This window comes from Parasteatoda tepidariorum, chromosome 10 (assembly GCF_982258835.1).
Source record: "Parasteatoda tepidariorum strain Cologne lab strain chromosome 10, Ptep-v5.0, whole genome shotgun sequence".
Classification (NCBI taxonomy): domain Eukaryota; kingdom Metazoa; phylum Arthropoda; class Arachnida; order Araneae; family Theridiidae; genus Parasteatoda; species Parasteatoda tepidariorum.
In genome coordinates, this window is record NC_141764.1 from 90,914,397 (window position 1) to 90,978,027 (window position 63,631).

General features: G+C 31.3%; 2 protein-coding genes across 2 annotated transcripts; both read right to left on the reverse strand.

Moving 5' to 3' along the window:
- Positions 1–15,468: 15,468 nt before the first annotated feature.
- LOC107450736 (uncharacterized) lies at positions 15,469–30,756 on the reverse strand. Its single transcript, XM_087154034.1, has 5 exons — positions 30,596–30,756; positions 28,207–28,250; positions 26,639–26,689; positions 20,447–20,503; positions 15,469–16,281 (listed from the first exon to the last, which is right to left on the reverse strand). Exons 1-5 carry the CDS (start codon positions 30,702–30,704, stop codon positions 16,156–16,158), a joined length of 387 nt encoding a protein of 128 aa, XP_087010160.1. The 5' UTR covers positions 30,705–30,756; the 3' UTR covers positions 15,469–16,155.
- A 6,258-nt stretch (positions 30,757–37,014) lies between these two features.
- On the reverse strand, positions 37,015–50,541 carry LOC107450734 (uncharacterized). The gene is made up of 5 exons (XM_016066609.4): positions 50,383–50,541; positions 47,913–47,956; positions 44,796–44,846; positions 42,866–42,922; positions 37,015–37,207 (listed from the first exon to the last, which is right to left on the reverse strand). The coding sequence occupies exons 1-5, from the start codon at positions 50,492–50,494 to the stop codon at positions 37,082–37,084; spliced, it is 390 nt and encodes a 129-aa protein (XP_015922095.2). The 5' UTR covers positions 50,495–50,541; the 3' UTR covers positions 37,015–37,081.
- Positions 50,542–63,631: the final 13,090 nt, after the last annotated feature.

A 63,631-nucleotide genomic window follows, 5' to 3' on the forward strand; every position in this document is an offset into this window, starting at 1 on the left:
TATATATTGCATATTGAATTATCAAAGTAACTTAATAAATGATGTTTACTAAGTTATCGATGGACTTGGTATTTCGAATTTTGCACTCTGCATCCAGTGACTGTTACAAGTTAATGAATTTTGTGACTTTTTTTCACTCCCTGGTAATTAAAACAAGGAGTCTATAGTTGCATATATGTCTATTACATTGAAGACAATATTACATGAAATTATAAATTGGAGATATAGTTCCAAATGATTAAAAGTTTATGTCATATTCAGTGGAAATTCATCAACCAGTTGAATTAAATTCTACATCCTGATTTTCGAAAGAGGGTGTTCAATGTTTATAGTTTCATACACGTTTTATTACGTTTAAAACATTATTATAATATTACAATGAAGACTTTCTTCCAAAGGATTAAAAGCTTACGACAAATTTAGTGCCAGCTCATTTGGCAGTTTAATTAATTTCATGACTTTTCCCCCCTCTTTGATCTTTTAAGCAGGGTGCTCATAGTTACGTTTAGTACGTTGGAGACAGCATAACATTATTACAATATTAATCTTGAAGACATGGTTTCAAGGGATCAAAGGCTTACGATATGTTCAATGGTACCTGATTTACCGTTTTAATTCATTTTACGTATCTTCCCCCTCTTTGATCTTTTAAACAGCGTGCTCATAGCTACGTTTTGTAAGTTAAAGACAGTATTACATTATTTTATTACAATATTACATTGAAGATATGGTTCCAAAGGATCAAAAACTTATGTTCAGTGGCAACTTATTTACCAGTTTAATCAATTTTCGACTTTTTTTTCCCGTCCTGATCTCGGAAACAGGGTGTTCAGTACGTTGAAGACAACATTACATTAATAAATACAACATTACAACATAACATTACAACATTACATTGCAGACATGGTTTCAAAGGATCAAAAGCTTACAATATGTTCAATTGTCACTCATTTACCATTTTAATTAATTTTATGTTCTCCCCCCTTTTTGATTTTTTTAAACAGGGTGCTCATATTTACGTTTAGTACGTTGAAGACAGTATTACAATATTACATTGAAGATATGTTTCGATAGGATCAGAAACTTACGTTCAGTGGCAACTTATTTACCAGTTTAATCAATTTTTCGACTTTTTTTCCCGTCCTGATCTCCGAAACAGGGTGTTCATAGTTGCATTTGCGGATCAAGGAGAAAGAAATGAGTGGAATTTCATCCCCATGCCCCCATCCCTCCTCCAGATGGACGAATCTCTGCACGCGAATAACGTAATTATGAGAAAGAACGACCTCTCAAGATTCAATAAACTCCTCTTTTTCACCTTCTCTTCACTGCAAATGAAAGAATGAAGAAAAGAATGGGCTTTAGGAAGGCAAAAAGAGAGAAAGAAAAAGAATATCTGGTCTCTTGTATCACGGCATATCTATTTTCTTCTTTTCCAGTTTTTCGTCAAAGTAAAAGATTTCCGCTCGCTTTTTTCCCTGATACATTTTTCCCATCCCACAGCTTATAGGGAAAAAAGAAGGGATAAAAGCGTTCTGGTACCTGACTATGTATGCGCATTTCTATTGATTTATAAGGTACTTTTTTGTATCAGAATCTTCCGTTTTGGAGAAGGAGTAAAAAAATGTCATTTTGTCGCTACCAAAGATTTTTTCCTCTTTTTCTGGTCTACGAATGCATTGAAAGCATGGAATTTATAACTCTTTTCCTGAAAATTCCTTCTATAAGGAAAGCTTTAGAGTTTTTCCTTCCTTATTCAATATGAAAATTTTGGAATATCAGATGCGGCAGCTATGCATTTGAAAGCAATATGGTTGACGGTTTTCTGTTTGGACGTAAGTTTAGGATGCATCGTGAAAGTATGGAAAATTTGTTTCGATTTTTAAAATATAGTCCGGTGTATTACAGAATAGAATACATTGATTCAGAATAAAGTATGTGTCTATTCTTTTTAGTATACAAATTCGAAAGTGGATTTCATATTAAGGGGAAATATTTGCGACTGGCCTGACTTTCTTTCACTTGAGGGGTCAGGTCAATCTAAGATTTTGGAAGAAATCGTTTTTGTCGTACTGAAACTTACGACATATTTATTCACCTAATTTTCTTTCACTTGAAGGATATTATATTTTTAATTCATCAGTAACAGGCATCTACATTTAATTTGAATAAGATTTTGCCCATTTCCTATTACATGTTTATTGTTAACTTATTTAAGCGAGTACTTCTAACGAACATTTTCCTGCCGTTATAATGAAAGCTTTCCATTTTTGGCAAATAATTGCCCTTAAAATTCTAAATTTAATCTGCCAATCGGATCAGCGACAGATAGTAAACACGTCACTATTTGGAATTATCGCAATATACTAATTTTCAAAATTGATAAAACCTCAAAACTCATCAAGTTTCCTGTTACATCATTCTCGCTGGTATATTTGATTGGTATACATCTTGCTTTTGTCCTCCGTTTGAAAATGAAACGGAAAAAGGCAATTTTTGTTTATTCTTATCAATTATATGAAAAATGCCAACGGGAATATATGGTGGTCAGGGAGCGCACCCCATTTCGGAAAGGTCCTGGGTTTGAATCCCTGGCAGAGCCTTGGAAGTTCTTTCCTTCTTTCTCTCTCTGAACTATATGTCTTTCAACGTTGACCCAGATAATATAGTGTCCCTGAAAGAGAAGTCGACACATTTGCCCTTCTGGTAACCGAAAGATAAAGGTCAATAATTTCAGGTGGGCATTAAAAAAAATTGCACTTAAAAGTACTTTAAGTAAAAATCTATTGTACTATATTATCACGAAGTTTAATAAATAGGGCGAGTCATCACATTTGGCCAAGAAATATAAAGTTTATAATTTTTGCTGCACACTGCTAGTCGTAAACTCAAAATTGAGTCGGCTGTTCAACGGCGGTTATAAAATAAAAATAGTACGAGCCTCATAACAGAGTTCCCACTTTTTTTAAAAATCTTATTGTAGAAAGTGCCTTATCAGAATGCTTCTGCACGGTAGAAAACTTTTTAAGCTAAATTCTGTCTTATTTCTTTAAACACAAAGAAGAAGAATAAAATGAAATATAATAGAAACATTTTTAATGGCAAAACATAAAGGTCTTCATCAGGACACATCCTTTACGATAAATGCGATATTTCTGAGAAAAGAATAATTATCCTAAGATAAGAATTACTTTTCATAAAGTGTCTATATCGCTAAAAATGCGGTTGAAAATAAGTTTGAGATAAAAGAAAGCAGAAAGCAAACTTACCGACGTGGAGCAAAAGTAAAAAATAAAAATCACAGTGCTTTAGGTTAAATCGTACAATATATATTGATATTTTGAGAAAATAAAACTGCAGCATTTGAAACTTCATTGTTTATTCTAGATTTACCTGAACTCACTTTTTCAGTACTTTATTATAAATTTTAAATTCTTTTAATAAATTATAAATTTTAAATTATTTATGTTGGATCTCGACTATCGAAGGGCTGGAGATAAAAGGGTATATCTTAAATATGATTTGAATGCTCTTCACAAATAAATTAATGGTGGATATTTACTGTATTCGGCAGCATCTTTAGAAGCATATAAAAATAGGCCATCACCCAATCAAAATTTCAGATAAAAAATTTTAGTATATCAGTTTCATAATTCATTTTTTTCTAACAAAATTATATAGATGCGATTCAGAAACCCTCAGAGGAAAAAAAATCTGTTATGCTTTAAAAGTTAGTTAAAGTATTATATCTTTGCCTATTCTTAGATTTTTGATAACGTTGTCTTAGGGTAGTTAGGATTCTATTCATCAGTTTAAATAATAATAAAATTAAATTGAAAAAAATCTTCTAATCAAATTTAACCATGAATCGCATAATTTTATTGCTTTACATGTTTGAAGATCATGTAAACACACTTAGAACAGTGCGAGTCTCGACTGAAATGACATAAACTGTAGTCCTCATCTTTTATTCGATTTTTTTGAAGATTCTGGAGCTCCAGGACTTGATATTTTAGATCATAATGGTTCTTGGGTATCATATTTTGACGGTTATCATCAACTTTTTCTGTCTTCAATTTATAAACTGGATACACAAATTTAATCGTAAATATCACGTGTCATATTGTTAATAGCATAAGTAAAATAAAAATATTAATAAGTAAAATAAGTAAAATAACCTATGGAAAGTAGAGGATGTTTCGTAATGACCACCTTTAGTTTATATATTTAGAACCCTTTACAAAAATGAAGTTAAAAATATGCACGTTGGAGGTTCGCAAATTAATATTAAAGCAAGAAAACAATGAAAACTGTATCAAAATTTGAGAAATCACTTTTGAGGAAATCAAATGTATATAAAAACCTCAAAAGCTTTCAATTTGGAAGAGTAATATTTATGCACCACAATTATAATATGATTTTGCACAAATGTAATTTTCCGGGTCCGAACTTGTACTTTAGTCGGATTTTGACGGTATCTTCAAAAGGATTCCTTTGGTTTCTTCATTTTCTGTAGTTATTTTAGTCCTAAATCTATACGCCTAGTATAGCTCAGTATGAAAAAAATTTTAATATGTCACGCAACAAATAAATGAATAAATTATAATAATAACCGATATTGTAAATTCTGCAGGAACTTAAAAGCGTGACAAAGAAATCAAAATCTATTTGAATGAAGTAAAAAAAAAGAAACATAAAAAAAAAGACATTCCTTACAAACTAAAGACATTCTAATTTTTTGAGCGTCCCCTTGCGATACAAGCGCTAAACGAATGCCGTCGCAAATGTAAATGTGAATTGACGCCTCTGTGATAGGATTTCGTTGCTTCAAGAACAACCTACATAAAAAAAGCAAGACGACAAAGAGAGGCGAAACAAAAAAATACGAAACGCGCTTCGTTACAAATTGAGTTTGGAACGCAGGGGAGGCGGGCAATTGCTTTTAAAACATGACAAATTGCGAAGCGTTCCTCACCACGCCGACCGCGACATACACACACATATATATGTATATGCGCCATCACAACTCTATCTCACAAATTCTCACCAACTACCCTTCGGCAATAGCTATGGAATATACTCGAAAGAATAAAAAGACAAAAAATGCCAGACGTATATATCGATATATATACACCTTATCCATTCTGATTGCAAATTATCTGGTGAATAGCGCTTTGATAGGTTTCAATGTGCTGTGCCCGAAGCCACGGGGGATGGTACGATAGTGATATATTCCTTTACCCTTAGGGTAAAAGCGTTGCCACATAACCTTGTTACTCAAACCGAGGTGAAGTCACCAGATTGAAAAGTTGTCGCCCTAACGTCTTCCTAGTCTGATATGGCTCCAGTTATTGTTATGCAAATGAGAAAGTCGATTTCTGGTTGCTTCGGGGATACTTTTTTTTTTCTGTTCTTCTTTTTCTGGAAATTTTTATGTCTTTTCCATGCTTTATTTTTGTTCTCTTTCCCCCCTCTTTTTCTGGTTTATTTTGTTATTATTTTTAGTGCAGGCTACTTTTTTTTTTGTTCATTGGACTTGGAGGAAGAAAAAAAATTGGAAGAATTCTTTCACTATTCTGGCTTGGAGGCTTTTTGTTGGGACGAAAAATGCGAGAAATCAATTCCCACTGTATGAGATTGGTGTCTTGGGTTAGATGTTAAAGATATAAATACTTTTTCGATTAAAAAATGAACGTAATGAATTATCTGCGCCGTCTATTAATTTCATGCACCTTAAATGTCGAGACGAAGCTTACTGACAAGGAAGGAAATTTTGTAAATTTAATTTTTACTCTTATTATACACATATCAGATACACATTAGAAAGTAGTTATTTTTTATCATTCCAAAGTGCCAGAGGCAATGTTTTTTCTTTTAATTTTCACGTTTTTGTGCTCCAACAATTAGTCATTGTTGCTATAAAAAAATTTGGTAGCTCTAATGCAAGAAGGAGGCAGAAAATAGCTTTTTTAAAACTGTAGAAAGGCAATTAAGTTCTCAAATAAGTTAAAAAATTTGATTATACAGTTAGCTCCCAACTATCCAGTGGAAGGGTAGTCCGGATAACAAAATAGCCGGATAGTATGAAGTTCCACTTCCTACCCACTCTTCCATGTAATTAATGAAAATACATAATAAAAATACATGTTGCAACTCTTAAGATTAATGATTAATTGAAAATAATTATTAATGCAGAAATACTCAGAATTTTATTATTAAACTAAATGAATGTGAAAGTTTAAGACTAGGAGAGTCAAAATATACAGACGACTGCTTCAGCTTTTCCTAATTTTTGCCTACTGCTTCCTTCTCATTTGTATACCCACTACTTTTGCCTGGCCTTCACCGCGTCGTAGGTGTACAAACACGAAATAGTTATTAATAGATGGGTCGTTTATTTGCACTTTTTTATTATGTTGGATTATACTGAAGCCGGATAGTCACAAGCCGGATAATCGGGACTATCGGAGAATTCAGCCGAAGACGGATTTGAATATGTTTGTTTTGAATTTTATATGGCATAGAAATATCACAAGTAATAATTGAACTGAAAAGTTAAGAGGAAGATCTTGATAAGTGGCACTTTGATTCACATTTCATATGACATAAAAATATCAGAAATAATAACAAATTGAAGAGTTTAAAGAAAGATCCTGTTAAGTGGTATTTTGATTCGCATTTTGTATGGCATAAAACTAACACAAGTAATAATAAATTGAAGAGTTTAAAGGAAGGTCCTGTTAAGTGGTATTTTGATTCGCATTTTGTATGGCATAAAACTAACACAAGTAATAATAAATTGAAGAGTTTAAAGGAAGGTCCTGTTAAGTGGTATTTTGATTCGCATTTTGTATAGCATAAAAATAACACAAGTAATAATGAACTGAAGAGTTTAAAGGAAGCTCCTGTTAATTTGCATTTAGAAAAACCTCTAATTTATGTACATGCTTAATTGTTTTATTGTATTTTCAATATGTATTTAGGTTAACTTGAAATCCATTCTTATGATTTGTCATACTAAATTAATGAGTTTAGTGGCAGGTCATATTAAGTCAACATTCAGTTTTCGTATCTAGGAACATTTAGCGTATGTCCTACAGTGTGAAGCAGTAGTTAATTGTGCGAGTTAATTCAATTAGATTATGTTAGATAGAATTTTTTTTTAATATACATTTTAAAGCTGATTTCCTGATTTCAATAATATGCAAGACATGACATTCCGCAAAGTTTTGTGAAATCAGTCAATATGTCTTTTAAAGAAATTATGTAGAGCTTCATAATTAACAAATGATAGATATGTCAAGACAGTAGTCTAGTTGAGAAAAAAAAATCTAGAACAAAAGCTACTGGATGATCAAAAAAGTCACTCCAGAAATTGGTGCCTGTATTTTGAAAATTGATTTTTACTATATCTAATTTTAAATGAACAAACTGTTTTGTTCTATCAGCTTTTACTTATAAATATTCAGCGTAGTAAAATTGTGAAATTATGCTATTTTCGCAATTGTGCTAAAAATATTACTTGGTGTATTAAACGTATTAAAATGTGTAATACTATTTAAACAACATTCCGGTATTTGGCGCACTTATTTATGTAGGATTTATGAAGAAAATAAATAAATATAAGAAAAAATAAATTTATAAGAATTTATTCCAATTGGATATTTTTGAAATCGAAGTTATGTAACAAAGTAGTGAAGAACTATTTGTTTACATTTTGTTTTCGCTAATTTAAACTACTTAGAAGTGTAATATATGTAAGCGTTATGCATTTTTGGATTCAGAAATTTTTTTTAAAAACAGATAATTAAAAAATATCAAAATCTGAAAATCGAATTTTTTTGAAAGTTACTTCTTACGTTTAAGGGCCTTACTTACCCTAAAGAATCCGCTATCGCTCTTTGAAATTTAACAACTTTTTAAAGTAGATTAAGCGCAGTTATAATAAAACTGAAATTTGAAGGATAAAGAAAAATCTTTTCATTAGTGAACATATAAAGCATAGTTAAGATCAGTTTGAAATATCACTAATTGTCACTAATTATTTATTTTTTAAATTTTAGTAAAGTTAATTAGTAAAGTTAGTTTCAAATTTTAATTAACTAATTAATAAAGTTAATTTTTAGTACATTTAAAAAAAAGTTTATCTCACTGAAAAAAGAATGGAAAAAAAAAACTTTTGGCATATTAAATGAGCAAATTTTAAATTTTCGGAAACGAGCAGAAAAGAAAAGTTACAGATTTCAGTATCTGATTGAAATAAATTAGATGATTTTAGTAACTGATTGAAATAAATTAGATGATTTTAGTAACTGATTGAAATAAATTATATTAAAATAAATTAAATGTCTTTTGATAAATTATGTTTTGATTTTACGTTTTGCATTTGATCTCTCAAAAGCAGCACATTAAAGTTTTTGTACCTCAAAGTATTTGCATGTTTCAAAAACTCACAATCGAGGTAGCTCTAAACGTTTCGTTTCGTGTACAGTATATGTGGGGTATCCTAAATTAGATTGACGATTTTCAAAAATTTCTATTAAGAAACAGTTTAAAAATAAAAACCTTGCAGCAAATTTATATGACATTTATCTTCAAGAGTTTCAATTTTAGTATAAAGATTTTAATGTAGATGGAGCTGTAAACTTCTTCTATCTGTTGTTATTAGAAGCCTATTGTTTCGTTTACGATTTAGAGTTTAATAATTTCATCCCCTGATTATGACATTTGTGAATATTTCAAAGATATCATTATATGACTTTCTTTCATTGAAAAATTTCGATAATTTGTAATATGATTTTCAGTTTTTTTTCGTTGATTTACAAGTTTGTAACTTGGAGTGCAATCTGTTGAAAAAATATTGTACTGGAATGAAATTCTGGGAGGAAAAATGCATGCTCTTTCGCACAAATTTGTTGCAAGATTTTTTTTAACCGTTAATCCGTTGTAAGTTTTTTTAAAACCATGAATCTAACTTAAGTCACCATGTATGTACTACAATAGAAATAATACGTCGTTTTTTTTTCCTTGTTTAGGACATATTTCTAAGAGGGTAAAAATCTTTTTTAAATGCTAAATTTACCACGCAGCTGAAAAAATAACGCAAGTAATCTTTGATGAAAAGGCCCTTCCTCGAAGGGATGGTGACTGTCGAAGGGATGGTGACCATAGAGGTGAAATACTAGTATACTACTATACTGGGAGCTGGTATACTGGTACATATACTACTGTCTCAACTCTATGGTGGTGACGGGGAGAGAAAATTCCAAATATGCTCGTAATCCTTTTTATTTTCACAAATATACAGATGATGGATGTTTACTCGATTTGACAGTATATTTCGATAGCTGAATTTCACTATTTTTTAAAGCGTGCTATATTTCAGATTTTCTATAAATTTTTCTGACAAAATTATGACAGTATAATTCTGTATACGACAGTTTTTGATAAGTAAGTAAATAGTACATAGTTGCATCGCATCCTATCACATCATTTTATTGCTTTTAAGTTTTGAAGAAATATTCACAGAAGTTTTAAAAATTCTCAAGTTCTATTACACCTAATCTAATAAAGCCATCCCCTTATTTTCTACTTGTTTTGAAAGGTATCGTACTGTATAATAAAGCTATATCATCAAAAGTTTGCTAAATGGAAAAAAAAAAAACACAAATTGAAAATTTATCCTGAAATTCATGATATGAAAGGTAGAAGCCTTTGGAGCATTTACGTTGTTTTTTCAATTTAGTACGCTTCTTGTTATCATTTGAAACAATTGTAATGCATTGATAAAGGCCAATTATGTTGTTGTTTCTAATGATACTTGGAAAAGCCTAGCTCTTCAGCCATTAGCCTTTTGAAAATTAAGTCAAGAAGATGTACCTTTCATTTGACCAGAAAGCACCGCATAGGGGCAAGAAAGGAAGTCTTAGCTCAGAAACCCCCGGATAGATGGCACTACCATTCATTCGTGCTGCCACTTCCTTAATTTAGACATAGATCTGAAGGGGAGGGAAATTTTCTCCAGATCCCAGTATCCATGACACAGCTCAGCGACCGACCATAAGACTTTCGATTCCACAGATTTTACGAGTACGTATATCACATGTACTTGGTGGGTCTTATCGGAGTCGAGGATCGAATCCCGATATTTCTGGAATCGGTGTCCGATTCTCTAACCACTAAGCTACCACGGCAAGCCAATTGTTGATGCATCAATAATATTTCTTTTTCTTATGAAACTGTACTTTCACACTGAAATATCATAAGTAAGCTATACCTTGATGACTCCTAATTTACGTGTTTTAACACTAGAAAGAATGAAACTTAGTATATACCTATATTGTCCAAAAGCAGTCAAAATGACTGGATTGTAAAAGAATAAATAATGCGTAAAGAAATTTGTTTAAAATTAATTTTTGATATTTTTTATATTATTTACAGTTATATAACAAGTTATTAGCTGCTTTTTTAACTATTAAAAAATTATATGTTGCACAAAATTCTAAGAAATTGTGTCATTATATACATCATTGTTTTTCTAATTGAAATTAAAAGCAGTCAAAATGACTTCCTTAAGCAATCTAGTGTTAAGAAATATACAAGTGATTCCTACTATTTCGTGATAAATCGTATGTTGATCATAAATTGTTGAATACCTAATCAGTTTTGGAGATACAAAATTAATCAGTCGATGTGTATTTATTGTGAGATCAACATCAACTTTTATAGCACACCAATATCTGTATCTTAAACAGCGATTCATTTCTACTTCCTTTCTACCTTACTTTCTTATTACACTAGCGCTTCAAATTTAATCAGTATGACACAAAAGTATCACCAGCAGGCTACGCGTCAAAAACTCCTAATATGTATATTTTAAGAAGTACACAAGTAATTATCACCAGTTCGTGCTAAATCATAAGTTTTACATCATCAATACGCTTATATACAGGCCACAATTGTCTTTCTGCTCACTTATACCGCATAGGCCTTTTTGTCCACTTTGCAAATCTGGAGAGAAATTGGGCAGGGACCACCTGCTTCTATGTGGGGCCCTTCATGGACACACTGAGTCCTCAAGATATTTGGAAGCAAGAGAACTTTTAAGGCAATGACTTCGGCCTTCTTTCTTTGTTATCCTACGTATTCGTCATTTATTTCATCTTTCTATTTGTACTTTTTTGCCTTGCCATTGGAAATAAAAAATTAAAAAAACATCACCAATTGTGAAAATACTAATTAGTTTTTGAGACAAAAGCTAATCAGTCAATGCGCATTTAGTACGAGATCAAAATAAACTTATATTGTGCAGATGAGATAAAACATATGATTTGCCAGTTGGTGATAAATCATATGTTTTACCTCATCAGTTCAAAATTACCAATTAGCTTTGGAGATAAAAATTAATCAGTTAATGTGCATTTACTAGGAGATCAAAATAAACTTCTATTGTGTAGCTTGATGAGTTAAACATATCATTTACCAGTTCATGGTAAATCATATGTATTACCTCATGAATTCTGAAATATTACTAATTAGTTTTTGAGACAAAAATTAATCAGTTAATGTGTATTTATTGCAAGATCAAAAGAAACATTTCTAGTGCAGCGATATCTATATCATAAGCAGCAGATTTATTTCTACCTCAACATTTTCATCTCCATCCTCCTGAAAGAAGAACACAGAGAGCAAAGCGACATCACCTTGTCTTCATTGGGGATGACAGACGCGAGAGACTAAAAGCATTCTTTGGGTTGTTTTTCCATCCCCAACGCCTCCTACAGTGGGGGTATAAAGTCTAAGCTTATCTGACGTCACGGTTTTTTTGTATACTCCTTTGCCTCTTATACTTTCTGCTTCACGAATAGTTCTTTCAAATGGATTGAAGTTTTAAAGCCAATAAATAAGTTTTGACATAAAATGCCCTTTTTTTTATATAAATGTGTTGAAAGTGATAAAAAATAGCATTTTTTTCTGAAGAAAAAAAAGGTACAAAGAGGGTTTCTAAGTAATATTTTTTCAATAAAAAAAACATAAATTTGATGAGAGTAACGAAGAGAAGAAGAAAAAGTAGAAGGCAAGTAATAAAATGATGCAAAGGTATCGGTCTAAAGTTCAAGATAATCAAAATAATAATATTTAAAATATAAATATATTATATTGCATTTGCGCAGACTGTTTATCGTTTGTCTTTAAGGCATGGTCAATTAAATTTTAATGTTTTATGGAAACTATAAAATATTAACAATTCTATCACAGTTGAAAAGGTTAGCAAAAATTGAGATTTCTCGGGGAAGAATCTAAGTTAAGTCTTATTTGATATCAGTACAATATTTATTTGTTCTTTTAATTTTTTTAAATTTCGAATTATTAGTGGATAAAAGCTCAGTTGGAGAATTCAACATTTTGCTAACAACTTTGATTAAAAATAACGATGTGCTCTTCAACGTTTTTTGCCTTAGTTTGAACTTTGATTAAGCATAGGACTATTGCTTTGAGTAAATATAAATCTAATTCAAAAATGATTCCCATATTTATGCGCAAAATCTGCTCATTGTTAACCAAATCCTTCTTTGAAATTTTTATGAATATTTACTTCAGATAGTGCCTTATTGCACATCTTTACAAAGCATTCCCGTAAAAATTATATAATTTTTTTTAAATAACAAACAAATACAGTAGTATTTTAAAGTTAAAAGTAAAGTTTGAACAAGTGTAATTATTTTCTATCTTAATGTTTAAACATATATTTAATTTATTCACAAGCTAACAAATAAATTATTTAAACAGGCAGAAGAAAAAGAAAATTGACATTCTAATTGGTTAGACATATTTTCAATTTTAATATTTTATTAATTTTGTATAACGTATAAAGTATAATAATTCGAAGAGATTATTAATAAAAATTTAAACAAATTTCACGCCAAAGAAATTGGAAAGAGTCTCAACTGAAATCCAAGAATGCTTTTAATATTCATTAAATATCTAATTGTGAAAACTGTGTTTAACTTTTTTGAAGAAGTATTCACTTTTAGAAACCTTGAATTGTGTTGAACAATAAAAATTTCCTGCAACTTAATTAATGTGATAAGTTGAACCACAACATTATGCAATTTAATTCTACTTAAACTAAACGGTACATTGGTTCAACTTGATTTGAAACATGCTCAATTTATTAAGCTGTACCAAAACAGGACAAAAAATTCAAATTCGCTTAAATGTACCGATTTTGTTGCGACTATATTACATTCAATGATTCTGCTAATCAGAGAATTGGGCCATTTTACACTTATGCATACAGTACACTTAAATTATGATATAGTTCCAGTTTTCTAGAAAATTAACTTCAATAATAAAACTCTGCGATAGTAAAAAATAGTTTTGGTCATTTTTTGATGCTTTCACTTTAGTGAGACCTTCAGAAGATATATTTTTCCGTTTAGTGAACACAGGTTCCAAGTTCAACTATCACTCTTTCTATTTCAATTCTATTTATTAATTTTTCTAACGTCAGAATCAATTTACATCGCATTTTTGGCTATAACATGAGTATATTTTATAATTTAATTTTCATTCACTGTAGCTTATTAAGCTCAAAATTCTAGCCGTTTCTTTTCAATGATTGATAGAACTACGGGAAAATTTAATGTATCCATTCTTCTTTTCAAGATCAAGCATAATAATCTTGCTAATTTATTTTAATACACCTCTTTCTATCATCTAATTTTTAAAGAGATCAAATTTTTTTATGATTTTTTAAAAAAAAAATATCAATAATATATTTATCACAAGTATTTTATTCCAGATCTCTGAAAATGAGTTATCTATTGTAATCCTATTTTACAGCTATAAACCCAAATATAATACTCCATCATTTTTTTTTTTTTTTTTTTTTTTTTTGTGGAATGACTGCATTGTTGGAATTATTATTCTAAAATAAACAGCAGAAATCTGTCCTTCCAATTTCCCATAAAATTTACGGAGAGCATCCTCTCTTTACTTTTACTAGTTTGAAACTGTTTACAGATGGCATGGTTAAAAAACCGTGAATGAGAAATTATTCAATTTTGTAACCACTTACAACGAGCATGGTATCGAAATCGTAAAAAGGAATTTTTACTTGGTGTTTTAGGGCAGGGTTATGCTAGGCTTTCGTTAGCTAATGAACATTAGAGTTAGATTATGGTTGTGTTGTGTTTTGTTAAGTGAACCGTGTAATTAGGCTTAACTTGTTTAACTAGGGGGCCATATATCGTGAAAGATAGGACAAATTATAGACTTTGTGCGCTAAGCAGCTCTGTGGGGTTGTCATCTATGCGTGAACGAGAGTTTCGTATTTCAATAGTCCCGGATCGGTAATTGAGGAGTAAAGGAACCTGGAAATTCTATGCGTTCGTTAAGAGAATAGAGGAAATACTGCGGTATCAACGCTGAGATTCGAACCCCTGTTCAGACGGTCATGATCGATTAGCTACCTCGGCTAAAATATGTACCCCGCTGTTGCGAACTGAATTGTCTTCATTAGATCTTCACCATACACCTTTTGCTATATGGTTATTAAGCATCCACTGTTATGTTAGGTGTCCGGTGGTGGAAAATAAAAAATATGACTTCAAAATTCTTACCACATGGCTTAGCATCCAACTTTCGAAGAGAGCGAGCTCGATTTTCATTAGCTGTGAGCCTAGTTGACGTGGACGTAATTCTGGTTGTTTAATTGTGTTATGTGAAAACAGACAATAAATGATTTTTCTCACAGTTAACAGTTTGAATACCGTCTTTTTTATTGTTATTTGGCTGTTTCAGTTGAATATAGTAAAATGAAAATTTAATAAGTTGTTAATTAAAAAATTTTTGAGAGAAATTTTTAACAGTCTGCGATTTATACTATGTGGCACAATCCGATACAGGTAACAAAAAGAATATAACATTCGTGTTATGTCTCGAATTAAGAACTTCTTAAACCTGCCTCTTTAATTGTAAATATTCATGAGACTAAACGCATAGTCTTGAAATTCTAGATGAAGATGCATTTAATTGATTGTAATTTTGAATCCATGAGCATATGTGTTTTCTTTATAATTGTGCTGATTTTAGTAACGAAGGATAATACTGAAAAATTCGATGATCTTTTATTTATCAACTACTTAGAAGTATGTAATAATTAGAGCCTGGATATTGATGACCTAAAAAATCTCAACTAATGCCCTTAAAAAGATCAAAAAATGCCCTTAAAAGATGCTCTAAAAATGCGAAAATTGCGCTAAAAATGCCTTATGACATGACTTAAATAAAGTAACAATATTGAACTATAACAAAGTTTTACTCTTTAAAATTATTAGGAGTCATATCAAAAAATATAAAGCAATGCAATACTTGTTCTACGTTCATTAAAGGTTGAAAAATATGTTTTATATCCTAAAATAACAATAAAAAAAAGGAAAATATATTGACTCCAAAACATTTTCATTTGGTATAGAAATTTTAATGAATATAACAACTTCCATCTCATAATATTACTAAATATCAGAATTACATTGGATTATTAAATGGTTTTTGATATTTTGAAATGTAAGCGAACGTCTCTTGTCTGAAAGTAAATTTTTATACCTGGAGAAGTTTCTTTCAACGTCTACTGATGTTATTGGTGCGTACTTGAGAAAGACGGTCTCACTTACTGACAATTCTTCTTCAATTTGAAAAGATGTTGGTTCGTCTTATTTATATCCTAGAGAATTTTTTCATTGTTTGGAAGAGAGTGTAATACTAAAAATTGATAAAAAATAATAAAAATTGGAAAAAATTAACAGAAAACTTAAAAAATGCTTTAAAATGCAAAATATGCCCCAAAGTTTTAAAAAAATGCCCTATTAATCTAAAAAAATGTCCAAAAATGCAAAAAATGTCTAAAAATGCAAAAAATTATAAAAAATGCAAATGTCATCAAAATCCGGGCCCTAGTAATAATTATCGAAAATCTTTGCGTTAATCGTCTTCTTCATCTCTCTGACTTTCAAACCAATCTTTACATTCATACGACACATTTAATTGTAGTCACTCCTTGTCTTTTAAAAAAAAGCAAACAAAGTCCTATGTATGGTAATTACTTTAATTTATGTTATGTTAGTAAATTTTCATTTTAGATAACATATAGAACTATTTGGACAGGTGTTTTTGCATTTCCTTCTTCATTTCGGCCAACTGTGCTTCAAAAGACATTTGGCAGTTTGCAGGAATATTTATTTCATCCATTGCTTTCTTACCAAGCTGCATGAAGCACTCCTATGGAATAGAATTTTACTAATGAAAAACAAATCGTTATATAAACATATGGCCCAACATATAACTTATCAGCATATATGGCAGTACTTTTACTTTCGTTACTTGTACCGCCAGTACAAGTAAAAAGTACGTACTTTTACTTGTACTTCGTTACTTTTTAAATTTAGTACTTTTACTTGTACTTTCGTTACTTTTTTAGGGAAAAAGTACAAGTATTTGTAACGGAAATATGGAATGAAATCGTTACTTTTTTCTAAAACTCGGTAAGCTTTCTAAAAGAAAAAAAAAATTAAATTAAAAAAAAATGCTTTTTTTTTAATTTATGAAATTAATGTGCAATAAATATGCATTCACAAACAACTTCGTGCTTAAATACCGCCTGTTTCAACTTATACTGCACATTCAATTATTTTTTACTAGTTCAAAGATCACAAAGCTGTCTGAAACTCCGTGTTTGGTTTGTTTATGTTTGTGCTTTTAAAACGCGTTTCTAAAGAGTAAAGCAATTTTAAATCAATGGGAATTTAAATAAATAAAAATAATGAACTAAAAATTAAAATCAATAGATAAAATTTCTTTTTCGTGTAAATCCATAAAAAGTTTGATATTAAAATTATATTTTATTTTAAAATCATATTATGCGATTATATTATAAAATTATATTATAATATTCTTCCGAATTTAAAAATGAATTAAGATCCATAACTTTCAAAATTAAAAATAATTAAATAAATAACAACAATTTTGCAAAAACATTGAAGAACATAAGAATATTACCAATAAAATTTTAGGTTACTTTGAAGTTTCGATTTCCTAGAAATGTACTTTTAAATCGTTACTTTCTTTGTTTAGTACTTGTACTTTTACTTGTACTTTTTACTCGTTACTTTTCAAAATAAGAACTTTTTACTTTTTACTCGTTACTTTTTTTAAAAATACTTGTACTTTTACTCGTTACTTTTTAAAAGTAACGTTGCCATATATGCTTATCAGTAACTGCACAATAAATTTTATACCAATGCATAAATTTCTTAAACGCATAGTTGGTTGCATAGTTGCATAGTTGGTTGCATAGTTGCATAGTTGGTTGAGTTGCATAGTTTTGTATTTTACTTAAATACAAATACGTAGTTGGTTGAGAAAAAAGTAAAACACTCACTCCCAGCAAATTTGTTGGTGAAGGGAAAAATGGACACGCATATACATCATCTTCGCAAGTTCTGATCGCATTTTCTCTAAAAGAAGTTTCTTGAACTCCGATAAGTTTTTCAATTTTTATACAAACTAAATATGCTCAAAATGTGTATTAAAAAAATGGATGCAGCTCAAAATGCGTATTTAAGTAAAAGGTCACTGCTCAAAATACGTATTTAGGAAAACAGACACAGCTTAAAATGCGTATTTAAGAAAACATACACAGCTCAATTTGCCCCTTTAAGGAAATGGATGAACCTCAAAATGTATAAAAAAGGATTAATATGCATTTGATTCCATTTTTCAGAATATTCTTGTAAGCATTTTTCTTCATTGGAAGAATTAAATAATGATTCTAAGGAAATTCGTAATGCGCGGTCATTCCTAAATCACCTAGTAAATTTTTTTAATGTTATTACTTTTTTCAGCAGACTTTCAAGTTCTACAATTCTTTTTACACGGTTGCTATAATTTATAATAGTGACAGTAAATATGTGCTAATAATCGTCGGAATTCTCTTTTCTAAATATCACCTAATCGTTCAGAGAATCTGAATCAAAGTATTTTTATACCGGTATATTTCCTTCAAAAATAATATGTAGCGATGATCAAAAAATTAATTAAAATACTCACGCTTGTTTCAGTTTTCAGTTACTTTTTAAAACTTGTAAAACTCATTTTAAACCTATTTTTAGATTTATTTTTTCGAAGGCAAAGTTTTCATAAAGTCTGTGGCCCTCTAGAGACAAGAATATTTTTATATTTTGGAATTTTTTTATTTTTCATTTCTTGATAGCTTTTTGATTTCTTGATCTTTCGAGCTTCAGAAAGATGTTTTGGTAAAATTAAGATTTTTAAAACTGAATGAGATGGTCTGAAAAGTTACATCCCGATCCCGAAGTCTTTGACTTTTTTCGTAATGATTATATTTAGTGTTTAAAAAAGTAAGCGGCATTCATAGTTAAGTTGTTAATATTTGGTTTTAATAGTGAATTTAAAAGTACTTTTTGCGCTGGATCTATTTTCTTTAGCATGTATTTTGAGTTATGTTCAATTTCTTAACTATGCATTTTGAGGTATGTTCATTTTCTTAAATACTCATCTTGAGCTATGCCTCTTTTCATTTGAGCTATGCTCTTTCATTTCTATCTCTTATATTTACTCTATGCCTATTATTTAACAGGTATTTTGAGGTATTTTAATTTACTTAAACGCACTCTTTGAGTCATGTCAATTTTTGGAAATATGCGATTTGAGCTGTGTCCACTATTAAACAGACATACTGAACTATGTCCAAAATAGTTCTCAAACGATGCTATGTTACTTAAGCTTAACATGCGAAAATTGTCTTAAAAATATGTATGCGTTATTTTAACTAAGCATAAGTATATTGTTTAAATTTAACATGCGTATATTATTTATACAGTTTGACTTCTTTTCCTCTTAAATTTTTTTATTGCTTTCGAGTTTTTTTTTCTAAGTAAATGGAGAATCTAAATTTCGAAAAATTTTTTTTGTCAGTATTTGGTTATTTTATTTTGAAATAATTAAAAGAAACCCAGTTAAGAACATTTCGCTTACAATTGCGAAATTCATTTGTTCGAAAATAATTCCACGCAATCAATAATTCTGAATAATTATTTATTATTATTTTACTTAATTTTAGAGCCAAATAAATTTGGATTGATAGATACAGTGTAAGGTTGGTTTTGATGATAGGAACCGGATAACCGTGTAAGGTTGATTTTGATGTCAGAAGCAACCTAGATAGCAGGCGTTCTCACCGCAAACGTTATATTTTCATTTTTATTTGGTTAGCATAGGAAGGTTGACTAACTAATCCTTTTTTACAACTGAGTAGAAATATTAATATGCAAAGCTTGTTTCTTTTTTGATTAAATAAAGGCATGTAAAAACCTTTAGAAAAATAGGTCACTTTTTAGATTTATTTACAGATACTGTAAACAGTACTATTAAAGGTTTTTTAATTCATTCCAGCTTTGTCGAGGCTCTCAAATGAAATTTTTTTTTTTTTTTGTGTTGAAAACTTAATGATCAGGCCAATCTTCACTTTTAAAGTGCTAAAGAAAGTTTATAAAAGCTTGACCAAATAAACCGTGTTTCAGTGATGGTCATGAAATCTAAAATAAACCTTTAGAAGGGAAATTCATCTTCAGTTTGAGACCGCTTTACATTCTTGATTTGCGAATGATGATTCATCCTCGCTTTCAGAAAGTTTTTCTAGTCTTGTTTTGAGAGATTTTAGATTCATTTTGGCAGATATTTAAGTAGATTCAATCTCGATATAAGAGGGTTGTTTTGGCAAGCTTAATAATATGAGCCTCATATCGCATTAACCAGAAGAGGTAACCTTAACAAAATTTCAAGCTTGCATGGTTAGTCTGCTAATCTTTTATAAACCTTGTTGCACTTCACCATCTCAAGGTTTAATTCAGATTTTATGACCATCACTAAAATAAGGTTTATTTGCGCAAGCTTTTATAAACTTTTTTAACATTTTAAAAGTGAAAGTTGGCCTGATCACTAAGTTTTATAATCAAACAAAATGCTGAATTTGTGAGCATGGACAAAGCTAAAATGAAAAAGAAAAAGAAACGAAGAAGAAGGCAAAACAAGATTTACAGTAAGACCTAAAAAATTTGATTTTTGGTTAAGTTTTTTGTACGACTTTGTTCCTTCTTTAAAGAAACAAACTTGGCATACTAATATTTCTAAGTTTAAAAAAGGATTAATTATTCAACCTTTCTATGCCAATGAAATGAAAAAGAAAATACAACGTTTACCGTAAGGTTGCATGCTATCTGGAATAGTTCTTGAGAAAGGAAATTTTAAGAATAAGATATTCTAGATTTTTTTCTTCTAAATTTGGCAAAGTTACTCAGGTTTATATTTTTTTTGGAATCATTCGAAAAAATTATGTACATTAAAAAATATGTTTTTATTAACTTACGTGAACTTCTTGCTTTTCTTCGTCTGATTTCGACTTCATAAATTCTACAAACTTGGGCTAAAGAAAAGAAAAAAATAATATTACCGAGATATATGCATGGCAATCAAAAGATATTTCAAAATGGCATTCAAAAGATATTTCAAAAGAAATAAAGCTTCCAAAAAAGACATAGAAAGCGATCTATAATAAATCCAAAAATCATCTGAAAAGATATATTTACGTAACTAATGATATTCTATTAAAATAATTCCAATTACAAACTTAGATTGTAGACCAATTACAACATCTGATTATTATAGACTTAATTTATGTTACAGTCGACAGTTAAAAAATATTAACTTTCAGAGTTGCTGACAGGTAACATGTACCTTTTGTACATATTTCTTATTGTGTTTGAGCTTTAATTTTACCCGTTAAAGTTAAAGAATTTCTTCTAAAAATCTTCAATGCCATCAAACGTTTTACTGCTAACGAAGGAATTAAAATTGCTTTTAAATTATAACCTAAATAAATTTCCACATCTCATCCGACCTATTTCTTTTATTCGAATAAGAAAACTTTAAATTAATTGAGTCGCCACTTTTGGCGTCAAAGTGCGCGCTGTGTTAGATTGACTTTCTGCCTTAGAAAGACACGTAGGAGAGAGTTGGACAAAACAGGATACCATTATTGTTCTTACTTGCTACTGAAAATCTGTTTAAGAGAACCACACATTATTTTGTTTGTAGCTACTTCACTTATTGAAGCACAGAAAAAAACATATTTTAAACTAATTTTAATGACTGTGAAATAGGAAAGTTTTTTTTTCCAAACTCGTACATATCCCGTTTTAACATACCTGGGTTGGACAAAACGGGACAGGGCTTACAATGTTTAATTGTTTGTGTAAAACTAACTGAAAAGCATAATTAACTGTCAGAAAACTATAAAGCAAAATTTCTAAAAATTGTATTCATGGGATTTTATTGCTACTAACATTTTTATATAGACTGTTGTTTTATAATTAAGTAGACAAAAATTATGATGCTACATATGCTTTTAAAGATTTCTTGGGTTTTCAAACATGAACGCTTATTCCGTAATTTTCACTGTCATGATGTGTCTGGTGCCCTTAAGAGGAATTTTTTAACAGTCCTTTCTTCAATTATCTTGATTCTTTCTTGTAGTTTAATCATCCTTTCTTCTTCTTCCATTTATAATGCACTTTTATATAGAGGTGATGTTATTACTACAGTTTTCTTCTTTCTCTTATCAGCCATTTTTTCTGGGAGCAGTCTTTTTACTTGAGGTACAGGTAGAGCACACTTTGGGGAGATGGAAAAGGGTAGCTTAGGTCGATAACAAGAGAGATCTAATCCTTTCCCCCATGAGGATGTTGCAGTTTGGTCTACTCCCACGATGTCCCTAGAAAATGTTGAAGGTTGCTCTTGGTCTTTGCTCACATCAGTCTGGTGTCCAGAGCCTGGAGGTTCTTGTTGCAGGTCTGGCGTCAGGTGATCAGTAGTGACAGAGGGTGGAAACAAGTGATCTGGGAAGACGTTGGGATTGTAAGGACTTATGCCAGTTTTATTAAACCCTTTAACGGCATTTTCTGTAGCAGCTGCCCGTGAGTAGGTTGAAGAGTTTTGCAACCTCGTAAATAATAACGTACCTACCTGGAATGGTTGAACAGCAGATTTCGAACTTCCTGTTCATAATACGCGCTCAGTGGAGCCATGAAACTGACATCCAGGTGCTGAAGGCGATGAGTTGTATGTGGGTGGAAGTTTAGGATGATTACATTATTTTCTCTTGCCAAATTTACAAGTTCCAAAATTTTGGTGTGACTGTTGTTTCCATCAACCAGCAAGAGTATTGGCTTCTTATGCCTAGGGTAGGAAAATTCTACGAACTTTTTAAACCAAACAGTGAAGCACTCCTTAGTGATCCAGCTGGTCTTGTGATACACTGCAAACGATCCTGGGAAAGCATCACCCATGAGACTTGGAATTTCCTTCACTCGAGGAAATACAAGCATAGAAGGGACGAATCAACACCTCCTAGAAGTAGGAAGGCTTCAGCACGGATCAATTTAGCAGTCCGATGTGACGAAGTTAACTGCGCAGTAGATGAAAAATAAGAAATATGTCATTACGTTCGGGGTACTAAGCTGCGCAGTGGTTGAAAATACGAAATATGTCATTACGTTTGGACTACTAAAGGATATTTATGGTAACCCGTGCTGAGGTCTGCTCTTTTCTAGGAGGTGTTGGACGAATACCCCAGCTGCACTGATGCATGTTGCAACAGTAACCAAAACTCCTCGTTCAGCTGAAGACAATATACCCACTTACTTTTTGCCTCGTAGACTCAACACTTTTGAAGGCTTGTTTGGCATTGTTAGAATTCCTGTTTCATCAACATTTTAAATATCATTTGGAGTAATCTTATGTTTACTTAATAGCGAATTCAAATGTTCAAAAAACTGCTTAACTGCAGTGCGATTGAACCCTTTCGCTCGGGCCATATTCGTGGGTTCTTGATTTCGGAGGATAAATTATTTATATCTGCCAAAAAATGAATGCAACCAACACTTTCCAGTCATTTTTTTCCTGTGTTAAAATTATGCTTAATATTGTTTCTTTCAGTTAACTCAAATGCTAGCATTCGTATGTCCGTTAGAGTTATACTAAATAATCTCCCTTTTAGTGTCAATAAATGCTCACGCGTTTTCTCTAGTTCAGCATTGAATACTGTCTCGTATCCGTCCAACTCTTTCACTGCTGCCTATTCAGAGGTCAATGTATTTGCACGAGCCTTTTTTACCCTTCCTTCAATATACACTGGTGTGCAAAACTTAAGCAACAAGTGGTTTTTCGGCCACAGCTCCCCAACAAAGTATAAGATAGCCATGAAATTGCAGTATAATATGCACGTAATTCAGTAGAAAGATTATTTGTATGCAAATTTTAGAAATAAAACGTCGTAGGTGATGTAAGTGTACGTAAACCTTGTGGGTCGGCGCGCAGGTCAAATCTGTGATAAAAGGATGAAGAGCACCGTAGTTAAAGACATTCGCTGCAAGTGCAAGTGATTTGTTTTGTGAAACATGTCTTCAAGAAATCATTTAGACGACTTTACTCGAGGAAGAATGATTGGGAACCTTGAGGAGGGGCGTAGTGTGACCAGTGTCACCGAGGAGTTCGGGATCAACAAAAGTGTTGTTTCTCGTGCTTGGAATGCCTTTAAAACTACTGGTACAGCTGTTCGGAAGGTTGGCGGTGGTCGTCCAAGGAAAACAACACCAAGAGATGACCGTTGCATTGTCCTCCAGGCGAAAAGAAACCGTTTTCAGTCAGCGAGCGCCATATCTCAGCAGCTGTGCACAGCCACAGGACGACAAGTATCAAGATTTACAGTGGCCAGACGCCTCCAAGGTGGCTTATTTGCTAGACGTCCTGAACGCTGCATACCTTTAAAAGTTTGCCATCGGCGGCACCGTTTAGAGTGGTGCAGAGAACACGAAACCTGGACACCTCATCAATGGAGTCGCGTCCTCTTCACAGATGAGAGTCGTTTTAATGCTACAAGCGATTCTCAACGTCAGTTGATCTGGAGAGAGGTTGGAGCTCGATTTCATCCCAATAACATCGCGGAAAGAGATCGTTACGGTGGTCCTGGAGTTGTCGTCTGGGGTGGAATTATGCTTAGCGGGCGGACTGAGCTTCAGATCTTCGACCGAGGTTCTGTAACTGGAGACCGCTACTGTAATGAGGTAATCCTACCCCATGTGCGTCTGTTCCGAGGCCCCATTGGACCAGACTTCATTTTTATGGATGACAATGCCCGGCCACACCGTACTGCTAATGTTCAAGAGCTACTGGAAAGTGAAGATATCACACGAATGGATTGGCCAGCTTACTCTCCAGATCTAAATTCCATAGAACATGTGTGGGAGGCATTAGGGAGACGTCTTGCGACACGACAGTATCCTCCTGGTAACACCCATCAGTTGAAAGATGCGTTAAAGGAGGAATGGAGACGTTTACCCCAAGAACTCCTGGAGAGACGCTCCAGAACTAGCATGGAGAGACGATTCCAAGCAACAATTACAGTAAGGGGAGGGCATATCCCATACTAGGGAACATCTGCCAGTTGTACTTACGCTTCTTCAGGCAATCATGTGTAACCCCACTATATGTCAAATAAAGCCTTTTCTTGTTCCATACCCTACTTTAAGCTTTATATTCATTTCTGCGCCATTTTTCTTTTACCATCGTTTAAGTACAAAATAATATACATCATATTCAAATTTCATGTCAATCGGATGATTTCTTGTAGAGTTATGACAAAAAACGCACTTGTTGCTTAAGTTTTGCACACCAGTGTAGTAATAACAATATAATAGAAATAATAATAGTAATAATAATATAGTAGCTATAATTTCAATATAGTAGAGATAATAGGCCAACAAATAAATAGGTGGATAAAACGGGACATAAAAAAGTGTCCCGTTTTATCAAACTCCGACATTTTTCGAAACAAACATGGCTGCTGCCTAAACTTGAAAGGAAAATTAGATAGACTACACATGAGAATACTCGTTTATAACTGCTTCATCAAACGTAATACTCACCGGAATTGTAATTCCATATATGGAGGCAGCGCAATGTAAAAAACAACGCACGTAAATTTAGAAAATGGCAAAGAAAATAGGTTAAAAACGTTCTGAGACCTACAACTTTCTATCAACTAGTGATCTCGAGGAGGGACGCACTGAGAGTGATATAATCACGGTCGAATAACAAGTTTCTGTCGTCGTCCGCAAGATAGCTGCTATAGTCTGGTCCCTCGGCGACGTATCCCGTTTTTATCCAACTCTCCCCTACAGGATACTGTGCTCATTTTACACATGAATTCATTTGTTAGCTTTTATATTTGTCTATTTTTCACTTTTAATAATAAATAGACGAAAGATTATTATGCTTTCTAAAGCCCTTTCGATGCATTATTTCAGCAAAAGTATAAATATGACAGTATTAATTAATTTGAGCTAAAAGTACAGTTTTTTTCCCCACAAGAACTAAAAAAAAGAGCAATCACTGAAACTTAAAAGAGAAAAACTGATCGAATGATTTCGTTAGCAAAGCATAGTGCATAAAATTGTAAAAAGAAAAAGAAATGAAAAGATCGCTAGTCTATCTCCGGGTTAGGTTACTCATATTTACTGAAAAATGACAAAATTTTCGAAGAATTAAAATCGCTAAATACGTTTTAAAATTAAAATCTAAAAATTTTAAATATTTTTGATGATTGCAGTGTATACAGCTGTAAGCTACTAATTTTAGTGTTATTAAAATTTCACGACTTTATTTAGAACGCATAGATACATGGACCGTTTTAAATACATGGACTGGCATACGAACACTAAATTTTATTAGTTAATTAATAAGAAAAGCAAAGCTCAAATCAAGTAATTTGCGATTCATAATCGCAGTCAAAAATATGATACATATGAAGGATTTTGATTATTGTTGAAAACAATTTAAATAAAAGCATCAAAATTAGGGGATGTTGAAATTTAAAGTTCGCTGGACCATTCAAAAACAGACACGGATTTAGCATACTGATGTTTAAAATTAATGGTATTTTTTGATTTCAGCAATAATTTTAAGAAACAGGTGATTGATTTAAATAAAATTTAATAAGTAGATAAATTGATGCAAAACAAACAAAATAACCAGGCAATAATAAACTCATAATAACTTTAATCGGAGTTGGAACACATTGAACAGCTGTAACGGTGTCAATCAAGTAAAAAAAAAAAAAAGGTTAATAGGGATAATGGTCGACTCTGAATAAATTTTCAATAAACCGTGACCTACACATCAATGAAAATAAAGAATACGCCGCGATTTCCTGCAGGAAATAGGCAAATTTATATTTTTATAGCAATGCCCCGAAAATAGCTGTGCTGCTATATTATTTAAAATAGACAGGGAATGAACAGCAAACATCCAGCCATGGCCAAGCTTGTTTTTCATTGCTCTACCTTTTAATGGCCGGCCATGACGGCTATTGCCATGACGGAATACCATGGCGGCTATTTATTTTTACTGAAAGAATCAGAAGCGAATTAATAAACACAGACATTGTAGTTCTGTGTTAAAAACTTAATACATAAAATTTAATAAGAGTTAATTTTCAACTTACAAATGTGGTTTTTCTTCGTTCTGGATCACCACCACAGTGGTATTGAGCAAGCTATTAAAAAAAAATAATAGTTAATTACCAAACTGCATAAGATTTTTCTGGTTAGTCAAATTAAGCTCGCTTAGAAAAACAATAAGAGATATTATTAGAATCAATTAGAGAATCAAATATCACAGTAGGGAACACCAGGCAAAGAGCTCTTTTTCTGAAAACACCAATTTTAGGGTATTACCAAATATCACCAAAAAACATCAATGTTAGGGCATACCAAGCAAGTACGCGCACACTCCTCTCGAATTGTTATGCCTGTTAATCGAGTTATTATTATATAATACATTGTTATTATTATAAAATTACACTTTTCTTAGAACAGAAAGCGAAATAAAATTATTCCCTTTTCCTCTTGTTCCTTCTAGTAAAATTAACCCACTTGTAGCACCATAAAATTACTGATCTAAACAATACTTAGGCATTGCTTAATGTGCCAAGTTTGTCTTCATCACATTTATTTTTTGAGCATCTAATGCTTCTAATATTGTAACATTGAAAAAACAACATTAAGAGAGACAGAACAGAGCTTTTGGAAATTCGTCACTTTCGGCTTATCAACCTGAGATTGACACAGCATCTCGGAAACTAATGCATAAATCTTATAGAAATTTTTCTCTATCGTAAACATAGTTGACTTGGTGAGCGGAAAGTTTTTCTGACATCACAACTTATTTTATAAAGTTGTAGTCTAGGGGAGAACTGGCTCTGGGGATAGAGCGTTCGTCTTCCAATGAGGTGGACCGGATTCGACTCCCTGCTATGGCTGGTCGATACGAATTCCACACCCAGATTGCACCGACCACTACGTTAACGTGAAATATATTCAGTGGTAGACGTATCATGGGTTAGACTCCCCTTGTCTTCAGGCTAACCGTGGGAGGTAATCGTAGTCTTCCTCTCCATGTAACGCAAATGCGGGTTAGTTCCATTAAAAAGTCTTCCACGAAGGCAGATTTCTCCCATTACTTGATCCAGGAGTTCCCTTGTCTTCTGGAATTAGGTTCAACATTAAAAGGCTACAGAGTTGAACATTAGTAGTCGTAGACCCATAATTGGATCGGCTGAAACTATTTGAAGACAATCTACATGCTATTATGGATAAATTAAAGACAGTGAGCTTAACGTCACTTTTTAAAAATTTTGAAAACAAAAGTTTTGATTCTTACACCACTTATTCTATTTCATAGCATATAATTATCATATAATTATCATATAATGTATCTCAAGAAGAACTTTGCTATAAAGTGAGATAATTCTACGATTTGAAATAGTTGTTATCTAATAAAGAGCTTAAATTTGAAGTCAATCAGTAAAGATTTGTTTGAGTTGAGAAAAATAAAGTTTCGAAAAATGCTTTAAGAGCTGCGTGAAGTTTCAATATTCGAGCACATCGATATTTCTTATTTCTCTTTGTTTGGGGCTTATCATTTCAAGATATAAGGCAGTTTTTAAGCGAAACAATAAGTTGTTTTCAAAACCAAAGTGGCTCTTAAATAAATTAAACGAAAAACACTTACTGCTAGTCTCGTGGCACACTCTACCTGTCCACTTTGAGCGAGATCTGAAATGAAAATGAAAGAAAATAACATTAAATACATCAAAATTAAAAATAAATAACAATATAGCCGCTGTGATTGTCTCCGATATCGTTGTTTTGGACGTTCAAGACTGATTATATTTTGATTTGCTGCTTACGCAAATTTGAAATTTGTTTCGTGTGTATAAACCATTGGTGAATATATTTTTAGTTAGAAAAAGAATGTCAGGCTTGAGTTATCAAGTGTTTAGTTATAGAACGTTATTAAATTACTAAAATATCACAATTAAAAATCACCCAGTACGAAAATCATCAATTATAAGAAATTGGGGCGTGGTGGCTCAAAAGATGGAGCCCTCGCCTTCCTATGAGATGAACCGGGTTCTCAGTGATATGCTGGTCGAAATGAATTCAGCACCTGGCCCTCTCTGACCACAGTGCTGATGTAACATAACCTTAGTGACGGATCATGGGTTAGAGTCCCTTTCCCATCAGGCTAACTGTGGAAGTTTTTCGTGTAACGCAAATGCAGGTTGGTACCATCAAAAAGTCCTCCATGAAGGCAATTTCGTCCTGTACTTCATTCAAGAATTCCCTTAACTTCTACTAGGGTTCAAAATTACAGTTGAAAATTAGTTGAACATTATTAGTTATAAACTCAAAACGTTAAACGATGGTTAAAAAAAAATATTAGAAATTATCGAGAATTATAAAATTGACTAATGTCACAATTAAAAAAACATCGATGTCACATTTGAAAAAACATCAATGTCACATTTGAAAAAACATCAATGTCGCAATTTTGAAAACAAAATCACAGTAAGAATATATGTTGTACAGCTTTAGTGATTGTAACATTGTCACAGTTAATGACAGCATTAAAAATATCAATGCTTTTATTAATTGCGCAAAATATCGAAAATTTTCTGATTAAATACATTAAAAAAGAAAGATTTAATATCTGAATGCTTTCATTAATTCATAAAAGCTTACGTCTACAAGCTAACTACAACTAAAATTTACATGATTTAAAATTTTCCACATTTTTTTTTCAATCTGAGTAACTTTTATTGTTTCAATGCAGTTTTTTGCTTGATTAACATCAGCATGATTTTAAGTAAGTGATGATCTTGTGAATATTAGTTTATTTTTCTGACACAGAAAAATGACTTTTTACTTAAACAAATCATTGAGGGAAATCGTAATTATCAATGAATTGAAATTATGCATTTGAAAGTGTTATTGCTAGAATGCGTAAATCGGAAAACGTTATTTTTCTTCTTGATATAAAACTATAAATTTTCAAGAATAACATTAAAATAAAATTAAAAATTTCCTGAAGAAGCCGAAGCTAGAAGTTTTTCCTCAGTCAATTGACTACAACTTTTTTTAAACATTTCAACTGTTTAAGAAACACTTCATTAAACAAAAAACTGACCAAGTAGTTTTTTTTTAATATATTGACGCAAAATAAAAGACATTCTGCGCAACAATTTTCAAGCGAAAAATCAAATTTTAATGCAATACTGTGAGTGAGAGAGTTTAAAAGACCGTGCTCTTGAAAAGTTTCTTTCATATTGTCAGCTTACTACTCAAAAAATTCGAAGTAAAACACTATATGATATTAAAAAAAACCCGTCTAATTCTGATAAGTTCGATGTTTAACGTCCGATTTTTTTTTAATCATCTCTGTAAAATTGACCCCTTCGTTGGTCTAGGGAAGATTACTTTCCACCCACATGATCCTGTAAAATAAACCTGCTGGAAGAACAAAACACATTATAATATGGGCTTGCCACTATAACAATGGGGACACTAATACCTGCTTCAGTTTTGTGCTGCCATCTATTGCTCAATCGATTGAATAGAATTATCTCGTGTGAGAACATTTTTGATATGAAAACTGTCTTGGTGTGACATTTATACTGCTCAACAATTCTACAACAAATGTGAGTAAAACACTATTTCTTTTTTAAATTATGCTTTCTTATTTCGCATATTTCTAGACATTTTGTGGCAGTAACTATCTAATATTGTATAACAAATAATATTTCTTTGAATACTGTTTTTAAATTGCAAATAAAACATAGAAAATTTGGAGAAATTCAAAAAAGAAATTTAAAAATAATTAAACTGAAGAATTGTGAAATGGGCCGCTTCTTTTGCCAGGAGGTGTTCTATCCTTCCCTTTTTCCAGCTCTTTTAGAACTGCGGTGTTTTTACTACTGATAGCTGATATGCTTGGTTTTCTGTACTTAATTCAATAAACGTTTATTTTATAAGTTTAAATCTCACAAGCTATAAGTTCCAGGAAACATAACCATCGTCTTAGGAGCTATTAGACCAATAATAATAATAATAAATCATACCTAGCTGTTTCTTCAAAAAGCTTTTTATTAAACCTGAACAATCATCTCCGTTGACGAAATTAATGCAGATGGTACAAACTAATACAACAGCAACTAATGCACACTTCATCTTTGAATGGTAAATTCTTAGAACGGACCTATCTTCAGATTAAGCGTTGCGTATTTATATAATTCAAAAAACTGCCAAATAGGTCTTCACGAAATTCATTAAATAAGAATTACGATGTTGATGAATGATGCATTGTTCACGAAGCAAAATATTTCCTTTTAGTCAAAGAAAACATAGATTGACACGAAATCAGCAAATATGATTCTAATCTTTGGGAAACAAAAATAACATGTTTTGCCATTTATTTCCCATATAGGAGACATTTCGTGCTAATTATAAGCATCTGCTGCTCAATTGTACCTTGCTTTTGCATTTAATTTGTTTTTCAATATTTCATGATTAATGAACTTTTAGTTTATTCCAATAAATTGATACGTTTAGAAAAGGCAAAATAAGCTTAAATCGATGCATGAAAATATCAAGGACAGCAACTCATTATTTTATTTTATTTATTTATTTATTTGTGAATGGTTTATTTATTGTTCTAGAAGACTCCACTCCGAACTTATTTTGCTCGCCAATCTCCGTGCTTAGCTCTCATCCATCTTTGTTTTTGTTCCTTAAATTTCGATATTATTTATTTAAAGGTCATTATGTTAATAAAATACATAATTATTATAATTTTATGTAAGAACATTTTGCTGGTATATTAATCGTAACAAAATGAAAGATTACTTGCATTTGAAAAGTAACAAACTATACTTGAAAAAAGAATGCGTAATTTAGGAACGCGGAATGTTTGACCCAGTAAGAAAAAAAAAAAGAGAAGTCAACAATATATTCGTTAACAATATATTTTAAAGGTAACCTTATTGCGTATAACCGGGTTCGAATCCGGGAACCGGATACGAATTCCGCATCCAGCTTGCACCGACCACTGTGCTGACGTGAAATATCCTCAGTGGTAGACGGATCATGGGTTAGAGTCCCCTTGCCGTCAGGCTAACCGTGGGAGGTTTTCATGGTCTTCCTCTCCATGTAACGCAAATGCGGGTTAGCTCCATCAAGAAGTCCTCCACGAAGGCAAATTTCTCGCAATACTTGATCCAGCAGTTCCGTTGTCTTCTGGATTGGGTTCAAAATTACAAGGCTACGGAGTTGAACATTAGAAGCCGTTAACCCATAAGATTGGGTCGGCTGTTCAACGACGGTTATATGAAGAAGAAAAAAAACAGTTCATATTGGAAATGGTTTTTATCTCTATTAAGTGGCTTACAGCTGTAAAAATCTCAATATAAATATTAAGATTTATATCTGGCAACATCCAATCCCTTTTCCTTAATTTTTTTTAAATTTTATTTTTTAATTGTTTTCTTTTCTTTCTTTCTTTTTTTTCTTTTTTTTCTTCTTACTTTTGGCATTAAGCCAAGTGCAATTTTATAAAATGAATATTTCGAGAGAGATAAATCTTTCAACACCAAAGGATAAATAATAATTATTTAGAATAGTGAAATAAAAATTCGCGAAAAAAATCACCCGAAATTGCAATAATTTTCGAACAGATTGGTACTTCAAAAAAAGTACGAATTTAGTTCATGAATGAAAATATTCCTCTAAGCATGCCCAAATTTCAAATTTCACCTGTGGATGTATTTCAGCGGGCAGTAAATCATCGTGGATGTTATTATTTCATAAAAGTTCAACAGTTAATTCTCGAACTGACTATCGAAAGCTAAGTTTTTTTTTAATTCCATCGTGGTTTCTGCACATTTCTTAACACTCCTCATTAATTTTAAGTTTCTGAACCTTGCAGTTTTTGCGATGTGCTTGTGATTTTATAAAGAACTAAACCATGTAGGGCTGTAAAAGTTGAATACAAGATTACTCGATGCAATACACCAAGTGTTTCAGTTCTCCTAATATCAATGAAATCCAAACTTTAGATCTCATATTTATTTAATTATTTACTTTTTTAAAATTTCATTTATGCATAGAAAACCGAGTGTATTTGTATTCTCTCCCGACAAATCCACGTTTTGGACTGCCGACAAGTAGAGTTTAGGTCACAGAAATTTGCGCTGGAAAACTAAAAACGTCCCCTAACCACAAGTTCGCATGCTGTAACACTAAAAAGTGTTTTTTCATTAGATTTACATGGTTTTCGTACGAGTTGCATGTTTGCATTTCAAAAGGTCACCATTTTTTCGATTTGAAAAATAACTTAGTTTAGTGCCTCTACACATGCACTGAGAAAAAAGTATGGTCAAAACTACTGGAATATGGTAAACGTTACCGTATTTTTTTACTCTATGGAAACACAAAAGAGTTTGGTAATTTTTTCCCAAGCACTTTCGTCATGTCTTTTAGTAAAATCAACGTAAAATGTGGTTCTATTACCATTTTGTTTGGCAGTAAAAGAGGTAAAATCTAGTAAATATATCAAAAGAGTTGGTAATTTTTACAGTACTGGTATAATTTGAGAAAAAGCGAAAGAGTTCAATAGCCTTCATTTTATTTAGCAAATACCTGTTAACTCATTTTTGGTCAATAATTTGTTTTTATTTCTATGTAAACTATGAGCTAACATTTACCTGCTTTAACAGCTACAAAAATCATACTTTGTAATGACCACACAAGCTTGCATATATATGTGTAACAATAAATAAAGGGAAAAAAACTTGAATGATAAATTTTTTTTCTTCATTACAGGGGTCTTCCGGGCGGAGCAATCTCGCCTATCTCTGTACATCAGAGCGTTTGTAGGAAAGATAATACCTCTTGGCAAAGTAGGCCCCTATATTGTATGGCAGTTATATATATATATATATATATATATATATATATATATATATATATATATATATATATATATATATATATATATATATATATATATATATATATATATATATATATATATAGCCATACATTCTAGGGGCATTGTTTGCCGCGCGATATCTCTCCTTCTACATATATATATATATATATATATATATATATATATATATATCATAACCACGAAACACGACTGTATAACCTCGACTGGCATAACCACGAAAGTGTGAGCACATATGTTTACAAATTTCTGATGGTAAATTCGCGATCACAACGCTTGAGTACGCCCTCTAGCGGGAGCCTGAAAATATCAGGCATTTAGTTCCATCATAATCATTGGCAAAGTCGAACGCCATTTTCTGAGTAGCAAATAAGAAGCAAAATTTCCCTAAGGAAAAGACAGACGAACTTGAAAAAACGAGCCAGTAGATTGGTAAGTCTGTCAGAAACAGAAAGCGCCCAACATTTGAAGAAATTTCTCAATAATTTTTTCCTTTCTACTGTCAACAAACTTGCAACCGATAACTTCCATACTGTTACAGATGTGTGTAGTACGGTAAAATCCATTTTTTTTTGTCTTCAATTCATTACAAATTAAAGTGAAGTAGAACATTTTTTACTTTATTCCAATTGATAAATATGATTTCAGAACGTGCAGAGCTGTGATAGTTTTAGAATAGTATACATTTCTGAATCTATATAATTCGGAAAACAACACTAAAAAATCATCCGAATTACTTGAAATAATATCATTTATGTTGATTATTAATAAAATTTTATAGTTTTCTTGGTAAGTATTTTTTAATTTTGAATGATAAATTTCAACTAGAATTCAGCTATTCTGTTTTTCAGTTACATATTGAAATTCTTATCGAGATCTTGCAATTATAAAATTTTATTGTGTGGTATGTCCTTTTAAAGTAATGAATGGATAATCTATGTATATATTATTTGAGAATAAAGTTTATAAACGAAGAACAAATAATTTTGGAATTCTCCGGATTTATAAAGCAGGTACGTATTACAATTTTACTTGTACTTGTTAATAATTTACCTTTGTTAAAAATTACTTGTAGATATTTTTTTTCTTATTTGATGATAATTTTCTATAGAATGGTTTTCTACGTCCGATTATGAATAAAAACAAAAAAGAAACATGCAAATTTTATTTTAATGTGAGGAATTTTTAGAATCGTTTTTTCGTTTCGTAAGCATTCTTTATTTTACGTTTTTTAGTTTCTGAATAATGATTTTTATTGAAACTTATAAATTTTTTGATAAAAATTGTTGTCAAAAAACTTTTTTGCTAAATTAAATTACATAAAATTATGAGCTTATGTATACTTTTTGCATATTTTAATGTTTGAAGTAATATGATTCTTAAAACTATGGAGTGTAAAGTTTAAATAGGCTTTTCATGTTATATCATTAAATTTATTAAAACTATTTCTCAGGCATTTGGTTTTAACTCTAATAAGAAGATGCATCTCTTTATTTACAAATATTTTTCCGATGTGCTTTGGATGTTCCTTCTCTAAAAAAAAAAAGAGATAACATTTTGTTTTCGTTTGCAAAAGAAACAATATCAAACATTTATCTTTTTCAAATTTAATAAGTCACAATAAAGAAGGAACGTTACAATGCTACACTGAAGACATTTACAGAGCAACTGAATGACTGTTCTGATGGAAATCGCAGGAATTCGTCTCATACAACAACGCCCCCTATAGTTCGTTGTGATTGCGAATTCTTTTCTTGTGTGGACAACGAAAGGCTGAAAAAAAAACTGTGCTATAAGTTGGGAAGAATTAAAAGCGAACAGTTCATTTGAACAAAGTGTTCTATATTGTGTTTTTATTATACTTAACAACACAACTAATAATAATTTTTTAATGAATAAAATTATTATTTCTTTAATAATAATTTCATAATGATTTCATTAAGGGAAAATGAGTAATAGGCATGCTGTTTTGTTTTTCAAAAGTGTCTATGTATTTCTTTAATGGAGCACAAAAAACGCGGGAATTTCTCTATTTAAATTGGCAACACTAAATTTATCTATAATTATTCATTTTGTTAGGTTATCTTAAGTAATAATTTATGAAACGTAAAAAATTTTGTTATACTTTAAGTATTTACACAGACTCATTTTGTTAGGTATTCCAAAGCGATAGTTTAAGCAGTGTTGAAGAGTTAGTAAGTATTATGTTAAGTATTTATTTAGAATAATTTTGCACTTTAACAGAAATAAAAACTTAGTTACGAAGTAATTATTTAGATTTGATTTTGATCCTTTTTTTAAAATGATTTTAGAAATTTTAAACATTAACGATGCTACGATGCTGAATGCTTTCATACCAATTATTTGTGTCTGGCCTTTTTGGAGTAATAGCAATATACTGTAATACTGTGCAAGTAATCCTATGAATTTTCTATCTTATCTCATGGAAAAGATGCAAATAATTTTAATATTTCAGCTGGAGCCGCGATGGCTCAGGGGATAGAGCGTTAGTCTTCGAATGAGGTGAACCGGGTTCGAATCCCTGCGATGGCTGGTCGATACGAATTCCGCATCCGGCTTGCACCGACCACAGTGCTGGCGTGAAATATTCTCAGTGGTAAACGGATCATGGGTTAGAGCCCCTTTGAAGTCAGGTTAATCATAGAAGGCTTTCGTGGTCTTCCTCTCCATGTAACGCAAATGCAGGTTAGTTCCATAAAAAAGTCCACCATGAAGGCAAATTTCTCTTAATACTTGTTCCAGGTTTAAAATTACAATTACTGGATTAGGTTTAAAATTACAAGGCTACGTAGTTGATCATTAGTAGTCCTAAACCCAAAAATTGGGTCGGTTGTTCAACGATGGTTATAAAATAAAATATTTCTGCTGCTTGATGTACCGAAATTGCTTGAACTCTTACTTATGGAATTTTGCATAATTTAATAGCTGCTGAACAGATTTTTAATTATTACTGAAATTCAATATCCATCTAACAAATAGTTAAAACATCTCTGACAAATAGTTAAAATTTAAATCCAAGTGCTCCCGCAAGAGCAGCAGCTAATCACTAATGTTCAGTTTCTGCTAGTTTTTCTATTGCATGTCATTTATTTAAGTTTAACATTCTAATAGTTAGTCTTTTTTATTATTTCCTAATAGTTAATTTTTTGATAGCTTTAAATGGTAGCTCTAAGTTATGAAATTTACAATAGCGTTTTTAACAATGTTGTGAATCTCCAATAGTAATTGTTTTCTAAAAACATAATTATTGTTTTGTTTCTATAAGTTTTCCTAACGCATCTCATTTATTTCAATTTAAAAAAAAAATTTAAAAATTGATTATTGACTAAAAATTTTATTCTTTGAATTTGCTTTTAGCGGAATTAGCTTTAAAGATTTTAATAATTGATTTAAATTCTGAAGAGTTTACGCTAGAACTCATTTAAATGCTAACATACACGGTTCTGGAACTAATAAGAGAGATAGACACACACAGATAAACTCTACATTGTATTTTTATAGATGAAAACTGGACAAGTCATCATAACTTTTATTTATGTTATATAATTGATGAACTTTTGTTTTGTCTTATGTAGATTCTCTATTTTGATAATGCTTCTGCAAATTTCTTCTTCATTTCGTTTAGTTGTGTTTCGAATGTAACTTTGCAATTAGCAGGAATATTTGCTTCAGGTATTGCCTTTTTACTAATCTGGGAAAAGCAATCCTATAAAATAAAAATTTACAATTAACAAGCAAATATAAAAAGGAAAAAAATGGTTCGTAATACAATTTGTTGATGCTCTTAAGAGCTGGTAATTTATTTTTTTAATCTATATGCAGTTTTAGAAATTTATCGAAGCTGGAAGGTTGATACGAAATTGTAATCAGTATTTGGTGATTGTTCTCATTTTCGATTCTAAAAAAAAAAAAAATTTTTTATTCATTATTTCACTAAATTTCTCAATCAAAACAGTGCGTGTTTTTTCCTATTTAGCCTTAAGAATATATTATTCCTTTCACATTTCATTGCAACATTGACTGACTTCTGCTAATGATATTGAATATATATATATATATATATATATATATATATATATATATATATATATATATATATATATATATATATATATATATATATATATATATATATATATATATATATATATATATATATATAAATAAGAAAACAAGAAAAAAGATTTAAAAAATTTTTTACAGATGAAGAAAAAATTTATTAAAAAATATTCACAAATTTAGAAAAAAAATAATTAAATTTTTAAAAAAACTATATTCGTGCCTAGAAAATGTAGAATGGCTCGTACACTTAGGAATATTTTACTATTAGAGAAGACATTCAACTATAAAATTTCACTACTGCAGTTCACATGCGCATGTTATGAAGTAAAGGAGCATCTGTAGTTCTAGGGAATTTTTTTTAACGAACATGCGTACATGAATATTAGGGTATAGCAAAGTGAGAAATTTTTACCTAGCATTTCGCACAAATGCTTACGACCTGTTTTCTGCGCCTGCTCGCTAGAGACAGAGATGGTTCTCTAGTAACTGCACTATACAGAACAAAATCTCTCTATTTAGCCGTTTCACTTTGTATCAATAAACGTACATACACCGAATGTATCGTACATACACCGAAGAGCCATTACATTATGACCACCCTCCATCTATAGCAATGGGTTTGCCCAAGTTTTCATAGTTTCTCGCCCAGGAACAATGTTTTCATGGGGCACATTAGGATCCATAATCCTCATAGAACATTCCCTGACGTCTATAAGCTACTTGAACATAGTTGCAGACCAGGTTCACCCATTCATGGCAGCAGTTTTTCCTGCAGGGGATGGTGTTTACCAACAGGATAATGCACCATGTCATAAGTGTCGAATCGTCATGGAATTGGTTCGAGGAACATTCCAGTGACTTTCAAGTCATGTCTTGGCCCCCAAGTTCACCTGACCTTAATCCAATAGAGCATTTGTGGTCCTACTTGGAAAACTAAATTCGTGTTACTGCGCTACCCCCCCCCCCGCAATTTGAGGGAATTGCAGAACCAGTTGGTGAGCGCTTGGTACCAGATACCTCAGACTACTTATCAGCACCTTGTGGAATCAATGCCACGGCGGGTGCTGTCAGTTTTGAGGGCTAAAGGTGGTCCTGCATGTTATTAGCAGGTTGGTCATAATGTAATGGCTCTTCAGTGTATGTTCTGCTCATGTTCTATTGAAACTGAGATTGTTCTGCTGTAATTGCACTGTATGGAACATTCGAAACTGAAATATGCTATTACAGAAGCTGAAATATGCTAAGGAATAGTGCTAAATCTCTCCATAACTAAAAGTTTATTCTGCTTATAAGTAGCTCCTTTAGTTATTAACTGTTTTTCAAAAAAAGAAAGAAATTAAGTTGTTTGAAATTTTTAAATCAAGTCCAGTGATGCGGAGGATTTATAAAAATTGTATTCCATCTCAAAGCTAAATTATTTTTGATTGCAGCTCATAGTTACATTTTAATGGGAAAAAAAACATCAGCATTTTTAAGTACAATCAATTAAAGAGAATAATTCACTGCTTTTTATGAAACAATAGCGAGTAAGTTCACAACTGAAAAAAAAATTTGCATATACTTTCATCTCTTAATATACTGAAACATATTAATCTGCCTTTAAAATTTATTTTGAAAATTTGCAATTCCTCTCTTTTTCATAATTGTATGCCTGCAAGCGACGTCACGCGTGGGTAAATTGTAGCATTTGCTTATGCCATTATTCAATAGCCAATCAGTTTTGACGTATACGCGTGACGTCACTTGCTGGTATCCTATTAAATCAGATCCTAAAGTTGGTTCAGCATGATAATAAACGAAGATTAAAAGCTGTAATTTTTACAAGCCTTGCACAACTACGTGATTAGGCACAACCATGGGATGTATTCCTCTTCTTGAGCTGTAAGTATCCAATTATAGTAGGAATTTAAACTGAAATGTAGCTATGATTTCGTTATTTTTAATTAAATAATTAAACTGCAAAAATGTTAGCTTTTTTAATATTTGTTAGCTAATATTATCCACGTTCTAAATATATTGTTATAAATTTATGCTATTTTTATGAGATCATATATATTACTAGTACATTTTTAAAAGTGATATTTTATATATTTTTGCATAATTTGGCAATATACGTATTTAAAGTAATTATTCGTAATATATAAGCTGAAATCGAATGAATGATATCCTTGGTTCGTAATTTCTTCTCTAACTCTTTAATCAAAAGCATATGGATGAATCGCAAATGCATTGTCTAAAGAAATTTTTAAATTTTATTTTCCCAAAACGGAGTTATTTATGCTCTCCGGCCCCAACAGCTGTTTAATATTCATAAGAACTATAAACTTAATTAAACATGTGTGTATTATTGAATATTTTGTACTGTTAATTTTTTTCCTTATGATGTCTATTTTATTTCAAACAAGTAAAGAAATCTTAAGTACATCAGAGAATAAATCTATTCTAGGTATTTTACTGTAAAGATTGCGCTTTGTTCAAAAAAGTACGAGTAGAAAATTTTGAAATATGCTGGGTTTTTGAAAGTTATGAACACTGTAACTGGAACTGTGAAAGTGCATTAGGTTCCTTCAAACGGTATTCTGTTCGGAGGGTCATATGTCAGTTAAGTTTTTTTATAATCACCCTGTAGATTAAAACCTATTTTGAAATATTAAAGAGAGTTATTTCCTAAGTTAACTTGGTGATACAATATTGTTACGAATTTGTAAATAGGTGCATAATTTTCTATATATTCTTTCGTTAGGAGGCTAAATATCTCAACGGACCCTAACTAAACAGTTTAATTAGAAAATTTACAAAAAAGTCAACTGATTCATGGGAGGGGGTATGCAGCTTCTGTTGTCCAAAGACCGGAGCACCGTGAGGTAGAAGACTGTCTTGGCTCCTGGTGGTGTTCTTTTTAGTCTGGCACCTACCCTTCGGCCTGTCCGGCTTGGGAGACCCTACCAGTAGCAAGCTACCTCCGGCATAGCCCTCCGGGTCATTGGTGCGCTCAAGCCTCACCGCCCCGTCAAGGCAGGAACACCATCGGGAGGTACACACCATCACAATAAAATCCCTCCAAACGACATCAAAATATTCTCTGATGGCAGTAAAATGGATAGACAGACTGGCAGTGGGGTATTTATTGAAACACCTCGAGAGAACTACACTCTTCATCAACGAAACCCCGATTTTTGCTCCGTCTTTCGAAGCGAACTAATTGCAATCGACAGGGGACTAGAGAAAATCTTGAGTGAAGGGCACCTTGGAAATACTTGGATACTATCTGACAGCCGTAGTTCAATTCAACACCTCAAAAATTGGGCCCTCATTGGAGATAAAATCAGTTTTTCGATCTTACAAAAAGTAAAGCTCATTTCCCAACAGCATGAGGTCCACTTTCAATGGATCCCGTCCCACGTCGATATCCACGGCAACGAGTTGGCTGACACTATTGCAAAGAAGGGACTAGACCATCCAGTCCCCTCCACCTCAGAGCTTACATACCTTGAACTTTTTGCAAGGCAAAAGGCCCAGAATAAACAAAAGTGGCTGCCTTCACCTATTCACTACTGGTATAAAGCAAAAAGACCAGGACTCTCTCTATCTCTCCCTGGTGACAGGCAAACCAACACCAGCCTATCCCGACTGGCCAGTGGACACCTGAAAAGTCTCACATTTTCTGCAAATCAAAAGATCTTTCCTCTTTGCCCTAAATGCCAACAAAACCAGGCATCACCTGAGCACATCTTGATCTGTTTAGGGCTGGACTGGAACGATATTCATTCCTCTCCCATTCTGGTTTCGGATTTTCTCAATGTTAACGGATTCATTGATCTGGTCTGACCCCGTCAGACCAGATGGGAATTAGCAACAACAACAACAACAACAACAAAAAAGTCGCGTGATTTTAACGTAATACAGAGAGAAAATAACTCCTAATGCATTTCTTATGGAAAGCTAAGTTTATCGACATTTATGCCAAATAGGAGATAATTTTGGCGACGATATGATAGTTCTTGATAATTCTGCTTTCCAAGTGGTAGACTAATATTTATGGAGTTATACGAGAATTGTCTAGAACAGTGATTCTCAACCACTGTGCCGCGGCACTTTTGTATGCCACCAAATTCTTAAAATGTGCCGCCAAATATTAAAAATTATACAATAAAAATTATAATGCTTTTTTTATTATGAGTAAAGTTTAAATTAAAGAAAAGTGTATATATATACTTTTTATAATTTTTTCACGCTTTAACCACGTGAACAGCTTTGTCGGCAATTGTCTTGTCTCTGACAATCTTAAAATAAGATGGAAGTATTTAAATTGCATATGACACACAATTTTAAAAAATGCTGTAAGAGCTAATCATTGAAGTAAGTTATGCAATTTATAAACAAATTAACAAAGGATTACTAAAAAACAAATGTATAAAAAACAAATTAACAAAGGATAACTAACAAAAATTAAGCTAACACTTAATAATTAGCAAAAAAACTAGTTAACAAGAAATCACAAAAAAATAACAGTTAATGTAAAAAAAAAACTAACAGTTAATAACTATAGAAAACAAGCTAACAATTAATAACTAGCAAAAAACTAAATAACTGTTACTAACTAATAAAAAATTAGTCGAAAGAAATAATTAATCCCTTAATAAATGTGCTTTTGTAGTACATATTATTTTATTTCACATTCAAAATTATTATCACAAACTACTTAACACAGTGTAAAATGGGTAATTAAACAACTTTTAATCTAATTTTTTTCATTGTGTGCCGTCAAATTTTGCAATCGTTAAAAGTGTGCCGCAACAAAAAAAAGGTTGAGAATCACTGGTTTAGAATCATATCGAAAGTTCGTCACCAGGCCAGTACAAATAAGAGTATGCCTCGCAGAAGTAGTAAAAGAGAGATTATTAGTCTTCTTGTGTTCTGATTTGCTAGTCCTTAATGAGTTCCTTAAACAGTCTGAGGTTTCAAAGTGATTTGTCACTAGATTGTGATTTATGTACTAAATAGCAATTTAATTTGTAATTGAGTGTAAGAAATAGCTGGATTTTCTAGAAGTTTCTGATAATAAAGTTTTGGAGTCTTAAGTTCTGTTTTATGTATCTCCAATTGAAACGAACCCCTGTGCTCAGTATAATATGAACCGCACAAAAAATTCTTATCAAGCTTCTGCATCACGTGATTGAACAACGCTGCATTATTCTTTAGGAGAAACAGCTTGAATTGAAATCTCATATTCCGTTTAAAATAGGGATTTTACACTATATCTAAATTCAATATGCAGACAAGAAGATGTATTATGACTTACGCCAATTTCCTGTTTTTCATCAGCTGATTTCGACTTTATAAATTCCACCAATTTTGGCTGTAAATGAAACAAAATGATCAATTTATAGAAATGTGAGTTTGGAATGGAAAATAAAATTTAAATTTATTTTAAAAGACATGAAATTACAATAAAATTTTATAAATAAATGTTTGAATTTCTTGAGAGGATGCATGTACGTAACTAATGATGGATTTTGAGGTATCCGAATTACAGAATTGGATCATAGATGCTGACCAATTATGTAGACTGATTATTATAGACCAGGGGTGGCCAACCTGCGGCTCGCGAGCCACATGCGGCTCTTTGAAGGATTATTTGCGGCTATCGATAAATGTACCCGAGTTCCCTTTTCATTTTTGTACTATTATATTTTTAAAAAAATTATTATCGTTCCGTATGTTCCGAATTTTGGAAATTTATATCAGAATCGAAGTATCCTGAATTAAGAAAGGCTGCTTGTCGAATTATTTCAATATTCGGAACAACGTACTTATGTGAATCATTTTATTCCCCTTTAAAATGCGTGAAATCCAAACACCGATCAGTCTTAACTAAACAGCATCTCAAAGAATTACTGAGAAGTGCTGTCACCAATTATTCACCAAATTTTAAAGAATTATCAAGAGAAGTAAAATAAATGTTTAATTTTTAATATTTAAATTCAATACACATATTTTGTACTTTTATTTATATGTTTTCAATAAATATAATTTCTGTAAAAAAATTTTTAATACCTTTTAAATACGTATTTAATTGCGGCTCGCGAAAAATTTCAAATTTTGAAAAATAGCTCGACTATTAAGGAGCTTGGCCACCCCTGTTATAGACTATAGTACAGAATATTGTGCTCATTTTACACGTGAATTCTTAAGCTTTATTGCGTACTTACTAGGACATATTGAATACCTCTTGCAAGTAAAAGCTAAGTCTTGTAAGTAAAGTACTAATATAATCTAACAGAATGTAAAGTTCATTGTCATAATGGCCTAAAAAGCTAGACTGATAATTATTGAGAAATCACTATTTTTCTACAGAACTGAATATCGTGCATATTTTATTCACAAATTCTCAGAATTTGAACGGTGTTGTAAACAAAGTCTGACGCGTGAACGAACACATACATTTATTTCTTAATGCTTTTACCTATACATTATTTTTCCTAGACACAGTGCGGGAAAAAAGACATCAAATTAAACAACGTTTTTGTTTTAATGATCACACATTCACAAACTTAGTACCAATTCTAAAGGCTCAAAAGAAATATTTCAAATATGCTAATTAGTTCATGTTTTCTATTAATTGAGTAACAGAAGGAGGCACAAAAACGTATTTTCTCTTCATTAACATACTTCTGTCTCCTTCATTTGGATTTTTGACCATCGAAATCGAGGTCAATCTCAATTTAGGAAATATGGTCGCAATATTTTGGGCAGACGAGCGATTAAAAGTTTTGACTCTGAATGTTAATATCAGTTTTTGTGTGTTTCCCTATATATCGGGGAATCTAAAATTTTTGATACCCAGTTATAATTTTCTTTTCTTCTAAAGACCATTCTATACGAAAAAAAATTTTTTTTTCATCATTTATTATTCTTTTATTAGATAATTGTGGAGAAAAATTTTACATTCATAAAATTTTTTTATAACATTTTAATAATTATATTATTTTTAATTGCTTTAAAAAATTAAGGCAGAAACTTAACTCTTCTGAAAGAACCGTACATTTAAATTATTACAAGTATGAGGAAGGTAAGTGCATGTACATGATACACTTCTTGCATTGATAACTTTCAGTGAATTATTGTAATGAAACAAAACTTAACAATTATGACACAAAACTTAACATTTCTGAAAGAACCCTAAGCACTTAAATCATTGCAAGTATGATAACCGTAAAAGAATTACTTACAAATGTAACTTTAGCTCTTTCTGGATCACCTCCACACATGTACTGTGCAAGCTGTAAAAGAAAGAAATATAATCATAAGAAGTTATAGTTATAGCTCATATATATATATATATATATATACAGTGATACCTCGAGATACGAGTTTAATTCGTTCCGTAACCTTGCTCGTATGTCAATTTGCTCGTATCTCAAAGCAATTTTCCCCATTGAAATTAATTGAAATGCCATTAATCCGTTCCAGCCCCAAAAATGCTACCCCCAATTGTTTTTGTTACGTGTTTTTGAATAAGAAAAATGTATTTATAAATGACAAATATTGTATAAAAACATAATAAAAGAAAATGTAAAGCAAAAAAAAAAAAACTGGTTTTATAAAGTGTGCAAACATATTTGTATTTTGATCACTTAAATGCAAGTTGCACACATCTTAAATGCTACTGTATGCTTAATTTTAGTCACTGCTTTTCTCTTCACCGGTCTTAGCTTTTTTATCTGGATTAAAAAAAACTGTCCAAGGAGGTTTGTTTCTTCCTCCTTCTCAGAATGCTGCAGAAATGAGTTAGGCGAGTGTCATGAAATAGTTCCGATGCACGACCAGATGCAACTTTTTCGGGATGTTTCCTTGCACGAACTGTGAAATTCTTGCCCACATTCCCAAGAACACTTTTATCTCACTTGTAGAGATAACCTCCTCCACCTCTGGCTCTTCCTCGAAACCAATTTCTTGCAGAACCCCCGAATGCTGCTGCGACGGCAACTCTTGTAATTCCTCTGTCGTCAGTTCCTGAGAGTACTCCTCGATGAGCTCGTTCACGTCTCTCTCACCCATCACCAGGTCCATGGATTTTCCCAGAGACCCAATATCCTCATCCACTGGCACTTTGGGTTCGAATCCTTCGAAGCTATAGACTCAGGTCACAGCACAATTTTCGGCTACAGACTCACTCTGGCCACAGCTTCTTCCATGCAGAGGTCAAGGTCCTCGTTGCAACGCTCAGCCAGGCCTGATCAATAATTCTGAGGCATATCACGATGTTAAAGTTGTCCTCCCAGTACTCTCGAAGGGTGAGGTTTCTGTTTTCTGTCACCTCAAAGCAGCGCCGGAACAGGTGCTTAGTGTACAGCTTTTTAAAATTAGAAATCACCTGCTGATCCATGGGCTGCAGGATAGGAGTGGTGGTAGATAGAGAACCTTTATAAACTTGAACTCTTCGAGGATGTCATGTTCGAGGTTCGGTGGGTGAGCAGGAGCATTGTCGAGGATGAGAAGGACTTGCCTGGCCGTTCCTCGTATCTCAAATAACTCGTATGTTAGGGCACTCGTATCTCGAGGTACCACTGTATATATATATATATATATATATATATATATATATATATATATATATATATATATATATATATATATATATATATATATATGATATATTTTTCACCAGACATCGAGGAATTAAAAAATTGCATTCTTCAGTCATGGATGTTAATGGTCCTTATAACCGATGTAGCGAATCAAGCTGTACCGAAGAGACAGTTTTGGTAAAATCCTAGAGTAGCCCACCTCTTGGCGACTTTTATAAATCTCGCCAAGTTGGTGATTAATACTGGGATCAATTTTGCTTTTTGATTATTTGATTTTGATTGAAAAAACATTTTAAAATATTACAAACTTATTAAAATAGTTTTAATAGAATAAAAAATAACTTACCTGTACTAAAAAAATATATAAAAATTGAAATGACGTTAATAAATGAAATAACGGTTAAAAAATGAAATAATAACGATGATTCTAACGGCAAGAGATCAGAATCATAAATGGCTAAAAAATAAACCCTTCTACCTCTTTTCTAATGAAAGCCAACTTTCGCGTAAGTATACATATCAAATAATCAATCAGGTTTAAGAAATTTGGTGGTTGCGATAGTACTTTCAAAACTATATCCCCGAAATATCTACCGGAAACCTAATTTACCGAGATTTCGAAAACTTGCTTGGCGAGATTTAATAAAATTGCCATGGGGTTGGCTATTCTAGGATCCACCCTCAGATTTTATAAAAAATCATTTATTTTAAACATTAGTCACACATCAACAAGTGAAAATAAATTGAAATACCAGTAATGGGTTAGTATAAACCTTGTAAAAAATAAATTGAAATACCCGTAATGGGTTTGTATAGATCTTAAATACGAAAAAGACTAATCTCAACAAAAACTAACTCACCCTCTAAATAAAAGGCGATAGTTTGCGTACCAATAGCGGATAGATGCCCCAAACGTACATAAATAATACATTTGAGTACACACATTTGTTACTTAGATCAGTTAAGTCTCAACTTTTAGTTCTCAGTAAATGAAAATGAAGTTCTCAATGAAGAAAAGTTTTTAATATCAAAAAACTATCGATTAGGCTTAAAAAAGTTAAATAAAACTGGTGGGCAAAATAAAATCCATTTTATTGTCAAATTAAAAGTGTCAAATAAATGTAAATACTCATTTATTTAGTCATGCATTAGTTCGTGAACAGAGTAACATTAGTCAGTATTAGTTCTTGAACAGAGCCATTGATTAACGTAGTTTTTTAAAGTTTATTTTATGCTTTAAAATGCATTGTTTACTGGTTTAGATTTGTGAATTTTTTTTAAAACTTAAAGAAACTTAATAACCATTGAAGCTCGCTTGGTATTGACAAAAGAGCAAAAAAACCTACAAATAAAATTATCAGGCTTCCATAATTAATAATAGCAAGTAAATGCAAAGTTTGGTTTAGACAAAATTGATAAGTTGAATTATTATTCATTAAAGGCGCCATTGTGATAATTAATATATTTATTTTTTTCTTCCTCTTTTCTTTATATATTTTTTAATATTAGCATATGTTATATTCTCCACTACACCATATGAACATGTAAGACACACTAAACTAAGTCCATTCTTACTTGAGCAAAATGAGTTGATTATATTTACATAATAGATGGATTTTTGACTGTATGATTTTAAATCACGAAATACTTAAAATTTTACTTATTTAAAAATGGCGGACCAGCTAATCACCCGAGGTAGGTAGTAAATATATGTAATCAAATTTGAGACATTAAAAATTTTCAAAACATAATACTTACTTTTAGCCTCGTTGCACACTCTATTTGTCCACTTTCAGCGACTTCTAAAATAACAAATAAATACATAAAACAATATTAAATAACTGGTTACTATAAGTAAGTAAAAAATTATCATTGTTGCTATTCAACATTATATTACCATTTTTTTGTCAGTACTTGACATTTAGTAGGCATATATAAAGCCAAAAACAAAACAAAAAATTACTTTTTTTTTTAAAGTTGTAAATCATTTGTGATATGTGCGTGAATTAATAATTATAATAATGTAACTAACTCTTTAAAATGTAACTTTAACCCTAAAAATTCCTAATACAGTAGAATACATTATTTTAAGCACATAAAAATAATAAAAATTTGCATTATAAAATTGTAATTTAATTGAAAAAAATATGGTTTGTAGCATTTTTGAAACATTGTGAAAAAGGACGCAAAATTTCAAATATTCAAAAATTTCAAATCAATTTATTCATTACAATTCAAAAATTTCAATTTTAGTAATATTCCTGAAATAAACATATGTAACTTTGGAAGCAACCAATTGAATTTTATTTTTCAAATTCACCTCGCCATGTATTAGAAAAAAGTTGAACAATCTATGCAAGAGAAATGCTATAGGATTGCTGAATCTCCTTCAATACTCTCTGGCCAGAACACATATGCTTTTTTGTGTTTGTTGCAGATATGCAACTTGGCGACCCAAAAGTTTAATAAATAATTATGAGTAGAATTGGTTTCAACACATTTTTGATCTAACAACAAATTGTTCATTGAAGAATCATTGCAGCAGCTTTGGTCATGAAAAAAAAAATGGTCATTAACTTCTGATGGTTACCATCAAAGTTGAAATCTTTCTTTTATTTTTTTCTGTTTGTAATATCATTTTAAAAAAAACCGCATGTAATTTTTTTTCTTACTTTTAAAGTAATTTTCAATTACTTTTGTTTGTATTTCATGTAATTTATGGAACAAAACTAACCATCAGAGGTATTATGTAACATCGTGTTTAAAAAAAATGATGCTTAAAGCAAATTTTATAAGTTTTTAAATATATATTTTGAGTAAATAATTGACAGGCAACTTGACTGCAAATAAACTGAAATTTTTATCAGGAAAATGTATATTAAAATACATTTATTTGAAGAATCAGATCTTCATTTTTCAAATATCATACTAAATGGCTGAAGTTGTTAAGGTTTGAGATTCTACTTCGTGTACTATACTCTGCTCCTTTTCATCCTATTGGCGACTATTATTTAATGTTTTAAGTAACAAATACATAATGAAAAACACAAAAAACTGTATTTAATTTATTTATGCTAAATCAAAGATGTTTTGTGGAATAAGCACACAAACACGTTTAAGATGAAGTTCGTTAAATTATTCGTTAGTTTGTTAAATCACACCCAGTTTGTTAATCTAAATCCAGTTTATTACATTACATCCGGAAAAATTTTGTGTTTGCGAGCTATTAAAAACTGGGGGTCAGAAAGTTTATTTCATATTGAACTCAACTCAAAAGTTTACTATTCAAAATAGTATGTTTATATTGAGCGAGTTCAAAGACTCTGAGTCACCAGCAGACTAATAAAAGTTTCAACTTTAAAAAGGTAAGTGATGTGCAACTGCAACTTTTTGAACACTATATTTGCTTAAAGTTATAGATCTTAGCAAAACAAAACAAAATTTTATCAATATTTTGAAGATTTTTGTTGAAATATCAAGAAACAAACTACAACATCAAAGCAGATTAATAATATTTGGTTTATCGTTTTCGGGAACTTAGTGAGCATTCTTACTGGATTTGGTTTGAGTTGTCCGTGTAAATTACACCAATCAAATTCTCAACTACGCAAAGTATATTTTAAATTAATTTTAATGTTTTGATAAAGTTACAATAGGAAATACAACTAGCAAAGGGCTAGAAAATGTTTATGATCTCAAATAAAAGTTGTTTCTTTTTATATAAAAACAATTATCAAATACTCAATCGTTCGTTTGGATAAATAAAAAAAAGAGAAAGAGGGAATATCGTCAAACGTTTAAACAAATTAAACATTTTTAATTCTTTACGTGCGTCAACGGTTCTAACCGCTTAAAAAATTCGATTGTTGATGGGGAATAGAGACTGTGGAATTAACTTGTTGGGCATTGAGAGGAATACCACAAAAACCCATCATTGCAATCCTATCCACAGATATTTAATATCTACATTGTGGTCAGTGCAAACGAAAAGAAATTAAGTACAAATTTAAAAATTATCTTCAGAATTAAGATCTAGTCAGATTGTACTGCACGAGTGCTTCATCATTAGGGCCGATGGGCTCCTTTGGAAGTAAAATATACTGCACCTGATAGCTAACTTGCTTGATTCCCTGTTTTGAATTTCATAAATATTTAATTACAGTTTAAAAGTTGTAAATTAACAGCCATTCTATTTGAAACACTAAATAATTATAATAATAAATCTTACCAAGCTTTTTCTTCAAATAGCTGCTTAACACATTAGAACAATCATCACTTGCGGTAACACAGCTAATGATGAAGGCAAAAGCCAATACAGCAGCAACTAATGAACACTTCATTTTTGAAAAATATATTCTTATTCTTGGAACGAATTAATTTTCAAAGTGAGCTTCGCTTATATACACGACGATCACTTTAAAAAAATCATTGCTGCATCAATTATATTCATGAACTTTAAATTTAATAATTACCAAGTTAATTGATGATGTTCCATTTACAATGCAAAAAGTTTCCTTGTAATCGAAGAAAATATACCTTGACACGAAACGATCTCTATTTTAGGGAAACAAACAACGTTTTACCATTCATTTTTCATAGATAAGAGTTTTCGTGCAAATTTATAAGAATCTACAGGGCAGTATTTACTTCTATTTTGTTTCAATTTGATTTTTAATGTTTCATGATAAATTATATTTAATAATTCGCAGTATTAAATCGATATACTTAAAATGCTAAATTGCGGTAGAATAGAGGTTAAGGAAAAGTCATATTATTTTTCTACTTAATTACTATTTTTAAGATTATTTTTTATATCTAAAGTTTGATTACTTGGGAGTTATTTTCGACTGTTATTATTTTTATTTTTTTCAAAAAAATTATAGCTCATGTTAAACACAAATAGAGAATTATTTGTTTCAATTTGTCAAGGGTGGAAACTTATGACGTACATTCATTATAGCCGCATTTTAGTTTTTCTCCTTCATAAAATTTTAATCTATGAATATATATATATATATATATATATATATATATATATATATATATATATATATATATATATATATATATATATATATATATATATATATATATATATATATATATATATATATATATATATATATATATATATATATATATATATATATATATATATATATATATATATATATATATATATATATATATATATATATATATATATATATATATATATATATATATATATATATATATATATATATATATATATATATATACATATATATATATATATTGTGATATATATATATTGCGATGATATTATGATGATTTTATATACAGCGATTTATACTTTGAAAACTCGCTGATCCGTAAGCAGTTTTCTGATTCTTATTGACATTGTTGAGTGAATTTCTACAAAATTGGGAAAGTATCATAATTGGGAAGTGTATCATAAAAATCCAAAATATATCATAGGAAATATGCATAAAATAAAATTCCATCTATAGATTTTGAAGTCACAAGTTGAAAGGTTCATAAATTTTTTTAAAAAAATACAAAGGAAAAGCATGACGCAAGCATGATGCAAGGGGTTTGTTGGTGACGCAGAAGGTACTATATCTTCTCTAAACTAGAACCTTTTTCTAATACATGTCATACTGGAAAATCTTGCCAAGCATGATTTTGGACTCATTAAGCTTTTCTAATATTTTTTTAAATCGTTTTTTTCTGATTTCTTTCTATCCTTAACTGAAAAGATTTTTTTTACACAAATAACTCTTTCATTCTCGTAATTTTTTCTCACCATCATTTTACTCAAAAATTAAAAATACAAGTCAATCACGTGTAAGACGTTTATTGTCAGGATGGGTGTTGCACTTTGAGCCCTGCAGTCCCTACCATGTAACCCATTAAACATAATATGCTCTCGAAAATGTTCTTTAGCGTTTAGCGACTGATTTTAATTTTTGTTACATTTATTTACTTTTTTAAGTTGCATTTTTTTCATCGAATTTTCAAATTTTTATTAATTATTTTTTTTTAAATCAAGAAATTTTTTTAATGAAAAAAAATTTTTTTTTAAAATTTTTGCAGAGTAACTCTTATAGTCAATATGCAAAATTGCTTTTCTAGAGCATCTATTAAGATTAATTGGAGTGAAATTAATGAAATGTAGATAATATAATAATGAATGAAATATTGTTATGAAAATTATTCATGCAGCGAGTGATTAAGAATTTGTTAATAATGAACAAAAATAAATTCCAATCTGAAGTAGATTTTGAAACCTAGACTCCACATTTCCCCACAACACCTTTTTTTTTATACTATAGTCTCTTTTTAAATGTATTTAATTCGTTGTATTAATAACTTATTAACCATAACAAATTCATATCATATTTAAACTTAGCATCCAAAATTTTAAATTGATATCAAAATATTATTTTTAGTGACTTTTCCTATAATTACACAATGCTGAATACACAAATATAAATTAATTTATATAATATACGCAAAGGGGCTTCACTCAGTAACCCCCACGATTGCTTCGCAGTATTTTTTGTTTCTTGATGATATACATAGACTGCGACGCCAGAATTAAAAAGTAATCAATTAACAGACCTGAAAATTTTTAATTGTAGGGTACACCGTTAAAAATGGCTACTCTCAATTGAACAAATATAAATCAAAATAACTCCGAAACAAATAATAATCGAATTTTAAAACCCCATAGATTTAAAATTGTAACAGCAGCAAAATGCTTAGTCTCAAAAGTGGTGTGGTGGGAGAAATGTGTGGGAGAGTTGCTTGTTGGTGGCCTGCAGAATACGAAACAACGACGGAGAAATGTGTGGGAGAGTTGCTTGTTGGTGGCCTGCAGAATACGAAACAACGACGGAGAAATGTGTGGGAGAGTTGCTTGTTGGTGGCCTGCAGAATACGAAACAACGACGGAGAAATGTGTGGGAGAGTTGCTTGTTGGTGGCCTGCAGAATACGAAACAACGATGGAGAAATGTGTGGGAGAGTTGCTTGTTGGTGGCCTGCAGAATACGAAACAACGACGGAGAAATGTGTGGGAGAGTTGCTTGTTGGTGGCCTACAGAATACGAAGCAACAACGGAAAAATTTGTGGGAGAGTTGCTTGTTGGTGGCCTACAGAATACGAAGCAACAACGGAAAAATTTGTGGGAGAGTTGCTTGTTGGTGGCCTGCAGAATACGAAACAACTACGGAAAAATGTGTGGGAGAGTTGCTTGTTGGTGGCCTGCAGAATACGAAACAACGATGGAGAAATGTGTGGGAGAGTTGCTTGTTGGTGGCCTGCAGAATACGAAACAACGACGGAGAAATGTGTGGGAGAGTTGCTTGTTGGTGGCCTGCAGAATACGAAACAACGACGGAGAAATGTGTGGGAGAGTTGCTTGTTGGTGGCCTGCAGAATACAAAACAACGAAGGAGAAATGTGTGGGAGAGTTGCTTGTTGGTGGCCTGCAGAATACGAAACAACGACGGAGAAATGTGTGGGAGAGTTGCTTGTTGGTGGCCTGCAGAATACGAAACAACGATGGAGAAATGTGTGGGAGAGTTGCTTGTTGGTGGCCTGCAGAATACGAAACAACGACGGAGAAATGTGTGGGAGAGTTGCTTGTTGGTGGCCTTCAGAATACGAAACAACGATGGAGAAATGTGTGGGAGAGTTGCTTGTTGGTGGCCTACAGAATACGAAGCAACAACGGAAAAATTTGTGGGAGAGTTGCTTGTTGGTGGCCTGCAGAATACGAAACAACGACGGAGAAATGTGTGGGAGAGTTGCTTGTTGGTGGCCTGCAGAATACGAAACAACGATGGAGAAATGTGTGGGAGAGTTGCTTGTTGGTGGCCTGCAGAATACGGAACAACGACGGAGAAATGTGTGGGAGAGTTGCTTGTTGGTGGCCTACAGAATACGAAGCAACAACGGAAAAATTTGTGGGAGAGTTGCTTGTTGGTGGCCTGCAGAATACGAAACAACGACGGAGAAATGTGTGGGAGAGTTGCTTGTTGGTGGCCTGCAGAATACGAAGCAACAACGGAGAAATGCGTGGGAGAGTTGCTTGTTGGTGGCCTGCAGAATACTAAGCAACAACGGAGAAATGTGTGGGAGAGTTGCTTGTTGGTGACTTGCAGAACACGAAAAAACGATTGGTTTCGTAATAGAATGTTCAATAGTGGTAAGTTCTGAATAGTTAGTTTAATTTAAATTTTACAATAAGCATCATTTTAGAAACGTGGTGGCACAGGGATGGAGCGCTTGCCTTTCAATGAGGCGAACCGGGTTCGAATAGCAGCGATGGCTGGTTAATACGAATTCCGCACCCGGTTCGCACCGACCACAATGCTGACGTAAAATAACATCAGTGGTAGTCGAATCATGAGTTAGAGTCCCCTTGCCATCAACCTAACCGTGGGAGATTTTTGTGGATTTCCTCTCTATATAACGTAAATGCTGGTTAGTTCCATCAAAAAGTCCGGTACGAAGGCAGATTTCTCCCAATATTTGATTCAGTAGTTCCCTTGTCGTCTGGATTGGGTTCAAAATTACAAGGCTGTGGAGGTGAACATTAGTAGTCGTAAACCCAAAATTGGGTCAGCAGTTCAACGGCGGTTATAAAATAAAATAAATTTCTGAATTATTTAGATTTTACCTTTAGTTTAAACCAGAATTTGTACTCATAACACCGAAAAACTATTGATGGTTATAAGTAAAAGCGCTTTTTACAATTACTATGAAAATTTTATTGAGATGGCAAAAAATAGTCAGTTTTTTTAACGTTTTGTTTTCTTTCTAATTTTTAACGTCACACTTTAAAATGTAGCTTTGGCATTTCCCTAAAGGAGTATTCTATTTCTTTTATTTTGCGTCATATAACTTTGCTACATCATCCTTCATTGTTTACTAAGATGTAGTGATTGTATTTGCGATGGAAACTTAATATGTATATTTGGAATGAATTATGATCAATATACATGCAATCACATAAAATGTTTTCTTGCACGAATGCTCATTGTCATTTGAACGTACATATGCGAAACAGCATAATTTATCCTTTGTAATCAAAAAACATAAGCAACTGGATTACATTGCGTGGTTATTAGTAATTACCTCAACTTTGTTATTAGCAATTATTCCATCCTTACGTGACATTGATATGCATTGACTGTGAAGGCCAGTGTTAAATTTGCTTTGTTACATAAGTATTAAATACAAATCTACTACTAACAAATATAGTTAATGCTTAATATAACTTTATACTTCTGATGGAGGTACCGTTATATTCAAAAAACTTCTTAGAAAAATATTTTTAATATCATTATTAAATTTTATTTATTAATTATTTTTTTTTAAATTTATTTATTCATTTTTTTCTTGGTTTCAGGGATATTAACGTTAAGTAATAAAATTCAGGAGAAAAGAAGTAGAAAAGAGAAACGCTCTGCATAAATTCTGATTTAACAATAAGATTTCCATGTATTACATTTAAACTAGTTTAAAAATTTAGTCTTAAGGAACACGATAGATATGTCTGCTATAATGAATTCAAAAAATCGTCAATTGCTGTATGTTGTTGTAAGTTCAGGCATAAATCCTCATTTGACAATGCAAAATTATTTTCATCCCAATCACACCAGGTCATCTTAATACCTAGGAATCTTGTTTTATTCATCTAAATGCTGATTTCCTTGTTAGCGACATTAGTTCTTCACCACCTCTCCATAGCGCGTGGAAATGTATTTTACCCTAATTTGTCCTCTGCAACTTTCGCTTTTCTTGTTCTGTTCTTTATCTTTTTTCTCTCTCTGTTACGGTGGTTTTATTAGTTTTGCTTCTCACCTTCATTGTTCCATTTTTTGCTGGCAACTTTACGTTTAATATTTAAAAAAAAAAAAAGAAAAAAAAATCTTCTCATTCATGTCTTTAAAATGGATGCCTATTTTTACACACTTGAAACATGTTGGTTGTAATTTCCGATTTGTGTGTTTTCGAAGTGAATGAAGTTTTTAATCAAGCAAACTTAATGGATTGAGAGGCTATTCCTTAGTATTTTTATTAATTGTTGGTCGTCGATGCCGTAAATTTTGATTTACAAAATCATATCGTATTTTTTTATCATTATCGTATTTCATTAGGAAATCGTATTTTTTTCCTAATAAATATACCCTGTCTAAATGAATTTTATTTATGGAATTGGAATGGCAGGAACCTACATTGTAAAAAGTTGTTGCCACTATTTTCGGCAATAAGATAAAATAAAAAAAATTTCTACGCTTGTAGTCACAATTCTTATTTACTTTTTCATTGTCATAGTTTTATTTATTTATTTACTTATTCATTCATTTTTTTCTTTTATCTTTTTCTGACAACAAATATTCTCATGAGCATTTGAATCAATTTTTGGCTTCATTGACAGTGTTCATTGAAGTTCTCTGAGATTTTCGGAAACATTTTTGTGGAGTCGAAATTAGTTTCTGAAATTTTATAAAGTGTGCATATATTTAATAAATTTGATCATATTATTTAAAAATTATTAATACTTTTTAATTAAGTATTATTGAAAAGATAAAATAGTTTTACAATAATTAAAATAAAATAAATGCTTTTGAAAGTTTTCCTCAAAACTTTGAAATAATTATAGTATTTGAAGATATGTTTCGAATTATCTTCAGTAATTTCGAAAGTTTGTGAAAAATATTAGGAATTGTTATAAATACAATCAATTAATAAATTTGATAATTTTTTTTTTTTTTTTTTTTTTTTTTTTTTTAATATTACATTTTATTTGAGATTGCGAGATAAATAGGTTATAGTTCAATAATTAAAATAAAACAAACATTTTCTTTGAAAATCGTTCTCAAAACATTCAAAGTATTTTTTAAATATTTTTGCCGTTTTGATTTTGTTTTAGGAACAATTCTAAAACAAATTCAATCATAGATATTGCTCAAACTATTATTCTTAGTTTAGAACCTTATTTATTATAAAAAATTATGTTAACAAACTCAGAAATTGCAGAATAAATTTATAAATAATTAAAAATCAAATCAGAACAAGGAGAATCAGATTTAATTAATTGAATTTAATTCTTCATTTAGAACTTTTTTTTTTCAATAATTATGTTGTTTCGCTGAACAAATTTAAAGCATTAAAAGCAAAATCAAGAATATTCAGACAACTACATTCGAAAATAAAATAAGTACCGTCATGTGGGGCTACTTTGAGCAAATTCGAATTTGGCACTTTTCAAGTGCTGCTATTCAGTATTATGTTTTTTTCACGTTAAAAATGAGTGGAATTTGAAGATAGAAGTCTCCTCTATCGCTACAAACATTTTTTCGAATATGAGAATTAAAATTTTAATCTCGGAGTGTGTTTTGTTTATACTCTGTCAACAACTTTCCGAGAACGTCGGACGTCGAAAAGTGTGCGAGGAAACTTTAGCTGTGAAATGCAGACTTGGATAAAACAATTGTAAGCGCAAAATTTTTTATATATATATATTAATAAACAATTATATCATGTTAGCGTTAAAAAAATTTGAAAATTAATAACAAATCAACGGAAAATGAAAAAAAAATGCACTGCGGGGCTACTTTGTGCAAAGTTTCATTCGTTTTTTTTTTTTTTTTTTTTTTCGACAGAAAAATTGTCAGACGTTATAAGAAAAATACCTGAAACGAGAAACTACCGTGATTACACTTTAGAAAATCTGCAACAATGTTTGCAAGCAGTTGCTGGTGGTATGTCGATTGCAGAAGCTTCTCGGAAGTACAAAATCCACAGAAATACTATCTCTAATAAAATTCACAAGAAACACGTGAAACGTGCTGGTAAACTATTATTTTTCTTCTACAAAGATTTTTCTAATGAATTGATCAAACGATTTAACATATAAAAATATATTTTATAGGACATCAGGTGATTTTGACAGAAATTGAAGAGCAAGTTCTGTCATGTTCATTCGAGCATGTTATGTTCAAATTTATCAATATTATAAATGTTAATGAATATGTAATAATTATTACTTTTGAAATTTCGTCCATTTCAATGTTCAAAAATGTAGATGGTTTCCTTTTGTTTAAACTCAAATGTTTTGAAATAAACATTCTTTTTAAGAGAAAATTCTTTATAAAAAATGTTTTTTTTTAACGCTGAAAATTATTTTCCAACTAATATCTTCACATATCTTGATGTTTTTGTTATTAAAAATGTTAACAATTAACTTTTTTAACAATTTAATATCAATATTTTACTAAAAACATGATTATTAAACTGAATTCCTATCCAGGGCCGTCTTTAAACTATTTGAGGCCCTGGGCACATTAGGATCATGGGGCCCCTATGACCTTGAGAAAACACTATTTAGTTACAATAGATAAAGAAAGACAAACAAGGTTCTAAATTTATTTTTATTTAGTTACTAGCTATTAAAAAATAGGAAATATAAAAAATAATCTACAAAAGTAACTCGCTTAACTTAAAATCCTTAGATTAATTCTATGTTGATTGCAAAGGTACCCTTCTAGATTTAAGATGAGCAAAATCGTTAATCACTTCTTCAAAATCTATGGTATTGAGAATATCACATTCTATGGACATCAGCGACAAACTATTTAATCTCTGTTGAAGCATTGTACTTCTTAATTCATTTTTTATTCGTTTCAATTTGGAGAAGGAGCGTTCTCCGCTGCAGTTAGTTACCATCATGCTTAAAAATATTCTCAATGCAATTTCTACGTTAGGAAATGTGTCTTCAATTTTGTTTTGCTTTAATAGATTATATACTTCCTGTACACTGTTAGATGCTTCATTTTCACTCTGAACATTTATTAAGTATTCTTTTAAATGTTGACATTCTATTTCTAACTCTTTTTCATTTACATCTTCGTGATAGATTTGAGAAAATTCTTTGCATCCTTGTCGTATCTCTTCGGAATTCAGAGTTTTTAAGTGAAAAAATAAACTAAAACGTTGACTGACGATCTCATATGAACTTTGTCGCTGTTTTAGATGAACACTCAAGGTATCGATTATTGGGAGAAAGGTTTCTACGTTGAATCGCTCTTTTCCATTCAATTGGACTGATGGCGCAGAGCCATCAAAAAAACTCTGCCGTGAGCTTCTACGTCTTGTTCTTTGAGATAGATCCTTGTAGTCAGATTCTGGGTTATTTTCTTTGGCAGATGATTCGAAGTTATCAAATTTATCCCTGAGGTTAGTAATAAAATCATAAAGTGAAGTCAACAAATTGGTTGCAACGTCCAGTGTTATTGTTTCTTTCTGAAGATAATTACTTGTTTTGTCTATTCTTTCCAATATAGTGCTCCAGATTTCCGTCAGTATAATAAATTCTAGATTTCCCATTTTTCTAGACAGACTAAGGGCTTCGTCTCTTGTTTCTCGTGCCTGTTCAGTATCGTTTGCGATGGTGATTAAAGCTTCTAATATTCTTTTATAACCCCCATGCAAAGCACTTACTACATCAGCTCGGGCTGACCATCTGGTTTGTGAAAGACTCTTAACAACTTTTTTTGAACCTAAATGTTCTGTTAACATATTCCATCTGTGGGTAGAGCCCGAAAAAAAGTTGTACACTTTCTGAACTATTTCAAAAAACTGTGATGCCTCCGGTACACACCCAGCAGCATGGACACCTACCAAGTTTAGTGAATGTCCTGCACATGGTATAAAGGTGGCAAATTCACATTTTTCCTTGATTCTTGTTTGTAGACCACTATACTTTCCCGACATATTTGAAGCATTGTCGTAGCTTTGTCCTCTGCAATCTTTTATGGGAATATCATGTATCTCTAAAAAATTTAAGATGGTCTCCGCTAAATACTTAGATTTATGTTCTTTAATAGGTATAAATTTCAAAAACCTTTCAACAGGAACACAGTCTTTTACGTATCGAATGATGAAAGTTAGCTGGTCAATATGAGACAGATCGGGCGTACTGTCAACGCTTATGGAAAAATATTTTGCTGATTTAACTTCATTTATAATTTTTTTTAGAACCTGTTTTCCCATTACTTCAATAAACTCATTACAGATATTTGCTGATAAATAAGAAATGTTACCCTTTCCAGGATTCCCAAATTTTTTTAAGTGATCTGCAAGAAATGGATCAAATTCACTCAATAATTCCACACAACCCAAATAATTTCCATTGTTTGGAGATCCTAGGATTTCATTGTCGCCTCGAAATGGAAGCCCTCTCGATGCCAAAAATTTTACAACAGCTACAATCCGTTTAAGTACGTTTCTCCAGTAATCCACTTCCTTTTGATGTTGAGATAATAAGTCTATATCTACTCTACCAACCGCTTTACTTCGTGCCAGATAAGTCATCATAGATTGCTTATGCGCTGGGCTATTTTCATGTGTTAAAATTATGTGATTAATATGCTTCCAATCATTACATCCATTCCGAGAGCAAAGATTAACATCAGTTGGGTTAAATAAGCAGCATGAAAAACAAAATACAGAGCATTTGGAAGGCGAATACAGCAACCATTTTCTTTCGACGCTTTCATTGTTCTTTAATTTGCGAATAAATAATGCTTTGTTGAAATATCTCGTTACTAATTTATTACCATCTTTGTATGTTCTGGATGCCTCGGAAAAGTCAGAATCTTTATTTTGAAAATATACTGGTCCCTTACGAATTAAAATTTCGCGATTTATTTCAACAAACTTTTCGTGAAAATAATCGGCGGGATCGTGCGATATTAATTCTTCTGTGTTGGAAAACTGCTGTTCAATTGACACAGTTGGAGTTGTCGGTTTTAGTGAAGTCACTGAAGTCGTTGCACTTTCGTCGTAGGAATAGTCGCTTTCTGATTCAATCTCTTTTTCAAAATTGGAACATGAAGGTTTAGAAATTCCCGCAATTTGTAATTGAGCTGAGTCATCATGTGGAACATTTATGAGTTGATTGCTACTTACAGAAGTTTCTCCAGTAGTAGTAGTAAAATATGATGTTAATTTTGGTAACTTTTCAATTACTTCTTTCTGATGTAGAGCTTTTTTCCTTTTTTCAGATCCACTAGGATATGACCGTTTCGACATTTTATATTATAATTCACTATTTAATTAATTTTATAACGAAAATATTCGCTAACACAAAACAGACAAAACGACGATTTAATCAAACAATACTATTTTTTTTATCAGAGCTCGAGCACAGTCAGTAACAAACTAACAACTACAAACAAAACAAACGCCACAACATCGCAGACAAATACTTGAAGGGAATTCCCGTTCGTCAAGTCAAACGACGATCGGGAATTCCCCTTTTTTGTCTTTGGTATTACGAATGACGTTCGAATAGGTTTCTTTAAGACATAAACCATACCGCATCAAATAATTCTTTTTTTAATTTAATAATTTTTTTTTAAATTGTATTCTTATACTTACATATAGGTATTTAAATTAACCTAAACATACTAATATCGGAAAAACTCATTTTTGAGAGAGAGTGGAGTATTATACCCTGTTTATTTATTAGTTTGATCTTTCTTTTTGACAGATGTCAAATCTGAAATCGATATAACTTTGCAACGACGAACAATATCTTCTTATTTTAATAATATTAAAAATTGATAATAATCATAAGAATAGACACACAACATAAAAGTACCTGTTAAGGACTCAAGCATTTTCCGAAAGTCTTAAGTGGTTTTTATTGCTTCGAGGTAAAATTTAAATAGAAAAACTGAAAACAATGGTTTCTTACCTACCCAATGTTTTTATGTCTAGTGCAATAAAATTGATTGACGAATGAATTTATTTATTCTGAATAGTTTAAAACATACATACAGCCACATATTTAGCCAACACATTTTTTACACCAATAGATATTTTCTGTTTCCCATCACTGACCCATCTGTCAAAAAGTTCAAGCTATGTTGTACAAGGTATAGCTATCCGCATGCGGCAAACTAAAGCTAATATAATAAGCGTAGGTATTGTAGTAAGTCATTATCATCAGATTTTTCAAAATTAATGCTTTTCGGTAATAATGTATCGGTTATCATTTGGTAATCTGGCAGGAACTAGGGGGCCCCATTCGATCGCGGGGCCCTGGGCACGTGCCCATAGTGCCCAGTGGGGAAGAGGGGCCTGTTCCTATCACTGCATAAAGTAGCCCCACTTGGGGGCTACTTTGTGCAAGGTATGTTTTGACTTTTATTTGTAAATATTACATACAAATAATGCCAATATTGATCAAATTCACTCGTCATCGAGTCCAGTTATGAATATGATATCGATAGATTTTACTAAAGTTTGAATTAACATAGTTTTTTTACATGTCAAAGTTCAAAAACTGTGAAATCCTGCACAAAGTAGCTCCACATGACTGTAATTTAAAGCTGAAGGTAATATCAATAATCAAAAGTTAATTTTAAAATAAATAAAAATATTAAAAAGATTAAAATAAATAAATAAATGCTATCGAAATCGTTAAAGGTCAAATCGAAGGGGGTGAAATTTCAGTCTCCATTTTCTTTTCTCTCTTTTTTTCCTTTTCAACTTTAATTTACTTTAAGAAAATTCTTGAAATTAAATCTCCAATTATCTATGAAATGGAGAGCATACCTACAGGTAATTTGTTATTTGTTTTAAAATGACAAATGAAAAACATTCCATATGCAACTATGATTTTGTATTAACTGATTTAAGATTTGTATTTTATTACCGGCACATAATTTAAAAATTGAGACACCATGATTATTTAAGAAGAAGGGAAATGGTACTCCCAGAAATATTTTTTCTGGTAATAAATTAAACGAAATTAGGAATTTGCTTAATATATTTATCTTTATTTTCTGTTAAGATTACCAGTTATTTTTGCTATCTGTTATTTGGATTAGATAATTAAACTTTATGACATTAGCCATAGGGTCTTGATTAGTTTGCTTATAGTTAAATGTTTTGAATTTAAAAAAGTTGTGGTTTCATCGTTAAAATTTTATTCTTTAACCAAGATCACTTTAAAACTTGTATTGTTTAATAATGTTAAGAGATGGCAGCAGCGGTTAACTTTGAACCACAGCATTTCGCTAGAAATTTTTACCTAAGTTGATTGAGTGAACATTTTGACTCAGAAAATAAATCAGCATCATGATGGACTATAAATATAGTTTTAACTAATATCTTACTTTTTCGAAATATTTTATTATTTATTTATTTTTTAATTCATTATTGATTTTAAATCACAATATTATTTCATTTTTTAATAATTATTAAAATTAACAAATTTTACAACAAAAAACCTTCATATTTGTAATTACAATTTATAGATAGAGCCACTATACATTACTTATAAACTGAAATCATTCTCAATGTCGTTAGATCTTTCATTAGTCCCTTTCAGGGACTAATACAGGGACATATAATATATAATAACTGAATTACATATTATAAATGAATATATAATTCAGGTACTCTAT

Bases quoted from the DNA above. Each gene is read 5' to 3' on its own strand.
- LOC107450736 (XM_087154034.1), bottom strand. From the start codon at position 30,704: ATGAAGTGTGCATTAGTTGCTGTTGTATTAGTTTGTACCATCTGCATT. The intron at 26,690-28,206 runs GTAAGTGTTTTT...TTTTTTTAATAG, and splicing joins AGTGTGCCACGAGACTAGCA to CTTGCTCAATACCACTGTGG. The intron at 16,282-20,446 runs GTAAGTTAATAA...TCTATTCCATAG, and splicing joins AAGAAAAGCAAGAAGTTCAC to GAGTGCTTCATGCAGCTTGG.
- LOC107450734 (XM_016066609.4), bottom strand. From the start codon at position 50,494: ATGAAGTGTTCATTAGTTGCTGCTGTATTGGCTTTTGCCTTCATCATT. The intron at 47,957-50,382 runs GTAAGATTTATT...TTGTTATTTTAG, and splicing joins CTATTTGAAGAAAAAGCTTG to AAGTCGCTGAAAGTGGACAA. The intron at 44,847-47,912 runs GTAAGTATTATG...TTTCTTTTACAG, and splicing joins AGTGTGCAACGAGGCTAAAA to CTTGCACAGTACATGTGTGG.